The following is a 69,485-nucleotide window of genomic DNA, read 5'->3' on the forward strand; positions in this document are numbered from 1 at the left end:
AGACAAAAAGCTGGACATGAGCTGGCAATGTGCTCTCACAGCCCAGAAAGCCAACCGTCTCCTGGGCTGCATCAAAAGAAGCGTGGCCAGCAGGGGGAGGGAGAGGATTCTGCCCCTCTGCTCTGCTCTGGTGAGACCCCACCTGGAGCACTGCATCCAGCTCTGGGGTCCTCAGCACAGGAAGGTCACAGACCTGTTGGCGCGGGTGCAGAGGAGGCCCCAAAAATGATCAGAGGGCTGGAACACCTCTGCTATGAGGAAAGGCTGAGAGAGCTGGGGTTGTTCAGCCAGGAGAAGTGAAGACTCTTCAACAAGAAACCTTCTTGCAGCCTTTCAGTACTTAAAAAGGGACCTACAAGAAAGATGGGGACAGACTTTTTAGCAAAGCCTGCTGTGACAGAACAAGGGGTAATGGCTTTAAACGAAAGGAGGGAAGATTTAGACTGAAGACAAGAAAAAAATTTTTCGTGATGAGGGTTGTGAAATACTGGAAGGGATTGCCCAGAGAGGTGGTAGATGCCCCATCCTTGGAAACATTCAAGGCCAGGCTGGATGGGGCTCTGAGCAACCTGATCTGGTTGTGGATGTCCCTGCCCATTGCAGGGGGGGTGAACTAGATGATCTTTAAAGGTCCCTTCCATCCCAAAGCATTCTATGATTCTATGATTCCATGTTCCCTCCCTTAGCTGGGGAGAGACACTTACTCCCAGCAGTGGCATTTCTCCTGTCAGCAAAAAGAGTTGCGCATGAAAATCACATTTCCTTTTCCCATCATTAGACAGGACACCCAGAGAGGGACAGGGAATGATCTCCTTTAGCCCTGCTGAGGGAAGGGATTCAGCTGAGTCAGTCGAGGTATCTCCTTCTGGGTTTGTAGGCCTGGGGCTAGAAGGGGACTAAACTTTATCCCATGCCTGCCACAACCCCACAGGTGGTGGGTTTCTTCTTGCCTCAGTTCACACATGTGCACAAAATAGGCTCCTGCATGTGAGTTCCTTGTCTCAGCTCCCATGCTCATTACTGGGGGCAGAGGCCAGGAGGGAGCTGTTCAAACACAAACACCTGGTGACATTGGAGGTGCCAGAGGTGGTCAGGCAAAAATGCCAGGAGGCCTGGTGAAGGAATGTCTTAACACAGATTAACTGAGGTATTGCTCAATGCAAGCTCGTTCTCGAACGACTTTAACAATTCTTCAATTTTGACGGGTAAACTTTGGAAATGGGGTTAACAGTAACTGGCAATATGCAATTTCTTCCTTTAGGAGGAACTGGGGACAGGTTTAAATGATGGGTACTGAGGTTGGTTGTGGCTGATGGATGGCATGGATTTTTGTTACACCATCAGGTGGAGCGCTAGGAACAAATTGCATAGTTGACACAATGTGTCGAATTAATTGAATAAAACATGGAATTATACAGGGTAGGAACAGTAAGGTGGCAGTTGCACATAGCAAATACAATATTAACTGTTTGACCCATGGTGCCCCTGGTAACCAGGACCACAAATCGCCGTTCCTACCGCTCCAGGTTTGAACAGGGACGTGGGCTATTTTCCTGGCATCTTGCATCAATTGGAGAACTACTTCTCCCACGTCATCATTTCTAGATAGCAGTTCGAGATATTTAATTTTCCACACACCTCTCCCTCCTCGGCCAACAAACAATGTCAAACCATACAGTGTTGAAGGATTGCCGCACGCACCCGTTGAGACCGTCGAGTTAATAGGTCTATGGCATCAGCGGCCCTGTTGGTGATAATTTCTAGGGCCGCTTGTAGCCTGATTATTCGATTTAGATTGTAGATTGGTTCTCTTGCCCCTGCAATGGGCTCGTTAGGATTCCAGGTTGCTGGCCCATAATGTTCAATTATTCGCTCGGGGGGCCATTCGTCATTTCCCCATTTTTGTGTCCCACCTAAATTTACCTTGGTAGACCGCGTCTTACGGGCAATACTTCTATCCCCGAGGTTATTGTACACCTTTACGCCTTGTTGGGGTCCACCCGTTTCTGGCAGGAGGAAAAATAGGGGCCTTATGATCCCTATATAACAAACTCCCGACCGCCCCGCGGGTAAGAATTTCTGTGCCATATTCCCACAGATCCAATAATGCCCCTTTTTGGCTTTATTTCCCTGAAGCGAATGGCCCATCTTTCCCCGGTGGAAACTGAAAATAAGTTGTGTCTTTGTCACCCAGAGGGCTGAAAAAGGTGGTTGCCCCATCCCTTATTCGGCCAGTACAATACCAAGCCCCATGAGTAATGAACATGCAATATTTACTTTTTGCAAAGAAACCTAAACAATCACATTTTCTAAGCAAGTACAACATTTCATGTTACTTGGCTATTAAGTTTTCCCATATACAGGACTATTTAATGATGAAAATAGAGGGAGATCAAAAAAGTAGGAATTATGTATATAGTAAATCATAGGTTGAAATCCTTGAGATGTCTAACATAAATCGGCATCATTGGAAAGTTATTGGGCATTTTTTCTGAAATGAGCACACACACATATATATGCTTAAACATGCACCAGACAATTAGATGTCTTTGTACTATTGCATAAAGACTGTAGTGCATTGAAACATCTAAGATTTAGCCTGTTTGCCATAAATATTACATCTTGAATTATTCATAGAGCTGCAATGAAGTACAAACATGTATGCACACATATGTACCACCAATTATAAAAACTGATATACACAGTGGAATATTGTAATGGGTTGGTGTCCCTGAGTTAAAATGATCCAAAGTAGCAGGTGCATCGTGGTCATATCGCCGCCCTTAAAAACAAATAGGAACAAACTCGCTCCTTGGGTTAGAAGGAGGGAATAATCCATTTGGTGTGGATTTTGTGGCTTCTCCCACTGCTATCTTTCGCTTTCCTTGCATATTTGTGTAGGGGGGTATCTAATATGAGAGGCACAGCTCCCACGGTGGGAAGCTTGACCAGAACCAGCTGGCCGGGGGAGTAAGATGATGCACTGGGGGAATTAGAGTTTGGAGAGACAGGTATCATGGTTGGGGCTTGTGGACAAAATGCTGCAATTTTCAGGCACCCGTTTGTACCCCAGCGATTACTGACATTGGCCACCGCCTCCCCCACCCGCTCAGCCCATCCCGGTTGGTGGGGTTTAGTAGGTCTCCTTTATTATTGCAGGTGAGTTGTCTGATAAACACCCACCCTCCGCCTCCCTCCTCACCCTAAAAGGGCGGAGGTTTTAGTTTCCCGGGACTCTTTTTGTCCTTCTTAAACCCTTCCTCCCTGTCCAATGCTGGCACAGAAGGCGGGTTCGGTTTGGGAGGGGGTCCTTGCTCGGACCACCTCCGCACCAGGAGCTTTAACTTTTTGGTGGGGAGCCCATCCATTAGGTCTCGGGGCACACCTTTTTGCAGTCCCATTTGCCACAATCCTTGTCGGAATGGGGGTTTCTCCCTTTTTGTTAGGTCAGGGCTTCCCCCCGAAAAAGCCAGCGATTTACTTGCCGGCCTCGCTGCCCGCTTGGCCCTGGTTTCTACCTGTTGGTAACTCCTGCCTACTGGCCCATATTTCCTCCCATAGTTTATCAGTTCCTGAGCTATCTCCCCCCAGGTCCACACCTTCCTCCCCCACTGCCGCTGTTCGGGGGTTACCGTTCCCTCCAGGGCAGCTGCGATTTGCTCCTCGCGAGGCACATTTTGAATTCTCCCCTGTAACTGGATCCCGATAGGTTTTAGCGAGTCGGGGAGTCCTCTTATTAGCGGCGTCAGCTGCTCGGGGTCTACCGGTAGCAACATCGGAGAACTTAGATTTGGTTTAAGTTCCCGGTCGTACATCATTTGCAGGCATGCCACCTTTTGTACATTTTCTAGTAGCTGATTGACCGAACCAGTTAGAGCTAGGGGATCCCCCCTCTCTAATGGGTTCAGCCCCCCCGCCCAATATGCAGCCCTCTGGGTCAGAGACCATGGGGCTCGGCGATCTCCCGTTGTGAGGAAGATGCTGGGGCCCCAATACCCCTCTGCTTCCTTTTCCGATAGCATGATCCCGTCCCCCCCCGACAGGGATACCCTCCAGACGTATTCGGTTTCGGACTCCCTTGCTGTTCTAGCAAAGTCCTTTCGGAGCTTAGCCGATTCGGTGGTGGTAAAAGGGATTTCTTTCGTTACAACTTGGGGATGGTTGTCGCTATCGTCCTCGTATATGTATTCTGTCTTTACCAGCGGGCACATATGGGGGGCGTTATCCACAGTCTCCCTTAATCGCTTTAGATCTTTCTGGGGGTAAATTTGGCGTACCCCTTTCTCCTCCAGCATCACCTCCGCCTCAGCGGGGGTGTCTGCCTCCCTCAGGAGCTGAACCCTCAGCTCCTCCTTCAGAATCGTATTCTGGCGCTTCTCCTCCTCTAGTGCCCGTTTGGTCTCTAGTAGTTGCTCTCGCAGCGGTGTTATCACTGCTTGCAACAAAGCGGCCAGAGCCTCCGATGGACAGGGCGCTCGTTTCTTATCCTCCACTGCTGCTGCCAGACACGCTCCTAACACAGCACATACGATGGCTTTCCCTTTCCCTTTCTTCACTCTAGCTTCTTTATGCAAGACCGCTATTCGGTCCATAACACTTTGCAGTTGGAACCAGTGGACCCGTGCCCAATCTCGTCCCGGGGGTGAGGGGCGAGAGCGGTATGTTTCTAAAAACTCATATAATCTCTCCGTCTCTTCACAAAAATCACCTGCCTTTTGGGCGGCCATGTCCTACAAAGGGGAGTTCGTCCCGGGAGGGTCAAACCTTAGAAAAACCAAGTTTCCCGTATACGCTCCCAGGAGGCCAATCCGCACACTACTACAAGACAAAGACAAGCCTACAAAGGGGATATCGTCCTGAGGGGGTCACACCGTAAAATTCAGTCTTCCCCTATACTCCCCCAGGAGGCCAGACCATCAGCTACTATGAGACAGAGGCGAGCCTACAAAGGGGATATCATCCTGAGGGGGTCACAGCATAAAATTCAAGTTTCCCCTATCCTCCCTCAGGAGTTCAAATCACAAACTAGTACGTGCGCTCCAGTGCAAAGGCCTCAACACCCACTCCTTCCTTGCGCTTCGTTCGTCTCCGGCTGCTTCCCTCGCGGGAGAGCAGAACCGTGGATCGGAACTCCGCACTCGCTTCGTACTTATTTGTGCGTCTTGTTCACACGCAATCGCTCAGCACACCATAAGGTTGTATGACACTCTCATCTCAAGGGATCCTGTCCGTGACGCCAATTAAATGTCCCAATCCAATGTCAGGGGAGGTCTCGATACGATCCCAAGGACGAGATTAAGACGCTGGAATCGGTCAGATGTCAAACAACCTTTCACTTTTATTTGAGGGGCGAAGAGAACGGAGGAAGAAGGGAGGGCAAGGGAGGAGAGGAAAAGAATAGGGGGAGAGAGAGAGAGAGAGAGAGAGAAAGAGAAGGAGGGGTTTATCACCACCACTTTGAGTCCAATGATCTTCTGCTGGGTCTTCAGTGGCCTCAGGCTTCGCCGGGGACCGAAGCCAGGGGGGGGAGGCTTGAGGGTGCAGGAACAGAAGGAGTGGTCTCGCACGCCGCTGTTGCCGCCCCACCGAGGGGCACGTGTGCTCCTTATATAGGGGCTCTCACGCATGCGCGGATTACAAATGCGTACGTGCGGTTCGCCACAGATGTGCTGTCCCTGCCTCGGCTCCTTTCGCGCCTTTAGTCTGTGCACAGGCACACGAGGTTCTCAAAGCTGTGGAGAAGGTGGTCTTTTCGAAGCACGATGCTGGATGGCGCTATAGCGGCAATGTCGAGACAAAAACCACATTTTTCTATCAGTCCTTTACGTACGGGGAATTGCATGATCCCAAAACCCTGTTTTTCAGACATTGGTCGATTTGTTTCCGAATACTGTTTTCTGCTTCCCTGGGAATTTGATGCTGCTTGACTGCTACAGGCTTTCCTCTCTTTGTTTCTATGGAGACGGGTTGTGCCGATTTCAATAAACCCACATCCATTCCGGAGGCGCTCCCCATTTTGAAGGTACTTTAATAAGTTCAGGTGGAATCCCAGGAAATTTGGGCAAGTTTTTGGCAGCGAGACAGACCCCTGCTACTGTAAGTTCTGCCCCTTCTGGGGACAGACAGATCTGGGCATTTAGGGATTGTAACAAGTCTCCTCCCAACAAACACACAGGTGATTCTTCTGGGGTCACAAATCTTCCCCACACCCCCTGGCCACCCATCTGTAGCAGTGTAGCAGCACTGCCTGGCCAAGTGATTGCTCCTTTTCTCCCTGACTCCTTGAACCAATATGGTATCGGTTGAGGGTTGCCCCTTAGGCTTGAAACTCAAAAGTGACATAGTGGCTCCTGTGCCCACTAGGAATGGTATTTCCTTGTCTTCTATTTCCTCACAACTTGACCTTTATGATTCGGTTTAGTACTCCAACACCCATCTATACCCTGAGATTCAATATTGCCGAGATGGCAATATCCATCTGATTCCTCCCAATTCTGGGTCCCCGGAGCCCTCTCGGGGCCTCTAATGATCCTGGAATTTATTTAAGCCTAGGAGCCTCTTTTCATATCCATCTAGGTGTATTTTCACAAAGGCACCTACATGCTTTCTAGTCTGGTATCTTAGTATTTATTCCTAGAAAGTTAAACTGTGTTTCTTACCGTATATAAAACTGATTTCAGTTGAGAATCCTGTTGAAAAAAGGAGGGCAGAAATACTAATACATGCAATACTTTAATCTTTCCTTTCTCCCAGAGGATTTTAGCTCTGTGTCATGCAGCTCACCTAATAGCAGTGTGATGAAAATAACACACGTTCTCTCTTAGTGCTGTATCATCAATGTCAACATTGTTTCCTCATATATTCTGCAGTCTGTGGAGTTCACATTTCTGTCAGCCCGCAAAAAAAAAAAATGACATTGCAATAGTTACTTAGATTTCTCATCGGGAAATGCACTTTAATACAGACTTAATCAACATTTTTATTCTATACAGTTCTGCATAATAAAATGTCACTAAACTGTTGGGCTATTGACACCTTAGGAGAAGAGAATGTACCATGGTGAGTGGACAGGGCATCTATAACTTAAAGATGATTATTACTTTTTTCAGGTTTTTTTGTAGCAATGTCTGTATGACTAGACTGGGATGCTTTCTTCTTTCACTCTTCAGGTCCTGAAGAAGGCTTCTGTATGATGGGCGCGATGGAAACGCACATTAACCAGGTCCTGTGTTGCTCTAATAATGCCATCACACCGACATCTGTTATCAATGGCCTTAAAAGTAAGTCATTTCAGATGCTTTTATTTTTTCTACTTTTCAATTTTCCAAAGAATTATTTGATGCATAGAAGTCATTTTGATACTTTAAAGAGAGAGATTTTAGAAATACGAGTTTTCTTTTTATTTGAGATAAATATAAGAACCTTCCAATTTATCAGGAATAAGAAAACATTTCAGTTTTGGCAGTCAGGAGGATGCACATGAATTCTTATGCTTCACTGGTGATGCTTAGCAGAAAGCTCGCTTGAACGGAAGCACCAAGTAAGCGTAAACAAATTAACTTTTAAATGTTCTCTCGTCCCTCTTACTCCTTTATTTACTATCATAAATTAAAAACTATGATGTCCTTGGCTTTCATAAAAAGAAAAACTCTTTGAAGAGTTAACTCTGTGCCTTAAATCTTCTGAGGGCTGATGATAATTTATGTCCAGATTAGACAGACCTTCTCAAGCCACCACACTTACTCATCAAATATTTAGAGGATACCTAAGATCCCGAGGCGCTTTTTAAAAATCTTACTGTCCTTTCGACTGGCCTGTGTCTTTTTGTCTGTCTGTAGTAAAGGAGTTTGTAGTTTAACTAAAGTACTATATATTAATAATTGAAATTTGCACAGTTAGTCTCCTTCACATGTTGTTAAGCGTTTGTATTTTGATTCCAGTCAAGTGCTTGAACTGCAAAGTCGTTTTGGATACGTCTGAGCCAGTCCTCGATATTCCTTTGAATTTGAAGGGAATTGCAAAATTTATTTATTTCAAAGTAGCATCATTTTCAAATGGGGTAAATGCTCAGCGTGCTTTGTTTCTGTGCCCTTCTTCACAGTGTTTGCTGGTTCACAGTAGGTGACTTAAGTATGAACTCGCAAGATTCTCTCACAAACTACCCGTAAATGTTTGAAGTTCTGCATCTCCAGTGACTTAGTGCTCTACTTTCTTACTCATCCAGGCAGTTACGTCTGTCACCAGAGCTCTAGAACAATTTGTGAAACTGGAGCAACTAGACAGTGAAAATAGCTGTAAGCGTAGCAAGTAAGATCATTGCTAACTGCATCTGAATACAAGATACGTGTTTAATGTATTGCATGACTTAGCGCATAAGTTATCTTTTGACTTTGTTTAGCAATAAGATAATGAGACACAGCTCTCTGTTGTTCTTTCATTTACTTTTGTTTATACAACTCATACACTGAAACCGTTCAAAGCTTGGAAAATAAGACATTTCCTTCTAAGAGAGTAATCCTGGTGTTTCTGTTTGAGTAGTTGGAAATATATGCTAAGAATTGTGCCATTAGCTCACATTAGACTTTTATTCCTGATATTGTCTACACGGGGGCTCGTCAGCCTTTGTAAGCGTGAAGTTGCACACTGAAATTTTCATACGGCCAGAAGTTAAAAGGCATGTCCGAACATTGGTCTGTGCTTGTTTTTAAGGTGTAAAAAGATGGTTCCTGCATCCAAGAGGTAGACGATGCATCGTTCTCCCAACGTTCTCACAAGATCACTGAGAAGATTTGCAAATCTTAGAGGCGGAAAGACCAAGAAGGTCTATTTACAGCTGTCATGCAACTTCATCCTCTTGGAACGGGAGATTTCCCAAAGATGAATACTCATTTAAAAGTTGTAAACGCTGGCAGGCAAGAACTATAGACTAATAACTACAGGCTAGGAAAAGTCAGTATAACAACTATGGCTTCTTGTTTCCTTTTTAATAACGATAAAGTTCCTGCGTGACCGTAAGAATACACCTTGGGTTGGTATGTTTTGTTCTGTAGTGTTCCATCCGTGATGTCATTTGGAAAACACGCAATTCATCTGAAGATCCCATTGTCTTCATTTGCAGGCAGGTAATGGACTTTGGTACTGAATGAATGATGCCTCAGCAGACCTTTCTGATAGCCAAACAGTTCTCAATCAGCAGGCTTATTACTTTTTTAGATCAGGTAATAACACATACTAAATGTGTTCAGAAGATATTTCCAGTGGCTAATCCTAAATTGTGCAGCCATGCTACTTCGTTACGTTATGCTTCCAACTCAGCTTTCTAAAGCACTGAGAACTACGCTCTTGAGACAAGTTAAGTATTAGTTTAGGTAATGAATCTAAAGAAAATGGACTGAAACTTGATGATTCCACTTGCCCAGTCCAACCTGTTAAACCTCCTGAGATTTTCTTTTCTAAAACAAATGGATTGCTTGAAACAGTGAGTTAGGTTTGTTCCATCTACAATTTCTCACCTACGATGTATTCGGTATTCAGGAGCATTAGAATGTTCCTAATTCATGTGAAACCCTGAGAAAACACGCAGCACAGATTTCATCGTAACACTTTGTGCTATTATCCCATTAGAATTTGCAGTGCTGAGCTGACATATGAGAACATGTCAACTTAAGAGAAGTTCACCTGAGATAATAAATACTTCATTAGTTTCATCAAGTATGTCGGGGGGCGGGGGGGAGTGGGGTGATGTGTGAAATGGGGATAGCGCCTATAACTCAACGTGATCTTGTTTAACTTCTAATGGACAAATTTTGCAAACAGCAGTTTTCTACTAAAGACAGTATTTTTTCTGTCTGCTAACTTTTATGTTTTAATTGTAGGTCCAATAGCTTTGTCACCAGTTCCTCAAGAAACAATCGTAGAATCTGTTCCATACAGCCAGTTGAACAGCGTATCAGAGGGAATAAGGTAAAATGAGTACGCTCTGATTAAAACAAGGTTTCATACAGATTTATCGTTGTTTTACCTGTCTACTAATACTATTTAATAGGAAGATTTCAGTACAGAGAATTCCACACTGTCCATCTAGTGTTGCCAACATCAGCACTGAGCATATCTTACTCTGATATTAAATACAGGCGGATGCCTCCTGGAAAACTTTCATTTCTTCGTGGAATGTTTTTCCATTTTTTTCCATTGGCTGGAATACTTTTTCTATTCCTCTTTCCCTTTTTTCCATCCTAGGATGTGTGAATGTAAATTCCCACCATCTGCTCTCCCATTTGGGAGAGAGAGGCAAATCCATGTGTTTACTTCTTTCTAGCTGGGGGAGAGCAAGTATAGTGGTTTTGGCTAGTGATGTGATTCAGAGCAGCAAGTGGAGGGAGATGTGTTGGGTGTGGGTTTTTTTAATGCAATACTTGCAGAATCAAGAGGAAAAAAAAACCAACACCTTCTCTGGGAGCTGAGGAAGGTGTAAGAATAGGTTTCTACAGGGAATGTCTTTCAGAGTTTTCCAGTAGCCACCAATTTCTTTGCTTCGGGGGATTTTACTCCTAACATTCATCTCTTAGATGGACTTTTTCAAGTGAAAAACATGGTTTTCTTTTGTGCAGTGCCCCTGGACCTCAGAAATCTTCTAAGAATGGTGCTCTTATGGCAACTGTAGTGATGGCAGCACTGTTTGCCTATAAAGAATCCAGAAGGTTCCTTCCAACTTTCGTTGTGAGGTTGAGAATCTTTTTACTCAGTCAGGTTCTGAAACCACTTCTGCCAAAGAAGAAGTTGCTGAAAGTACTGTAACAAAAGCTGATAATGCACATCCCAATATCAATGGTCAGCCCAAGGTCAGGAAAAAATCCTTGGACGCTGAAGATGAATTCCTTGGGCAGTGTGAGTCTGAAGACCGTAGAGACAAAGGCAAACCAAGCAGATCAAAAGAACCTGAACTAACTTCAAAAGGAAATCCTTTCTACATCAAGGAGTCTCTTGAGAGTAAAGAGAAATTAGGGCAAACTTCCTCGATAAAGCCTGACATGGAATGGATTTCTAAAAAACTTGCAGCTCTAGCTATTACAGACCAATGCCAAGATACAAAGGACATTTCTAATAACTATGTAGAGGTCCCACCTGTTAATGACTCTTCTATTACAACGCTGGATGAAGTTTTGGAGAGTGCATTTTCTAGAGAAAATGAGGGACTGGGTAATAAAAACTGTGAAGGAGATAAACATAGGGAAAAAGATCAGAAAAAAAGATAGGACTCTGAAAAAACTGACAAAGAGCACTACCAAAAGAAGAGAGAGAACTCGGACACTGAAGAGAGGGAGAAGGAGAAGCAAACCAGATGATCATTCCCACAAGAGGAGGTGCTCTCGCAGCGTGGAAACAAATAAGCAACATCGTCCTAAGCAGGAGTATTGCAATGAAAGCAAGCGTAGAGCTTTCCATCATGAAAGAAACAGTCCAAATAATGTCAGAAGCTCAGGAAAATATTCTCATTATAGACCCCAAAGCAGAGAAAGAACAGCACAAGACAGGAGTAGGTATTATCATTCCAAAGGAGAGAGAACGTGGAGCAGAGAAAGAGACTATCAAGATGAACCACGGAGATGGGAAAAAGGCAGATACTGCAATGATTATTACTCCTCTCCTGGAACGAGGGATGGCAGAGAGAGAAAGTCCTCTCATTGTGATAAAGACTTTGGCAAATCGAGTCAAGCTTACAACAACAGGTCCCATACAGATTATCATTGCAAAAGCAGATGGCCTCACAATGCACTCTCTGGAGAGGAAGATGTACATCACTTTAGCAGCCACCGAGCAAAGTTACATCATTGTTCAATACCTCAGCAGCCACGTGAAAGGCACGCACTTCCACCTGTGTCAGCTCATTCCAGTTTTGAGGATACATCCCGAGAAAATGAAAAAGACAAACTAAGAAATGGAAAAAGACAACATACCAACACAGAAGGAAGCGGAGGTGAAACAGAAAAGAAATGCCGAAAGACAGGTGACCAAAGAATGAAAAAATGTAGAGAAGGTCAAGAAGAAAAAGAAGTCCAAAGATCAACATTGAGAGAAGGACTACAGGTAAGCAAGGATTCCAGCATAATCAGCAATTTTTTCCTAATACTTTTGCAGGTGTTTCTCACGTCTGCCTGTTCTTCATTGTTTCTAAGTTATTTATATAGCATAATCGGGCTGGGATGTCTTCGTCCCACAATAAACATTGTCAAAGGATCGCGGCTCTGCTGCAGTCACGCCGTCCCCGCTGCTGCTTTACAGCCCTCTGCTGGAGACCACGCCCCTTTTCACCCCCCATCACTCCCACCCTCCTGCTCTGCACCATTTATTTGCATACGGGGGGACACACACAGACACAACAATTTCAGGGGAGGGACCAGGGTGGGTCTCAGGGAGAGACCGTGTCCCAGCCCCATTGCGGCACCCCGAATGTGCCTTTACACAGGGTTCTTATAGCCTTCAATCGTTCAGGTACCAGACGACTTGACTCATCACTCCCACCCACACGACCAATTACTAATCATAGTCAAACTTTGCAAAGCAACTCTAGTCTCGCAGCATTCTTGCTGCTTGCCTACTGATCCAGACATCCCTGGAGTCAGTCTTGCTAGGGTTGCTGATCTATGATGCCCGACGACGCCCGGAGGGTTTAAAAGACGTGCCAGAGGGGCTAGGATGCTGGCGTTACCTTGGTTGAGCCGGGGTGTCCTTTATCCTTCCTGGACAGCTCTAAGCTTCCCAGAAGCAAAGTCCTTCTTTCCGGGGATGGGCTCTCCTTTCGTTTGTTTTACTTCAGCATGAACAATACCAAAATCTCCAGTAAACCTCCACTACCTCATCACGTGACAGTGTATCACATGAACGCATCAATACATATATCTACAAAGAAAGTTAATACACTTTCATACTGTAAAGACTGGTTGATCTAATACTTAGGGAAGGGAATTTTCATAACGTGCCCCATGGGTCCCACCAGCCAGGGCCCCAAAAAGCCAGTGACAGGGTGATGGAGAGCCAGCAAAGATGCCACTCAGGGAGGAGCGGTGTCCTTTAGTGATTAGATTTGCCGCTGCAAATCAGAAATCCCCCTGCAGCACTCAGGGCATTTCAGAGTCCCCGACAGAGCCATCCTACGCCATTTCATCTCACTTGATCCCTGCCATTCCCGAGACCGACACGGCTGACCAGCAGCCCCATGCCCCATGACTACAGCTCCCGGCGTGCCCTGGGAACCAACATGGCCACCTGGCAGCCCCGTGTCCCAGGAGTACGGCTCCCTTCGTGGCGCAGGGCTCTCCTGCCCTGCTGTCTGACCCTGTGGGGACACCATCCCCCCACCCCAGCTGGGCCCGGTCCCCCCGCAAGCTCCATGGCCGCCTCCCCGGGGCTGCCCAGGTCCCAGAGCCCTGGTGTAGCAGGGAGTAGGAGAGAGGGACAGAGCGGCAGAGAGGGGTGGGAGCAGGACAGAGGGATGGCAGGAACAAGGGGGAGCTGGGCAGGGAGTAGAGAAGGGAACCCCCTGGGGAGGAGCAGGCACAGGGACCGGGAGAAGGGGACAGAGGGGAAGGGGGCAGGGGGCGGCCAGGACCATGGTGATGAGCAGCAGGACAGAGGGACAGAGAGAGCAGAGCAGGGCAGCAGGAAGGACAGAAGGATGGACTGACACAAGCAGGGCGAGGGAGCCGAACAGAGGGAAAAGGATGAGAGGAAAAAGGAAGGGGAGAGAGAAAGGGAGAGGCAGGGACAGAGAGCAGGACACAGAGAAGAGAAGCAATAGATCTGCAAAACAGTCAGTACTATACACTAGCACCTAGCTGCCTCTTCTCTGAAAAGATGTGAAAATGGCAGTTAATAACCACACAAGCAGCTGCACAAGCCAGGGGCCTGCTCCTGCCCTGTCGCCTACTCAGCAATCGGTGACATCAGAAGAAGCGTCACAAGCAAGGTGACTTCTCACACCCCATCACCTACTCAGGAACATCTGACGCCACAAGCACCTGCACAAGCCCGGGGCCTGCTCCGACGCCAACAGCTACTCAAAGACCAGGGACCTCACAAGCACCTGCACAGCAGGAGCAGCCTCACTTCCAACACCCTGGATTTTTCATCTCCATCTCCATCTCTGTCTCCCATCTGCCCATGCTCTCCTCTCTCCCAGGCGCCTTTCTCACCCACTCCACCACCTCCCAATGTCTGTCTCTCTGTTTGTGCAGCAGATCTTACCTTGGCAGCATTGTCCCAGATGGAGCACTGGAATCTCCTTCTTTTCCTCCTCTCCTGTCATCATGACTGCACCAGCTGTCTGACGCAAGTTTTGACCTCAAAGGCCCTTTCGTCCTGCCTCCCTTCTGCTGTTAAATCCTGTTCCTGCAAGTCTATGGTCCCGATAAGATGCATCCCAGAGTCCTGAGGGAATTGGCTGATGTAGTTGCCAAACCACTCCCCATGATATTTGAAAAGTCATGACAGTCAGGTGAAGTCCCTGGGGACTGGAAAAAGGGAAACATTGCACCCCTTTTTAAAAAGGGTACAAAGGAGGACCCTGGGAACTACCGACCTGTCAGCCTCACCTCTGTGCCTGGGAAGACCATGGAGCAGATCCTCCTAGAAGCTATGCTAAGGCCCACGGAGGACAGGGAGGTGATTTGAGAGAGCCAGCATGGCTTCACCAAGGGCAAGTCCTGCCTGACCAACCTAGAGGCCTTCTATGATGGAGTGACTGCATCAGTGGACAAGGGAAGAGCTATGGATGTCATCTATCTGGACTTCTCTAAGGCCTTTGACACGGTCCTCCCACAATCTCCTTCTCTCTAAATTGGAAGGATATGGACTTGATGGGCGGACCATTCGGTGGATAGCAAACTGGCTGGGTGGTCGCATCCAGAGGGTAGTGGTCAATGGCTCGATGTCCAGATGGAGATCAGTGACGAGTGGTGTCCCTCAGGGGTCCGTACTGGGGCCAGTGCTGTTCAATATCTTCATCAATGACACAGACAGCAGGATCGAGTGCACCCTCAGCAAGCGTGCAGATGACACCAAGCTGAGCAGTGCAGTTGAAACGCCTGAGGGATGGGATGCCATCCAGAGGGACCTGGAGAGGCTGGAGAGGTGGGCCTGTGTGAACGTCATGAGGTTCAACAAGGCCAAGTGCAAGGTCCTGCACCTGGGTCGGGGCAATCCCCGGTATCAATACAGGCTGGGGAAGGAAGGGTTTGAGTGCAGCCTTGCTGAGAAGGACGTGGGGGTACTGATAAACAAAAAGCTGGACATGAGCTGGCAATGTGCTCTCACAGCCCAGAAAGCCAACCATCTCCTGGGCTGCATCAAAAGAAGCGTGGCCAGCAGGGGGAGGGAGGGGATTCTACCCCTCTCCTTTGCTCTGGTGAGACCCCACCTGGAGCACTGCATCCAGCTCTGGGGTCCTCAGCACAGGAAGGTCACAGACCTGTTGGCGCGGGTCCAGAGGAGGCCCCAAAAATGATCAGAGGGCTGGAACACCTCTGCTATGAGGAAAGGCTGAGAGAGCTGGGGTTGTTCAGCCAGGAGAAGCGAAGGCTCTTCAACAAGAAACCTTCTTGCAGCCTTTCAGTACTTAAAAAGGGGCCTACAAGAAAGATGGGGACAGACCTTTTAGCAAGGCCTGCTGTGACAGAACAAGGGGTAATGGCTTTAAACTAAAGGAAGGTAGATTTAGACTGAAGACAAGGAAAAAATTTATCATGATGAGGGTGGTGAAACACTGGAAGGGGTTGCCCAGAGAGGTGGTAGATGCCCCATCCCTGGAAACATTCAAGGCGAGGCTCGATGGGGCTCTGAGCAACCTGATCTGGTTGTAGATGCCCCTGCCCATTGCAGGGGGGGTGAACTAGATGACCTTTAAAGGTCTCTTCCATCCCAAAACATTCTACGATTCCATGATTCCATGTTCCCTCCCTTAGCTGGGGAGAGACACTTACTCCCAGCAGTGGCATTTCTCCTGTCAGCAAAAAGAGTTGCCCATGAAAATCACATTTCCTTTTCCTATCATTACACAGGACACCCAGAGAGGGACAGGGAATGATCTCCTTTAGCCCTGCTGAGGGAAGGGATTCAGCTGAGTCAGTCAAGGTATCTCCTTCTGGGTTTGTAGGCCTGGGGCTAGAAGGGGACTAAACTTTATCCCATGCCTGCCACAACCCCACAGGTGGTGGGTTTCTTCTTGCCTCAGTTCACACAGGTGCACAAAATAGGCTCCTGCATGTGAGTTCCTTGTCTCAGCTCCCATGCTCATTACTGGGGTTGGAGGCCAGGTGGGAGTTGTTCAAACACAAACACCTGGTGACACTGGAGGTGCCAGAGGTGGTCAGGCAAAAATGCCAGGAGGCCTGGATGGAGGAACAAGGACCTCCTGGCCAAACTCAGACATGAAAAGGAGCATAGAGAGGTTGGAAGCAGGGACAGGTAACCTGGGAGGAATACAGAGGGACTGTCCAAGCATGCAGAGACGCAGTCTGGAAAACCAAAGCCCAAGTAGAACTGAATCTCATGAAGAATGTTAATGGCAAGAGGAAGGGTTTCTGCACTGACAGAGCTGACAAAAGCTATGTCAAAAGCTCTGAAAAAAATGGGTCCATTGCTGAAGGAGGCGGGGGACCTATTGACACAGGACATGGGAAAGGCCAAGGCACTGAATGCCGCCTTCACCTCTTTCTTTGCTGGCAAGACAGGCCTTCAGCAATCCCAGGTCCCAGAGACCAGTGGGGAAAGTCGGGACCCAGGCAGCCATACCCCTGGTGCAAGAGGATCAGATCAGGGAATACGTAAGCAAACTGGACATACCGAAGTCTCTGGGCCCTGAGGGGATGCAGCCACGAGTGCTGAGGGAGCTGGCAGATGTCATTGCGAGGCCAATCTCAATAATCTTTTACCAGTCATCGAAACCGGGGGAAGTGGCCGAAGAGTGGAGGAAATCAAATGTCAGTCCTATCTTCAAGAAGAGCAAGAAGGAGGACCCAGGGAACTACAGGCCACTCAGCCTCACCTCTCTCCCTGGCAAGGTGATAGAGCAGCGAATGCTGGAAACTGTATTTCCAGGCACATTGTACTGGTTTTGGCTGGGATGGAGATGATTTTCTTCATAGCAGCCCGTATGCTGCTATGTTTGGGATTTGTGACCAAAACAGTGTTGACAACACCCCAGTGTTGTAGCCATTGCTGAACTGGGTTTGCACGGCATCAAGGCCTTCTCTGCTTCTCTCTCTGCCTCCGCAGTGAGTAAACTGTATTTGTGGATGACGGAAGAGCAAGGGACGTCATTTAGCAAGGCAAAGCTTTACACTGTGTCTTGGTGTCCAGGTGCAGGTTTTGGTAGCGGGGCGGCTGCAGGGGTGGTCTCTGTGAGAAGAGACCAGGGGCTGCCTCCATGCCAGGCAGAGCTGGTTCCAGCTGGCTCCAAACAGGCCCATCGCTGGCCAAAACTGAGCCCATCAACGAGGATGGTGGAACCTCTGTGAAAATGTATTTAAGAAAGGTCACAACTGCCAAAGTGGGAGAGGAGTGAGGGAAACAATAGTGGGAGAAACAGCCCTGCAGGCACCACGGTTGGTGAAGAAGGAGGTGCTTCAGGCACCAGAGCAGGTTCCTTGCAGCCCATGGCAGAGAGCACGGTGGAGAAGGTAAGCCCTGCAGTCTGTGGAGGACCCAAGCCTGGAGACGTAGGATGTTTCCTGCAAGAATGGTGGCTTGAGGAGAGCCCATGCTGGAGCAAGTTCGTCTCAAAGGACTGTAGCCCACAAGACGGACCCCATGGGAAAAGTGTGAGAAGGAAGGAGCCACAGAGAGGAACTGTTCTGGACTGACCACAGCCTCCATTCTCCATCGCCCTGCACTGCTCAGGGGCAGAAGAGTTGGGAACAAAGGGGTGAAGTGGAGCTGGGGAAAAAAGGGTGGTGGGAGGGAGGCCTTCCACGGGGAAGGAGATAAGGTCTTCCACAGCCCCGCACTTCTTCCACCCTCAGCCTTTACAGCTGCCCATGCCTGGCCTGCCCTTTGCCACTGTCACATTTGTACAAGGCCCCCACACATCTTGGCACAGCCAGTGTGAGCTGGCCTCCACCAAACCTGGAGCCCACGGGGCCTTGGAGGCAGGGAGGGGCCAGGTCCCCTCTGCCTGAGGCTGGGCACAGCTTTTCCCTGGGAACCTCCCTGAGGAGCCTCCTCCTGTGTGTCAGCCTGTGGCCTGGCACAGCTGCCACAGGCACAAGGGCTAAAATGGGCCAAGGCAGGGCTGAAGTAGCTCAGCTGGGAGAGCGTTAGACTGAAGATCTAAAGGTCCCTGGTTCAACCCCGGGCTTCAGCAATCATTTTCTCCCTTCCATGTTTGCAAAGCCCATTTGCCTTCTTCCAACCTGCCCCAGCCCTGCTTGCTCCTTCACCTCTTGCCAGAGCACCATCGCGGCTCTGTAGCTGTAGATCTGTGGCTTAGAAGGAGCCTTCCTCCAGCACCAACAGGCCCCAGTCTCCCCCAGGTCAGGACTCTCCCTTCAGTGCTCCTCCAGGCTGGTCTCCAGCTGTCCCTCCTTCCCTGCTCCACAGGGATCGAGATCTCTCCTCTGCGGGGTCTCTGCAAAGACCCTGTCTCTCTCCTCTTTGTCATTCTCAGTGGTGCATAGACTGGTCCCATCCTCACACACCTCCTTCACCTGGACCCCCTTTCCCAGACCGGAGGCCACCATCCCCGCAGTCCCAGGGAGACGCACTCCCTGGAGCTGAGGCCTCAATGGCGGCATCCTCCCTCCGGAGGGAGCTCTGTCCCAGTAAGACCTCTCATGTGCCCAGGACAGCTGACAAAGCCGTGCTGAGGATCATCCGCTGTAGTGCATGGCCACCAGTCTTGCTCAGTCACACGCTGTCCTGAGCAGTTTCTTGGCCCTCCCTTGCCCCCCTCCTGCAATGACTGATGAAACATCTATGTGCTCCTCTCTGGGCATCAGCAGGGAGATACACAGCACAGGGGGGATCCCTCTGGGGCCCCACATCAACAGCCCTCTGCACCAGCTCCTCCCTGCTGCAAGGGCACAAGTTGGGACAGAAATGCCAGCACGGGCTCCCCTGGGGTTTAGCAGGGAAGGTCACCAACTCTCACACTGTGCCTTCACAACAGCCCCAGATCAACCACTCAGCATCGTTTTTACTCTCCAGATTTACCTTCCTCTGCATGTCCTGGCATCGCACATGCTTCTGTGTTCTCCATCCCCTCTGCACCTATGGACCCAGGGCCCATAGCACAAGTGTCTCAACTGTGCCCACTTTCCTTACCGAAACCTTCTCACCCACCACTGTCCAGCCCAGCTGCAGCCCCTCACAGCCATCAGGCCCTGCCCAGAGGAAGAAAGACCTGTTCTTGAGCTCCAACAACCTGCTGCAGTGCCCTCTTGCAACCTCTTGCTGCTACAAAATCCTGCTCACCCATCAGGAACACAATGACAACTGCAACCCAGGCCATCCCCCTCTGCTTCCAGTCTCAGCCTCTCCCCAGTCAACCACTCAGGTCAAGGAATGGCACATACGGGACTGTAGTCCCACAGCAATGTGCATGTCCTGGCCCCCTGCAGATCTGCTGCCTCATAGCCAGCTCCCTGGCAATGCACCTCCAGAGAAGTTTGGCTTTCTTTGTGAATGAGTGCAAGTGAGAGGGAGAGACTGTCTGTCCAAGCAAGGTTACTGTCTGGCCAGCTTTGAGCATGAGCTTGAAAATGCTTGGCTGCAGGGACAGAGCCTGCAGGACTCTCACTGCTCCCAAAGAGTCCTTCTAGGTTGTTCCTGAGCAAGAACAGGAGAGTCACTGAGAAGGCTGGGCCCTGGGGCCATGTGTGCAAAGCAGACTGGATGAGCAGCCCATCCCCTTACCTCCTCCACTCCACCACTCCAGAAGTTCACGGTGACTGCGGTCTGGTTTTGATTCCCCCAAGCCCTCTCTGCCAGGCAGGGGCTCACTGGGGAACAACTCTATGGCACTGGGCGACACAATTGCCCCAGCTGTAGCACCACGAGGACACCACCCCTGCGTGTGGCCAAACCGTCGGCCTTTCAGTTAACAGCTGACCATGCTCACCCACCCTGCCACAGAGACCCTTAGCCCCAGGGAGAGGGAAGCTTGCCCTTCCCCCCACCTGCAGGGATGCTGGGGGGCAGAGGGGTGCAGGGGGAGGCCCAGCGCCTGGATGAGGGGCTGTGAGCTTTCTGCTCCTGTGTCCCCTCCACTGTCATACCTGCTGGGGCTGGCTGGGGTGTCCAGGGCACCGCGGGCACCATAGGGCTAACTTCTGTGAGGCCACAGCCCAGGGCTCACCCACCACAGCAGCTCTGTCGTGGCCTCTCTGCGTGGGACCAGCATGGCCCAGGTAGGGCCTGGCGGAAAGAGCAACTGGGGAACCCAGAGGTAAAGTGATGGGCACTCACAGGACCTTGGAGAGAGCCATTTTGGCTGGAAACTGTGGCTGGCAGGATGGCAATGTCTCTCTCAGCAGGAATATTCCCCAGGGACCAGGGGCTCAACAGGGCTGTTCTTGTCATAGACACGTCACGGGAGGAGAGTGTCTCTCCTGCTGGCAGGTGTCAAGGGGATGGAGCTCAGTAGCAGAGCACCCTCTCTGCAGGTTGGAGGTCCTGGGTTCGATCCCCTGCATCTCCAAGGGTGCTGTTTCCCTGACTCCCCAGCCTCAGGCAGGTACAGGCTGGAGCTGGAGCACTGGTCCTCTCCAGGCACTGTGGGCCTGCCCTGCCCACCCAGGGCCTGGCTGTGGGGGAGGAGGGCTGTGCTGCTTTTGAGCCCCCTCTCAGAAGAGAGGCAGGCAGCTGTGCTGGACCTGAGCTCAGGTCACTGCCCTGCACCACAGACCCACCCACCCAGCGCCCAGGGACAGTGCTTGGCAGCAGAGCCCTGTGGGGAGAGCTCAGGGAGGGGAGAGACACCAGCAGCACACTAGGAATCCTTCCTGGCTGCAGGAGAGAGGTGGTGTGAGGGTGCGGGGGCCCTTTGGGACCAGAGCCACACTGCCCTGCTGGCTTTGCAGGGGTAAGGGTCTGAGATTGTGCTGTCTGCCGGTAGAGATCCCAGACCCCGTGGGAAGCACCCCGCTGTGCCAGCAGGGAGGGGTGTCTGAGCTGGAGGAGCCGGGACAGGCCTGTGGGACTCCCAGCTGGAGGAATGACATTTCCTGCCCTGACCCTGTCTCCAGGTCCTTTTCCCTCTGCCATCATCACTGGCTTGAGCAGAGCCACAGCTTTGGGAACCTGGTGCAGAGGAGTTGGGGCCAGTGCCCACCTCTTGTTCCTGGGGGCTTTGGAGTCTCCTTCCACCCCACGCCAGTGGGAACAAGGAGGCAGAGGCCTGTCCACAGCCATGCACAGGTGGGGAGGGCCAGGAGATGGTGCCTTGGCTGCTCCCTCAGCAAAAACACCTGAAACCAAAATGGGCTGTGAGACATGGCCTTTCACCTGCAGGGTCTCCAGCCCCTGGGAACGGTGAGCCCCAGTTCCAAGAAATAATGTAGAAAAGTGAAGCAAAGAAGAAAGGGGGTGGGGCTGTCTTCTGAACACAGGTCGATAGGCACCAGCATGGACACTGACATGTGGCCGCCCCAGGCAGGGTCTGGGGAGAAGAGCCCGGGTCTGCCCCATGCCACCTCCCCACCAGCTCTGCCCTCCCCAGCTCTAATATTTCTCCCTTACTCTGGCACCTGCCAGAGCTTTGCCTCCTCCTCCTCAGGGAGATGAGCCACAGGCCCTGGGGGTGTGTGAGGGGGCAGCACACCTGAGCAGAGAGAGACTGTTTCATGGCATTTGGGGGCCTGAACAATCCGGCCCTGCAGGCTGGGTCTGTGCTCTGGAGCAAGGCAGGATCAGCACTGGGCCCCAGGTCTGGGCTTGCTCCTGCAGCTCCCGAGGACCTACCCGAGGGCGTGACAGTGAGACCCCAACCCTCTGCACTGCTGCCCCACGCTGGGCAGAGCACGACTGTGGGAAGTCCACGGGAAAGCAGTGTTTCCAGGGCGAGACCCCCAAGGGGATGGGTGACACACATGGGCACTGCAAACACAGCCTCCATCCCATGGGAAACCCCCACCGGGGCAGGCTCCAGCCCTGCATCTCCACAGGGAGAGATGGGCTCAGGGCTGGGGATGGAGGGGCTGGCTTGGGACCGGGGGCTGCCAGCAGGAAAGCTCTCGGGACCAGGGCAGAGGGGTGTGTGAGCCTGGGCTCCCCCTGGGCCCCCCCAGGGTCACCCCAGGGCTGGAGGAGCTCCCAGCAGGGAATGGGGCGACACTGCTGTGGGAGAGGCTGATGGCAACAGCCGCCTCCTCCCCTCTTCTGCTCTGGTTATGGATCCTGCTCTTTGCAGTGCTAAGGAGCTGTGGCTGCTTCCCGCAGGGAGCCCTGCCATGGACACCAACACACCTTGCAAACAGCAGCAGAGGAGCCTGTTGGGGAAGAGCCAGAGGGCTGTGGAGATCCTTGAGCGGGAGCAGGGAGGGCAGTTTGGGCTCCAGGTTCCTGCACAAGTGCCAAATCATTTTCCCACCCGACTCCTGTGTGAGAAGTTCTCTTCTTGGGTGAAAGCCCCAGCCGAGAGAGAGGGACCCTGGCTCAACTCCCATCAGCGCCTGCTTTAGGGGAGGGACACAAAATACCCTCTGCCATGTAAATGTGCCCACGTGAGCTTCCTCCCAGACAGGGCCCTCTCCAGGCCAGGGACTGGGTGATGGGTTGGGTACCAGTCCATGTCTCCTGGCTCCCTGCCCCTGGGCTCTCCCTCCTCTGCCTCCCACAGCGCTGAGGGAAAGGTCCCTGCATTCCCCTGCTCCCATCCCCCCCCTGCACCAGCACACAGGTACTGCCCCGACACAAATGGGCGTGTACCGTGCACCAAATGGCCACCTGCATGTGAGCTCCTCCTCTCAGCTCTGCTGCTAATGAATGGAGATGGAGGGCAGCAGCGAGCTGCTCAGACACAAACACCTGGGGACACAGGAGGTACTGGAGATGGTCCAGGCTATGTGCAGGTAACTGCAAGCTCTGCTGGAGCAGCTCTGAGAGACAGGGCAGCATCTGGGGGCATCTGCTCGGAGGTTGCTGGGAAATTCCTCTGGCCAATTGAAATGACAGCAGATGGCAAAAGTTAGGGCAACTGAACCTTTCGCTGCTCATTATGTTCAGGGCTTCATCAGCACAACAGCAACTCGGAAAGACAAATGCCGTATCCTTGACCATACAACCCCCACACACCTTGCTCGTTCTTTCCCCAACTTTTATTGCAAAGCATGACGTCACATGGTGTGGGACATCCCATTGGCTGTTGGCGTCAGCTGTCCTGGCTGTGTCCCCTCCCAGCTTCTTGCCCACCCCCAGACTCATTGCTGGTGGGTCAGCGTGACAAACAGAGAAGGCCTTGATGCTGTGCAGGCACTGTTCAGCGACAGCTAAAACATGGGTGTGTTATCAGGACTGTTTTGGTCACCAGTGCAACACACGGCACCATATGGGCTGCTCTGGAGAAACTTAACTCCATCCCAGCCAAAACCAGTGCAGCAAAGCCCGTCCTACTCCTGCCACGCAAGCGACACGCAGCAGAGAGGAGTGTTTGGGCCTGCTGGAGGGGCTGTTGCATCCCACAGGCCTTCGCTCCCATCTCTTGTAACTGCCCAACCGAAGCCAGCCCCCAAACCCCAGCTGCCCAGACGGGCTCCCAGTACCAGAGACGTTGGTGCAGGGGGCAGACGGGTTTTTGGGAAAGGAGTGGCGATAAAGGGGATGAGCATTTCCCAGGACAAGAGGGGAAATCTCTGTACCTAGCTGTGCCGTCTCCCTGCTGGCGTCATAATGCACCTTCAGATGATGCGGGCTGATGTCACAGGGGGATGCCCCACATGACAGGGAGGTCTCCCCAGCACCGTGGCACTTCCCGGCAAGGCCTGGGTGCTGCTGGGCACTGCTCAGGGGCTCCCCACTGCTGCCCTTCGGAGCTGCTCCACAGCCAGGAGCGGGGTCAGGAGGCAGCAGGGCTGCGCTGGGGGACCCTCGCTGAGAGGCAGGACCCTTGCTGACAGGCAGAGCAGGGGCACGTCGGCGAGGAGTTTTGGGCAAGGAGCTGCCAAGAGCTGCCCCTGAGCTGAGGGCAATCAGCAAGCGTGATGGAGGGCTGCTGCACCGTGGCCGTCAGCTTGGAGCTGAGCCGCTTGTTCCCCACGCTCCTGCATCTCTCCACCGAGGGTAAGGCTTTTAGGAGCTCCTTCCTGAGGGGTCGCACCGGGACTGTCCACTGTCAAAAGCTGCAGCTGCTGGGCTGTGGGGGTGGCTGGACAGGGCTGGGGGCTGCCGCGAGAGCCCTGCCTGAGGGTCCCACCGGGCTCAGGGGACAACGTGGCAACCAGGACGCCCGGCTGCCCTGAGCCCCCAGGCTCCCGTGGGAATGGCTCGTTGCCCTTGCTCGGGGGGCTGTCCAGGGCCAGCTTCCCCTGGGAGCTGGTACCTCTTGGGCTTCTGGCTCTGCGATGAAAAGGGGCCCTGCGTCCTGGAGGCTGGGGTGTCCTTCAGCTCCCACAGGGCTCTCACGAGCCAGCTGGAAATGCCTCTGCTGTAAATCAGCCCTTTGCCTAGAGCTAGCCTCCTTTGGGAGAACCTCTGTTCTTTCCCATGGCGTCCTCTTGTGCCACCAGGCTGGCAGATCACATCCTGGGCTCTGGGGCGCCATCCGTTGCTGAGGGTTAGATGGTCACAGCCCTGGTCCTGAGCCCTTCCCACATGCCCATTTCTGCTCCAGCCCTGCCCCGGGAGCAGGGTAAGGCTGGCAGTCTGAAATTGGGGCACAGCCCAGCTCCGCAGCCATGGCAGTGTTGGTCTGGGCTGTTGGTGGACACCTGCATCTGTCACCCCCTGGGCGAGGAGCCTGCCGAGAGGCTGTGAGCTGGCTGGCCCAGAGCCTGACACCTCCTTCCCTTGCTTTCCAGAGGTTGTGGCCATCTGGGATGCTGTGTCTGCGTACATCCTGGGACAGCTGAAGCTGGACAAGGTGGGATGGCATCTTGGTCCTCCTTTGCCCTGGGGAGCCTGGGCCCTGGGGAGCGATCCCTCCCTGAGCATCGTGGCAGCACACCGAGACAACCCGTTGTGCCCAGAGCTGCTCTTGGTCAACCCGGAGAGAAACCAAGTCCAGATCTAGTCTGAGAAAGAACTGGGCACACGATAGGGCTTCACTCTTCCCTGTGGTCAGAGTGGAGAGGACAAGCAGAGAAACAGGGGATTATGCTGGGTCTGTGCCAAGGATAATCCTTGGGGTATTCCCTGTGCTGGGAATGCCTGGCCTCTTCTCTAGCCAAGGGATGTTAGCAACTTTTTTGAGGAGGGGAAGAAAACACATGGAGATCGTGGCCCTTTTCCAAAGCCTTCACTTCTCCGCTCTCTTAAGTCCTCACTCATCAGCCTTTTTGTCTTTTTCCTGGGCAGGGTGTCCTGGTCACAGGACTCGGGACCTTCGCTATGCTGCATGAGCGCTTCCAGGGCAAAGAAGAGGTGTATGTGGTTCGAAGACCCGTCTTCCAGCTGGACGCTGATTTGTTACGTCTGCAGGAGTTTGCGTTCCCCACAGTGGTTATCCCCGGTGAGAAGGCAGCGGCCACCCTCCCCTCTGCCCCTCCATGTCTGGGGGTGGGGTGCGTGCTCTCTGCTCTTTGGAGAATTTTCTTTTGTTATGCATCTTAAATGGCTATTTGGCCTGCTGTGGCAGTGACGATGGTGCTTCTCCTTACAGGCGATGTCAAGATCAAGCCGCTGGACTATAGGTGGCTGTCGCGAGCCACCTCCTTCCTGCGGCACGTGGTGGAGGGCTGTGTGCAAGAGACCATACTCTTGTACTCGTTCCAGCTGAGGAACAGGCAGCGCCTCTCCTTCGCCTTCAAGGACATTGGCGTTCTGTCCTGCAAGGACGATGTCCTGTGCATGCGGTTTTATTACGACTGCGTCACAGGGCTGGAGAGCAAGGCCAGCCGGATTGCACTGCTTCACAGCGTGAGTTGCTCAGGTTTTGAGGGCTGCTTCAATGTCTTTGGGAAGCCTGTTGAAGGGTGAGCAACCCAATCGCCGTTGGCCGGCCTGGACGTGGCAGGCCAGTCAAACGCCCTTCCCCATGCTCACCCCCACGGACTTCTCCATTAGCAAAGAAAGTTTCCTGGTAGTTTCTGAGGATTTGGAAGAGGGGTTTGGAGAAATGGCTTTGTTTTGGAGCAGGAGACAGGTCTGCTGCCTTTGGGAGCCAAGAGAAAACTGCCTTGGAAACCTCCTAACAGCTCTGTGTCACTTTGCAGAGGCTGTGGATGCCAGGTGCAGCTGTCTCCGGTGGAGCGACCGCCGCTCAGGGGATGCAGGCTGCTCCTGCCCGCGCGTTCCCGAGGTGAGTGCGTTTCCTCTGCAGCCCTCGACCGACCGAGCGGGCGGCTTCCCAGCTCCTGCTGAGCAGCGCACGTTGTTGGGACTCGACACTCCGCGTCAAGTCAGGGATCAATCCTGAAGTGACTGCTTTCTGGTTAACTAATGCTGAGTTTGGGCTCCACGCATGTTCTCCTGGAGTGACCAGATGTCGTGGTTGTGTTTCTCACGCCTGGCCTGCCGTCATTCCCATCAGAGAGAACCAGCTGCACACGGAGAGGAGTTGAAGCTGTATTTTCTGGTGTTGGGGGGAGACTGCTAATAAAAGCCGTGCGTGGCCCCAAAGGAAAAGGGATGCCATGCCTGGCACGGCAGTCAGTGCTGGGAAGCTACAAAGGGTAGGGGGTCACCCTTCTTCAAGCCTCTGTCATCATTTGCTTTCCAGGTTTAAGTTCCTGGTGATCAGCAGAAGGGTGGCCAAGGCTTTCTCCACCTGGCACAAGAAGGCTGCAGAAAAGCACAGGACCAGAAGAGGTACAGGAGCGGGTCCCTGCTGTGCAGGTGGGGCCCTGCCCCACGGAGGGTGACCACAGCCCGGTGAAAACGCACTCTCCACAGGGCTGCTCTGAAGAGCTTCCTCCTTTCCCAGGTACAGAGGGGCGTCCTGACAAGCTGCTGCAGAGGCGGGTGACGTTTTCCTCCCCCGTGCTGCCAAGCCAGGGGCCAGACCCAAGGCAGCAAGACGTGGGGAAGAAGACTTCTGCCAGGTGAGCCCCTTGTGGGAAGGGATGAAAGGGATCCTTGCACCCGTGTAGGAGAGACATCCCCTCTGGACACTCCGGCTGTAGGGACTCGGGAAGGTCCATGACACATGCCCCATGGTTTTAGGAGCTTGCCTGCCCCATCGCAGGCCCCTTAGTGGGGAAGACGGCAGATGTTGATTGCAGCCCTCATCACTTTGCTTGCCCTTACAACAGACCTGAGGTGCAGTCCTCTCCCATCCATCTGATGGGGCTCAGGAAAGGCTCTCCCTTGCCTTGGGAAACGGCCCCACCTCCCCTGCTGCTTCTGCCAGCCTGTGGAGCTTTGATAGCAGATGAAACTGGGAGAGCAAACTGCCCCGTGCTCACGCCGACTCCTCCTGGTGTCTCTTGGCAGTGTGCTCCCGCCATGTCCAGGCAGCTCCCCCAGGACGAAGGAGGCAGGCAGGCAGGAGCCAGCTCCTCCAGCCAGGCGCACCACTGCACTCCCATCCTCTGAAGGCTGCAAGAGAGCGTTGCAGGTACGTGCTCTGCCTTGCTGTAACGACCGTGCTGCTTGAGACTGGGCAAAAGCCTTTTTGTGCAGAGAGCCATCCTGAAAGGATCCCTTGGCGTGCGTTCACTGTAACCTGTCCGTCACCTCCTTCACATCTTCTTCACGAAAAGGAAGGTGCTGCGCATCCTTCCCGCCTGTTATTGCCCCCTGGGTTGTCGTGAAACACTTGATTGTGGCCAGGGGCTCTGGAAAATGTACAAGTCCTTTGTAGGTCGTTGACAGTGGAGGTCTTTGGTCACTCAGCTGTGTTTGCCCTGAGCTGAGGAGCCTGGCATGACTCCACGGCCCCTGACCTGGTAGGGGCAAAGCTGAGGCAAGGGGCACCAAGGCGGGTCAGACCCAAGGGATCCCCCTCCAGGAGCTGAGACTAATCCTGCCTGCTGCTGCGTTTCCATGCCCTCCAGGAGGTCTGGCAGCTGTCTGCAGAGTGGGAGCAAACAAAGACCCATTGGCAAGAGCGGCGACAGCAAGCACAGGCAGAATGGGCGGCGTGGGAAGCCTGGGCTGCAGGGGAGGACCGACAGCCGCCCCAGGTACGGGCAGTGATTGACACCGCTCAGAGCAGCAGCGACCCTCTCTGTCGGGGCACCCAGGGCGGCAGGTCTCCAGGGGCTGGGAGCAGGACTGACACCCAGCTGCAGGGCAGGGGTTTGCCTGCTCATCCCTGTGAGGGAGAGATCAGCAGCAGGATCCGAGGGGGAAAAGCAGCCGTCAGCTGTGATGACGGGCGCGTGGTGCTGAGTTACCCAGCTCCCAGGTCCTGCTGCAGGCCCCTTTCAAGAGGTCCTCTGGGAAGCAGCACCCCTCTTTGCCATCCCCTTTGCTGAGAGCGTCTCCTCCTTGGCAGGCACTCGGCACTGGAGGCACTTGGACTCCCCACCCTCCAGCCCAGCCCAGGAGAAAGGAGCTCAACGAGAGGTGGAGAAGGGCTGAAAAGCCTCTCCCAGCAGAGCAGATGGCAGCAGCAGCCCAGCTGCACAGACTCCAGCCTGAGTAAGTGTACACTGGCTCTAGCCACAGCCTGGGGCAGTCGAGCAGTCGTGACCCCACAGAGATGTCCAGGACCCCCATCCCTGCATCCTGGGGCTGTGTAGGACACCCTCTGATGCCTCCTAACATGGGCGTGACGTGGGTTACCCCCACAGCCAAGGCCCAAAACTCCCCACAGGGTGAAAGGGTGGGCACATGCGGGACCGGGTGGGTGCAGAGGCTGGACGAGGGGAGAGGCAGAAGGGGTCTCCGGCAGGGGCTGAGGGATGATGTTTCCCTGCTGTTGCAGCCACCTTTCCCCACGAGCGGTCCAGGTCCTGAGAAGGCTGGAGCCACATCACGTGCAGAGGAAGATATTCCAGCACGTTGCTGAGAACAACAGGCGGCGGCAGGAGCAGCAGAGGCAGCTCCCCTGGTAACTATCTCCAAAAAGGGGTGGTGTTTCCCCCAGCTGCAAGGCCCATCCCTGCACGGAGGGCAGCCCTGTGGGAAAGAGGCATTTCTCTGACAGCCCTCGCAAGACCAAAGCAGGTTCTGGAGGCTGCCTTTGGGCTGGACCTCCCTGACACCCAAGGGGTCTGCCTGGGCACCCAGGATTGGCTTTCCATGGGCGATGTGAAAGTCCTGGCTGAAGACCGAGGGATCCCTCTGATGGCTGGCTCTCCCCTTGCCAAACCAGAGAGCATGTCCTTCCCTTGCAGAGTCCTGGGCCAAGACACCTTGCCCCGAGGAGGGACACCTGTATGGGACACTCAAGGTCTTGGCCCAAGCTGACTCAGCCCCAGGCTGATCAGCTGCACCTGGGACCTTCTCATGGGCTTGGGCACGAGGGACCTCTCCCACTTCACAGGCACCTTGAGGCTTCAGCGCAAGCAGATCCCATCACAGGCGGCCTGAGCTACGCCTGCAGCATTTCTCTGCCTTCTCCCTGGTCAGACGATCATGCACTTTTCTTTCTTCCTCCCTAGCGCTAGATGCTGGTACCGCAGCAGAGGGGAAGGTGCCGGGAGCAGCAGCTGTAGCAGTGGCTGTTAGCAAAGGGGCTGGGTGGCTTCTCAGCTGCCGAGATCCACCTCTAACTCCAAAATAAAGAGCTCTGGGGCTGTTCCCAGCTGGACTGACTGGCCTGTGCCTGGAGATGGATCGGTCTGAAGGGATTATAAACACCCCATGTGTGATCCCAGAACTGCTTATAGGGGCAGGAGGGAATAAAGTGTGTACATACCCCCCAGCTCAAACACCTGCAGCCCCACTCCTGCACATCCCAACACACAGGCAGCACAACACAGGAGGCTCTCATGCTCTTCCCTGGGAAACCAGCACAGCTGGTGCCTCCCTGAAGTGCCTGCATGCTCAGGCATGCAGCGTGGAGAACCACCAGCAGGTCCAGAAGTGTGTGTGTGATTCCAGGGCTGTGACCACACTGGGAGCACGGAGGTGTGGTGGGTAGATGGCACTGCAGCAGGGCTGCGGTGGAAGGACATGGGCTCTTCTGGAAGGACTCTCTGGGAAGGCAAGGAGGTGGACTTGCCTCCTGCTTGGGGTGGGAGAGGAGGCAGCTTATGGTCAGGATCAGCAGGCAGACCAGCATGGGTGCCGTGCTAGCAGGTATCTGCTAGAGACCCCCTGTTGAGGAGGAAGATGTAGGTGAGACCTTCTTCAAACAAGGGAAAGAAGCCTCACATTCACAGGCCCTGGTCCTCCTGGGGGACCTGAACCACCCTGGTACCTGCTGGAAGGAGAGTCCAGCAGGGATCAAGCAATCTAGGAGATTTCTAGAGTGCATTCCCTGGCATGGGTGATGGAGGAACCAAGAAGGAGAGATGTTCTGCTGGACCTGGCAGTGGTGAACATGGAAGAACTGGTTGGGGATTTGAAGGTCAGTGGCAGCCTTGGCTGCAGTGACCATGAGGTGGTGGAGTTGAGGAATGCAGAAGGGAGGGAGCAGGGCAAAGAGCAGGACCACAGCCCTGGCTTTCAGGACAGCAGATTTCAGCCTTGTCAGAGATGTGTTTTTGGAAGAGTCCCACGGGATATGGCCTTGGAGAGAAGAGGGGTCCTGGAGGCTACTTGCTATTCACAGACCACCTCCTCCAAGCTCAAGAAAGGCCCCTCCCGCCAAGTAGGAAATCAAGCAAAGGCAGCAGGAGGCCAGCATGGATGAGTGAGGAGCTCCTCACTGAGCTCCGGCACGGAAAGGAAGGTACAAAAGGTGGGGACAGAGGGAGGTGACCCAGGAGAAGTCGAGAGGTGCTGTCTGATGGTGAGGGATCAGGCTAGGAAAGCCAAGGCTGACCTGGAGTTGATCTGGGGAGGGACATGAAAGGACAGCGGGAAGATTTGGACATGAACATCACCAGGTGAAGAGGAAGGAAGACATGGCCCTAGTAATGGCTGGGGTCTGAGGCAGCATTCCCAGAGAAAGTGACAGACCTCCCTTCCCACACCCTTCCCTCCCTCCATCCCCTGAGGAGTCAGGCAGCCCCAGCTCCAGCTGTGCTCCTCTGGCTCCAGCTGTGCTCTGCCCCTCGCCCTTTGCCATGGAGTCCAACGGGTGGAGAAGCCCCACGTGTCCCAGGGCATTCGGCCCTTGGATAAGCAAACTTCCCCTCTCACCCCTCCTTCCTTACTGGAAAGCCCTTACCCATCTCTGCTCCTAGGGGCTTGCGGTGTCAGGGACAGGGGAATCTGGGAAGGCAGGAAAATCTGTCAGCACTTGGGCAGGACGCTGCAATTCCAATGGGGTTGGTCCTGGCCTCTGGAGGGATTTCTGCCTCAGCTTTTGAGAGCAGCAAGAGGGACAGCCACATCTGAGTGAGTCACCCAGGGTGCCTGTTCTACTCCCAGAGAAGGGAATGTCCCACAGGCCAATCTCTAGGTCCCAGCACCCCAAAAGCCTGGGTCCGCCCAGCCCTCCATGCAGAGGGAGCACCTGGGGACCTCTCAGCTCCCACTGAGGTGGGGTGGCACAAGGACACAGCGCAGCCTGGTCGTACCCTAGTGGACCACGGCTGCAGGACTGGGGCCGTGCTGGCCTGGGGCCCCTGGGGGCACTGTGCCCCTGTGCAAGCTGGTCCTCACCTCCTGGCCAGTGTCACACACTTCCCTCCAGCCCCCCACCCGACCCCGAGCTTGCTCCTCTCCCAGGAGTGGCGCAGGAGGGGGCTGCTTGGGGGAGGTGAGGTGTCAGGGTTATGCTTGTATCTGTTCCGAGGAGACTACGCTCTGTGAATTGCCTCTCTTCAGCAGCTGATGTTGCTGCTGCTGTTACTGCTGTCAGGAGAGCTAGTAAAACTGGCAGGCAGGCAGAGCTTCGAGATGTTGCCTGCTGGAGTCTTCCCACTCCATAGTTCCATCGGTTTTCCTGGCCTGTCCTGACATGAGAATTTATTTCCAAGGACTCCACTCCATGGGGACCTCTCTCCCCCTGCCTCTGGATTCTTGCTCCTCTGCTTTTTTTCAGGAGATGCCGCTGAACCAACATGTCTGCCCCGTGCAAGCAGCAAGTTGGGGGAAATGGGAGCTACTGGCAGCGCCGAGCAGTTCTGTGGGGCTGGGAGGAGGACACTTGGATGCAGCAAACACTGCTGCTGGCCATGGTGTGTCCCTGAGCCATCTCTCATTGGCTCCACAGCCTAGACCAGCTCTGGGGCTCCAGCCGCCCCCTTTGTTTTAATGGGTGACGCACATTCATCTGCTTTCTGGGTTTTCTCAGGGGGGTCCCAAAGAAGCGCATGGGGCTGATGCCTCTGCAAGCGCAGGCAGTGGGAGCGCATGACTCTGCAAGCAGCTTTGCTGCTGAAGGGGTCTGCGTGTAGAACGGGACTGTGAACAGTATGGGAGCAGCTAATTTCAGTTACTCTCCTTAGACCAGAAATGCCCGTCTCAGAAGTGCACCTATCGCAAATTGCTTCACTCTTCCAAGTACTTCGAGGAAACTACTGGCTCCCCCCAGGATGCCCCGACAGCCAGTGGGCAGCCTTGGCCGCCCCAGGGGCCTCGCCGCCCCGTCCTCCGGGTGCTTTGGCTCAGTGGGCAGCTCGTGCTGGAGGAGAGCCGGGCACTGATGTCTTTAACGATGCCTGAGGAGCAGCATTGCTGCAGAAAGCCGCCTGCCACACAGGAGCATGGAGCGTGCGGAGCTTGAGCCTCTGGATAGGAGGCAGACTGTGAAAGTCACCGTCCGTCATGGCAGCACCTCTCTTTCTCTCGACCTTCAACTAATTAATTGTTGCCTGACAGGCATTGCAACCTGTCCTGAGCTTTCTGATCATTTCTTTTTCTCCATCTGAGGGAAAAGCCCATGCCCTTCCTCAGCTGCAAATACCAACAGAGAGCGCATTGTAGGTGGACATACTGCTGGAGATGGAGATCGCACTGGAGATGCAGCCGCCACTGTAGACGCCTTTGTAGATGGATGATCCCTTCCTAAGAGCATTGCAGATGCAGATGGCGTTGCAGATGCAGATACAGCAGCAGAAGAATATTCAATTGCAGATAGATACCATTGCAGATGCCATTACAGATGCAGATGTCATTGGAGATGCAGAATCCATTTACAGACGAAGATACCATTGCAGCTTCCATTGCAGAGACAAATACCATTGCAGGTGGCGCTGCAGAATGAGTTATCATTGCAGACGCCGCTGCAGATACCTTTGCAGAGGCACAATCCATTGGCCATAACATTGCTGATGCAGATACCAACGCAAACAGCATTGCAGATGCAGATGCCGCTGGAGATGTAGATACCTTTGCAGATGCAGATGCCACTGAGATGTCAACACCTTTGAAGAAGCTGATACCATTGCAGAGAAAGATACCATTGCAGATTGCTTTGCAGATGCCTTTGCAGCTGCACACACCCTTGCAGATGCAGGTGTTATTGCAGATACCTTTTCACTCCCAAATACCATTGCATACACCGCTGCAGGTAGCATTACTGACACCATTTCAGATGCTGACATCGTAGCAGATGCAGATACCGCTACTCATGCAGATGCCATGGCAGAGAGCATTGCCGATGCAGGGAGCAGAGCAGCTGCAGAGGATATGGCAGATGCTATTGCATTTCAAACCCCCAGGCATATACCATTACAGATGCAGAAGCCATTGCAGATGTCATTCCAGGGGCAAATAGGATTGCAGAGAGCGTTGCAGGTGAACATGCGATTGCAGACGGAGATCCCAGTGGAGAAGCAGATGCCACTGCAGACGTAGACCAGTCTGGAGATGCAGATACCACTGCAGACACCACTGCAGATGCAGGTGGCAATGCTGATTCTGATGCACATACCGTTCCTGATAATTATGCAGATGCAGACACCAAAGCCAATACCATTGCAGATGCAGACGCCACTGCAGATGCAGATACTGCTGCAGGTGCAGATACCACTGCAGAAACCTCTGCAGAGACCATTGCTGAGGCAAAGTCAGGCGCAGCCACAACAGGAGAGGCAGATGCCATTGCAGATGCAGGTACCACTGAAGATGCAGAGGCCACTGCAGACACTCGCAGCATCACAAATGCCATTGCAGATGCAGATCCCTTTGCAGCTGCCGATAGCACTGCAGATGCAGAGGCCATTGCAGATATCCTTGACAATGCCTTTTCAGACACAGCCACAGACAACAATACCATGAGGAAGAAACCGATTCGATTGCAGATGCAACGGCAGATACAAGGGCAGATACCAGTACAGTGACAGACACCATTACACACAAACAATTGCAGGTGCAATCAGAGGTACAGACAGAAGCACACCTACAATTACAGCCCCAAGAAGAGCCAGACACATGAGTACACACTCAATGACACCTACAGCTACAGACACTGATCTCATTGCCGAGAGGGGAACCAGTACAGAGAGCGGTGCCATGACACCTACAGGTAGTGACAGACACACCGTTGAAGGTACGGGGAGTGTCTGCGTCTGATTTGGGTGTCTGCAATGGCTGCAGCATCTTCAAGAGTTGCCAATACAGTTGCAGATATAGGCACAAAACTGATACAATTCCAGATACAGACACAATTACGCTTACAATTCAAGACACAAGAACGGACTCCCCTACACATACCAATAAACACATGTAAGGTGCTACCGAAAATACCGCTGCAGATCACATTGAAGATACCACTCCAGACACAGATATGACTGCAGGTTCCACTGCAGATGCAGGTACCATTGCAGATACCACTTCACACTCAAATGCCATTGCATGCACCGCTGCAGACAGCATTAGTGATGCCATTTCAGATGGGGACACCGTTGCAGATGAAGATACCAATACCGATGCAGATGCCAGAGCAAACAGCATTGCTGATGCAGGGACCGTGGCAGATGCAGAGGATATTGCAGATGCTATTGCATTTTGCACACCTGCCCAGGATACCGTTGCAGATGCCATCTCAGGTGCAAATACGATTGCAGAGAGCACTGCAGGTGAACATAAAACTGCAGATGGAGATGCCGTTGGAGATGCAGATGCCATTGCAGATACCCTTGGAGATACCACTGCAGATGCCGCTAGGAATACTGGTGCACACACTGCTGCAGCAGAACTTGTGCCTGCAGATACTGTTGATGATGCAGATAGCACTGCTGATGCCATCTCAGGTGCAGATACCATGGCAGACGGCACTGCAGATTCAAATACCATTGCAAAACCCCTTGCATAGTCCTTTCCAGACGCCCATGCCATTCCTGAGAATGTTGAAGATGCAGACACCAAACCAGTACCATTGCAGGTACAGACGCCATTTCAGACACTGCAGCTGCGGATTCTGCTGCAGCTGCAGATACCATCACAGAAATCTCTGCAGAGACCATTGCTGAGGCAAAGGCAGGTGCAGATACAATAGGAGATGCAGGTGCCCTTGCAGATGCAGCTATCACTGTAGATGCAGACGCCATGAGAGACACTCACAGCATTACAAATGCCATTGCAGATGCAGATCTCTTTGCAGTGCAGACAGCATTGCAGACGCAGAGGCCATTGCAGATTTCATTGACAAGGCCACTGCGGAGACACCCACAGACAGATGACCGTGAGAAAGAGATCCGTTCAATGCCAGATGCAATGGCATTGCACAGGCACAATGCACCCCCCACCGGAGACACAAGTACAGTCACAGACAGAATGACACATACTGTTACAGGCACAAGATGAGCCACACACACGAGCACCCATGCAATTACACCTACAAATACAGACGCTGATCTCATTCCTGATAGGGCTACCATTACAGAGAGAGGAGCCGTTGCACACGCAGGTAGTGATGCACAGGTCATTGAAGATACAGGGAGTATGGGCATCAGCACTGGTATCTGCAATGGCATCAGCATCTTCAAGGGCATCTCCATCGGCAGTTGCATCGGAAATTCTATTTCCATCTGCAAGGCCATCTGCTGTGGTAGCTGCACCTGCAATGCCATCTCCAGCGGCATCGATGCCCGTATCTTCAACGGGATCTGCAACAGTATCTGCATCTCCCGTGGTGTCTGCGTCTGCAGTGGTGTCTGACACGGCAGCTGCATCTCCAGCGGTGTCTCTAACGGTATCTGCAACTGCAGTGGTATCTGCAATGGCACCTGCATCTTCAATAGCATCTCCATCAGCAATTGCACCTGAAATTGTATTTCCATCTGCAATGGCATCTGCACCTGCAATAGCATCGGCACTGTTATCCGCAAGGGTATCTGCAGCCGCAATGAAGGCTGCATTGGAGAGCTGCAGCCAACAGGACAGTTGCACACACAGCAGATACAGATACCTTTGCAGATGCCATTGCAGACTCAAGTACCATTGCAGGCACCATTTCAGATGAACAGACCACTGCTGATAACCCTGCAAAGCAAGTAACACTGCAGGTACAGGTACCACTGCGGATGAAGAAACCATTGCAGAAGCCATGGCAGATGCAGAGGCAGATGCAGATTAGGACACCATTAAACATAGCAATGCAGATACCAACACCACTGCAGATGCCACTGCCACTGCTATCACAGATCCTGATGCCAGTACAGAGACAGCGAGACCATGACAGACAGTCACACTGAGACCGAGACCGTGAGGGGTACAGATACCATCAGAGATACCCTTGCTGATACGATTTCAGCCAGAGAGGGAATTGCACGTGCACATACACAAACCATTGCAAGATACACAGACCATTAGCAAGGCAGATACAGGTACAGGTACAGGTAGATAGCAGTAGAGACACAGGTATTGGCACCATCAGAAATACAGCTACTCCTGCCATCACACAGATCGATACAATTACAGACACTGATTCACACTGAATTGCCCATACAGATGCAGCTAAAGGCACAAAACGGACCCAATTCCAGATACAGACACAACTGCACCTACAATTCAAGATACAAGTACAGTCACAGAGACAAGGACGCATTCAATTACACCAACAGCAGCAGATACAGCAAGGTACAGTGGGAGTTAAAGATACAGTTACACATGCAGATGCCATTACACACACAGATTCCACGACACATACCAATAAACGTATGGAAGGTGCTACTGCAGATACCACTGCAGGTCACATTGAAGATACCACTGCAGATGCAGACACCAGTGCAGAGTCCATTGCAGATGCAGACACCAGTGCAGAGTCCACTCCAGATGCAGATACCACTGCAGATTCCACTGAAATGCAGATGCCATTGCAGATGCCAATACCACTGAAGATGGCACTGCAGAAGCAAATACCATTGCAGGCACCACTGCAGACACCTTGGCAGATGCACAAACCATTCCTCATAACATCGCAGATGCTGAAACCAATGCTAATAACACTGCAGATGCAGATGCCATTGCAGAGTGAGAGACCACAGCAGATGCAGACACCATTGCAGATGCCAAACCAGCTGCAGATGCCTTTGAAGGAGCCAATTCAATTGAAGATACAGACACCACTGCAGAGGCCGTTCCAGGTGAAAATTCCAAGAGAGAGAGCACTGCAGGTGAACAGAGTATTGCTGATGGAGGTGCCACTGGAGATGCAGATGCCATTGCAGATACCCTTGGAGATACCACTGCAGATGCAGGTAGCAATGCAGACACCACTGCAGATGCTATGGATGATGCAGATAGCGTTGCTCATGCCACAGCAGAGGCAGATACCATTGCGGATGTAGACGCCATTACAAACGGAGAGACCATTGCAAATGGCACCGCAGATTCAAACACCATTGCAGAAACCACTGCACAGACCTTTGCAGATGCACAAACCTTCCTCATAATGTCACAGATGCAGACACCAAAGCCACGACCATGGCAGCTGCAGACACCGTTCCAGACACAGATACTGCTGCAGATGCAGATACTGCTGTCGAAAGCCCTGCAGAGACCATGGCTGATGCAAAGTCAGGTGCAGGTACAACAGGAGAGGCAGAGGCCACTGCGGACACTCAGAGCATTCCAAATGCCTTTGCCGATGCAGAGGCCATTGCAGATTCTGATCCCATGGCAGGTATCGACAGCATTACACAGACCAACGCAGATACAAGTACCGTTACGGATGCCATTACCAATACCGTTACAGATCCCGAAACCACTACTGATAGAGACTGCAATAGCGTTACAGAGTGTCACACAAAGACCGAGACCAGTCATGGTACAGATACCCTAAGGGATATCAATGCAGGTAGAGAGAGAATTATTCATACACATACAGCCATCAGCCTGCCGCTGGCCTATCACCTGCAGGGACAGAGGTGACCTCACAAGCAACTTCCAGGCCTATCACCTGCAGAGACAGGGGTGACCTCCCAAGGAATAGCCAAGCCACGTGCCTGCTCCTACCCTACCAGCATCTCCGGCAGAAGTGACCTCACCAGCCCCCGCCCCAGCCACCACCTCGCTGCTGGCCCCTTGCCCTGCCCCCAGCCTGCCTCTCCTCTGCCTCCCCAGCTCTCTGCTCTCTGCGCTGGCACTGGCAGGCACCGAGCCTCCTCAGGGCCACGTGCTGCACCTCCTGTCTTAGTTCACAGAGACCCTGTCAATGTTTGCTTTGTTCCAATGGGGAGGAATATAACAGTAAAAAAAAACCAATACTATACAATAAAATAAAGCTAGGAATATTATGCAGAACAGCCTATATTCTGAGATTTTGTAACTTGTAGACAGATGCAGATGCCACTGCAGATGCAGGTACCACTGAAACTGCCCCTGTGGCTGTAGATACCATTTCAGATACCATTGCAGGTGCAGATACCATTAGAGATTAAGGTACCATGGCAGAGGCAATTGCCACTGCTGATGAAGACACCACTGCGGAGGCAGATGCCACCGCAGATGAAGATGTACTTGGAGGTCTTGTTGCACAGACCAAACTTTTTATATGCCAAGGTTTTGCAGCTTGCGTCCAAGCCCTGTCCTCCCCAGAATCTTCTGCATTTTCTCCACCATATTCTGCCCAGCAACAAATGTAAAGGAGTAAGGAAATTAAGTGTCCTTTTAGTACACCAAATTAAGGAAACAAGACTGTCAATTGTGGTTGATGGTTATTGTCCACGCTACATTGCTAAGTTCGCATATAAAAAGAGGAATAAGATCCTACAAACTGGGTCAGAGGAATAGTAACTCTCACAAAGATTGCTCCAGACTGAGACAACATCATCAGCCACAAAATCAACCATAGAATCATAGAATCATGGAATCCTAGAATCATTTAGGTTGGAAAAGACCCTTAAGATCATCGAGTCCAACTGTAAACCTAACACTGCCAAGTCCACCACTAAACCATGTCCCTAAGCGCCACGTCTACACATCTGATGCTGAGCAAATGCCCCAGCTGCAGCTTTCTCACAGGGTCCTCCTGTTTCTGCAGCGCTTGTGGCTGCCTGCCAAGACAACGCTACATGTAAAACAGTCAGCCTCCCGCTGGTACGTCTCTGACCTGGATTTGGAAGAGTGGCCCCACTGTGCAACTCATCAATCCATATACAATCAAGGACATCAGTCTTTGTGTTATCCAGCCCCTCCAGTCTCTGTTCAGGCAAAACAAAAAAAAACCCAAACATTTCTACGAGGAAGGGTTTAAATGCAGGCTGGTATTTATCCTACAGAGTTGCAAAACTGCCACGGACAAGAGGGAAACTTATTCGGTGGCGTGCCAGTTTTCTTCTTGGTAAGCCTGTAGAGCAAGTGTCTTATGACGGGCCAAACTAAGCCTCTCCTGCTGCTTCAGCATGCGCTGACGTAATGACACATTGCTTTCCTGGGCTTGCAGATAAAGATGACCGTCAGCCTTGGGACAAGCTGAGCATTTTCCACGAGTTTCTGCCCTTTTCAGCATTCACGTTCTACATCCCGCTTGGTATAAGTAAAGGTTGCAAAAAGAAATGGATGTGATTGATGAAGGTTGAATAATAATTATTATAAAGGTGGATAATAATTATTAGAATGGTGACAATTTTTATTATAAATAAGATTACATTATTATAGGTAAACCACATTATAAAGAAGGCTTGCCTGTGCTGTTGACTACTGATTGGCTATTACTCTTACCATTCCCTGGCTACTGAGCCTATTAGGTAGGAGGACGCTTTTTTGCATTTCTGAGCCTTGCGAGTATTTGTTTGGGACGTCACGTAATGGAAACGGCCAAGCTAACTCCTTGACTTGCAACTGCACCAGGCAGAGAAGGAAAATGCTGCCAGGTTTGTGCTCTTGATCAGACAGCTCATCCTACAAGTTTACCAGAGTGTGAGTGCTTCCATGAAAGACACCTGGGTTTTGCTGCTCACCTGAACTCTACTGCTGCTCACAGCCCCCTTCCCAACTCCTCTCCCACTGCATCCTACTTTTATAGGGCACAGTATTCATTCTGAGCTGAAAGAGGAACAACCAGTGCCGGAAGAGAAGCACCTTTGCTAATTTTGCAGTTAACCTCAGAGCAGAGTTTGGATCGTGGCGATCAAAAAAAAGGGAAATATTGCAGCCATTTTTAAAATGGGTACAAAGGAGGACCCTGGGAACTACCGACCTGTCAGCCTCACCTCTGTGCCTGGGAAGACCATGGAGCAGATCCTCCTAGAAGCTATGCTAAGGCCCACGGAGGACAGGGAGGTGATTTGAGAGAGCCAGCATGGCTTCACCAAGGGCAAGTCCTGCCTGACCAACCTAGAGGCCTTCTACAATGGAGTGACTGCATCAGTGGACAAGGGAAGAGATACACATGTCATCTATCTGGACTTCTCTAAGGCCTTTGACACGGTCCTCCCACAATCTCCTTCTCTCTAAATTGGAAGGATATGGACTTGATGGGGGGACCATTCGGTGGATAGCAAACTGGCTGGGTGGTCGCATCCAGAGGGTAGTGGTCAATGGCTCGATGTCCAGATGGAGATCAGTGACGAGTGGTGTCCCTCAGGGGTCCGTACTGGGGCCAGTGCTGTTCAATATCTTCATCAATGACACAGACAGCGGGATCGAGTGCACCCTCAGCAAGTGTGCAGATGACACCAAGCTTTGCGGTGCAGTTGACACGCCTGAGGGACGGGATGCCATGCAGAGGGACCTGGACAGGCTGGAGAGGTGGGCCTGTGGGAACGTCATGAGGTTCAACAAGGCCAAGTGCAAGGTCCTGCACCTGGGTCGGGGCAATCCCCGGTATCAATACAGGCTGGGGAAGGAAGGGATTGAGTGCAGCCTTGCTGAGAAGGACGTGGGGGTACTGATAGGCAAAAAGCTGGACATGAGCTGGCAATGTGCTCTCACAGCCCAGAAAGCCAACCATCTCCTGGGCTGCATCAAAAGAAGCGTGGCCAGCAGGGGGAGGGAGTGGATTCTGCCTCTCTGCTCTGGTGAGACCCCACCTGGAGCACTGCATCCAGCTCTGGGGTCCTCAGCACAGGAAGGTCACAGACCTGTTGGCGCGGGTCCAGAGGAGGCCCCAAAAATGATCAGAGGTCTGGAACACCTCTGCTATGAGGAAAGGCTGAGAGAGCTGGGGTTGTTCAGCCAGGAGAAGCGAAGGCTCTTCAACAAGAAACCTTCTTGCAGCCTTTCAGTACTTAAAAAGGGGCCTACAAGAAAGATGGGGACAGACTTTTTAGCAAAGCCTGCTGTGACAGAACAAGGGGTTCCATCCCAAAGCATTCTATGATTCTATGATTCCATGTTCCCTCCCTTAGCTGGGGAGAGACACTTACTCCCAGCAGTGGCATTTCTCCTGTCAGCAAAAAGAGTTGCGCATGAAAATCACATTTCCTTTTCCCATGATTAGACAGGACACCCAGAGAGGGACAGCGAATGATCTCCTTTACCCCTGCTGAGGGAAGGGATTCAGCTGAGTCAGTCGAGGCATCTCCTTCTGGGTTTGTAGTCCTTGGGCTAGAAGGAGACTAAACTTTATCCCATGCCTGCCACAACCCCACAGGTGGTGGGTTTCTTCTTGCCTCAGTTCACACAGGTGCACAAAATAGGCTCCTGCATGTGAGTTCCTTGTCTCAGCTCCCATGCTCATTACTGGGGTTGGAGGCCAGGTGGGAGTTGTTCAAACACAAACACCTGGTGACACTGGAGGTGCCAGAGGTGGTCAGGCAAAAATGCCAGGAGGCCTGGATGGAGGAACAAGGACCTCCTGGGCAAACTCAGACATGAAAAGGAGCATAGAGAGGTTGGAAGCAGGGACAGGTAACCTGGGAGGAATACAGAGAGACTATCCAAGCATGCAGAGACGCAGTCTGGAAAACCAAAGCCCAAGTAGAACTGAATCTCATGAAGGAAGTTAATGGCAAGAGGAAGGGTTTCTGCACTGACAGAGCTGACAAAAGCTTTGACAAAAGCTCTGAAAACAGTGGGTCCATTGCTGAAGGAGCCAGGGGACCTATTCACACAGGACATGGGAAAGGCCATTACACTAAATGCCTTCTTCACCTCCTCCTTTACTGGCAAGACAGGCCTTCAGCAATCCCAGAGACCAAGGGGAAAGTCGGGAGCCAGGCAGCCATATCTCTGGTGCAAGAGGATAAGGTCAGGGAATACATAAGCAAACTGGACATACCGAAGTCTCTGGGCCCTGAGGGGATGCAGCCACGAGTGCTGAGGGAGCTGGCAGATGTCATTGCGAGGCCACTCTCAATAATCTTTTACCAGTCATCGAAAACAGGGGAAGTGGCCGAAGAGTGGAGGAAATCAAATGTCAGTCCTATCTTCAAGAAGAGCAAGAAGGAGGACCCAGGGAACTACAGGCCACTCAGCCTCACCTCTCTCCCTGGCAAGGTGATAGAGCAGCGAATGCTGGAAACTGTATTTCCAGGCACATTGTACTGGTTTTGGCTGGGATGGAGATGATTTTCTTCATATCAGCCCGTATGGTGCTATGTTTGGGATTTGTGACCAAAACAGTGTTGACAACATCCCCATGCCTGGCCTGCCCACTTACCTTTGCCCCTGTCACATTTGTACAAGGCCCCGGCACATCTTGGCACAGCCAGTGTGAGCTGGCCTTCACCAAAGCTGGAGCCCACGGGGCCTTGGAGGCAGGGAGGGGCCAGGTCCCCTCTGCCTGAGGCTGGGCACAGCTTTTCCCTGGGAACCTCCCTGAGGAGCCTCCTCCTGTGTGTCAGCCTGTGGTCTGGCACTGCTGCCACAGGGGCAAGGCAGGGCTGAAGTAGCTCAGCTGGGAGAGCGTTAGACTGAAGATCTCAAGGTCCCTGGTTCAACCCCAGGCTTCAGCAATCATTTTCTCCCTTCCATGTTTGCAAAGCCCATTTGCCTTCTTCCAGCCTGCCCCAGCCCTGCTTGCTCCTTCACCTCTTGCCAGAGCACCATCGCGGCTCTGTAGCTGTAGATCTGTGGCTTAGAAGGAGCCTTCCTCCAGCACCAACAGTCCTGTCCCGATCCAATGTCGGAGGAGATTTCGATACAATCCCAAGGACGAGATTAAGACGTTGGAATCGGTCAGATATACAACCTTTTACTTTTATTTGAGGGGAGAAGAGAATGGAGGGAGGGAGGAGGGCAAGGGAGGAGAGGGAAAGAATAGGGGGGAGAGAGAGAGAAAGAGAAGGAGGAGTTTGTCACCAGCACTTCGAGTCCGATGATCTTCTGCTGGGTCTTCGGTGGCCTCAGGCTTCGTCGGGGACTGAAGGCGGTGGGGGGAGGCTTGAGGGTGCAGGAACAGAAGGAGTGGTCTCGCACGCCGCTGTTGCCGCCCCGCCGAGGGGCACGTGTGCTCCTTATATAGGGGCTCTCATGCATTCGTGGATCAAAAATGCGGACGTGCGGTTCGCCACGGATGTGCTGTCCCCGTCTCTGCTCTTTTCGCACCTTTTTGTCCCCGCCTCAGCTATTTTTGCACCTTTAGTCTGTGCGCAGGCGCACGAGGTTGTTTTTCTCAAAGCTGTGGAGAAGGTGGTCTTTTCGAAGCGCGACGCAGGATGGCGCTATAGCGGCAATGTCAAGACAAAAACCACATTTTTCTATCGGTCCTTTCCACTGCCCAACCGCAGCCAGCCCCCAAACCCCACCTGCCCAGACGGGCTCCCAGTAGCAGAGACGCTGGTGCAGGGGGCAGACGGGTTTTTGGGAAAGGACTGGCAAGAAAGGGGATGAGTGTTTCCCAGGACAAGAGGGGAAATCTCTCTCCTCTGTACCCAGTTGTGCCGTCTCCCTGCTGGCGTCATAATGCACCTTCAGATGATGCGGGCTGATGTCACAGGGGGATGCCCCACATGACAGGGAGGTCTCCCCAGCACCGTGGCACTTCCCGGCAAGGCCTGGGTGCTGCTGGGCACTGCTCAGGGGCTCCCCACTGCTGCCCTTCAGAGCTGCTCCACAGCCAGGAAAGGGGTCAGGAGGCAGCGGGGCTGCGCTGGGGGACCCTCGCTGACAGGCAGGACCCTTGCTGACAGGCAGAGCAGGGGCACGTCGGCGAGGAGTTTTGGGCAAGGAGCTGCCAAGAGCATCCCTTTCCCTGAGCTGAGGGCAAGCAGCAAGCGCGATGGAGGGCTGCTGCACCGTGGCCATCAGCTTGGAGCTGAGCAGCTTGTTCCCCACGCTCCTGCATCTCTCCACCGAGGGTAAGGCTTTTGGGAGCTCCTTCGCGAGGGGTCGCACCGGGGCTGTCCACTGTCAAAAGCTGCAGCTGCTGGGCTGTGGGGGTGGCTGGACAGGGCTGGGGGCTGCCGCGAGAGCCCTGCCTGAGGGTCCCACCGGGCTCAGGGGACAATGTGGCAACCAGGACGCCCGGCTGCCCTGAGCCCCCCGTGGGAATGGCTCGTTGCCCTTGCTCGGGGGGCTGTCCAGGGCCAGCTTCCCCTGGGAGCTGGTACCTCTTGGGCTTCTGGCTCTGCGATGAAAAGGGGCCCTGCGTCCTGGAGGCTGGGGTGTCCTTCAGCTCCCACAGGGCTCTCAGGAGCCAGCTGGAAATGCCTCTGCTGTAAATCAGCCCTTTGCCTTGAGCTAGTCTCCTTTGGGAGAACCTCTGTTCTTTCCCATGGGATCCTCTTGTGCCACCAGGCTGGCAGATCATGTCCTGGGCTCTGGGGCGCCATCCGTTGCTGGGGGTTAGATGGTCACAGCCCTGGTCCTGAGCCCTTCCCACATGCCCATTTCTGCTCCAGCCCTGCCCCGGGAGCAGGGTAAGGCTGGCAGTCTGAAATTGGGGCACAGCCCAGCTCCGCAGCCATGGCAGTGTTGGTCTGGGCTGTTGGTGGACACCTGCATCTGTCACCCCCTGGGCGAGGAGCCTGCCGAGAGGCTGTGAGCTGGCTGGCCCGGAGCCTGACACCTCCTTCCCTTGCTTTCCAGAGGTTGTGGCCATCTGGGATGCTGTGTCTGCGTACATCCTGGGACAGCTGAAGCTGGACAAGGTGGGATGGCATCTTGGTCCTCCTTTGCCCTGGGGAGCCTGGGCCCTGGGGAGCGATCCCTCCCTGAGCATCGTGGCAGCACACCGAGACAACCCGTTGTGCCCAGAGCTGCTCTTGGTCAACCCGGAGAGAAACCAAGTCCAGATCTAGTCTGAGAAAGAACTGGGCACACGATAGGGCTTCACTCTTCCCTGTGGTCAGAGTGGAGAGGACAAGCAGAGAGACAGGGGATTATGCTGGGTCTGTGCCAAGGATAATCCTTGGGGTATTCCCTGTGCTGGGAATGCCTGGCCTCTTCTCTAGCCAAGGGATGTTAGCAACTTTTTTGAGGAGGGGAAGAAAACACATGGAGATCGTGGCCCTTTTCCAAAGCCTTCACTTCTCCGCTCTCTCAAGTCCTCACTCATCAGCCTTTTTGTCTTTTTCCTGGGCAGGGTGTCCTGGTCACAGGACTCGGGACCTTCGCTATGCTGCATGAGCGCTTCCAGGGCAAAGAAGAGGTGTATGTGGTTCGAAGACCCGTCTTCCAGCTGGACGCTGATTTGTTACGTCTGCAGGAGTTTGCGTTCCCCACAGTGGTTATCCCCGGTGAGAAGGCAGCGGCCACCCTCCCCTCTGCCCCTCCATGTCTGGGGGTGGGGTGCGTGCTCTCTGCTCTTTGGAGAATTTTCTTTTGTTATGCATCTTAAATGGCTATTTGGCCTGCTGTGGCAGTGACGATGGTGCTTCTCCTTACAGGCGATGTCAAGATCAAGCCGCTGGACTATAGGAGGCTGTTGCGAGCCACCTCCTTCCCACGGCACGTGGTGGAGGGCTGTGTGCAAGAGACCATACTCTTGTACTCGTTCCAGCTGAGGAACAGGCAGCACCTCTCCTTCGCCTTCAAGGACATTGGCGTTCTGTCCTGCAAGGACGATGTCCTGTGCATGCGGTTTTATTACGACTGCGTCACAGGGCTGGAGAGCAAGGCCAGCCGGATTGCACTGCTTCACAGCGTGAGTTGCTCAGGTTTTGAGGGCTGCTTCAATGTCTTTGGGAAGCCTGTTGAAGGGTGAGCAACCCAATCGCCGTTGGCCGGCCTGGACGTGGCAGGCCAGTCAAACGCCCTTCCCCATGCTCACCCCCACGGACTTCTCCATTAGCAAAGAAAGTTTCCTGGTAGTTTCTGAGGATTTGGAAGAGGGGTTTGGAGAAATGGCTTTCTTTTGGAGCAGGAGACAGGTCTGCTGCCTTTGGGAGCCAAGAGAAAACTGCCTTGGAAACCTCCTAACAGCTCTGTGTCACTTTGCAGAGGCTGTGGATGCCAGGTGCAGCTGTCTCCGGTGGAGCGACTGCCGCTCAGGGGATGCAGGCTGCTCCTGCCCGCGCGTTCCCGAGGTGAGTGCGTTTCCTCTGCAGCCCTCGACCGACCGAGCGGGCGGCTTCCCAGCTCCTGCTGAGCAGTGCACGTTGTTGGGACTCGTCACTCAGCGTTGAGTGAGGGATCAATCCTGAAGTGACTACTTTCTGGTTAACTAATGCTGAGTTTGGGCTCCACGCATGTTCTCCTGGAGTGACCAGACGTCGTGGTTGTGTTTCTCCACGGGAGGGAGCTGCCAATAAAAGCCGTGCGTGGCCCCAAAGGAAAAGGGATGCCATGCCTGGCACGGCAGTCAGGAGGATCAGTGCTGGGAAGCTGCAGAGGGTAGGGGGTCACCCTTCTTCAAGCCTCTATTATCATCTGCTTTCCAGGTTTAAGTTCCTGGTGATCAGCAGAAGGGTGGCCAAGGCTTTCTCCACCTGGCACAAGAAGGCTGCAGAAAAGCACAGGACCAGAAGAGGTACAGGAACGGGTCCCTGCTGTGCAGGTGGGGCCCTGCCCCACGGAGGGTGACCACAGCCCGGTGAAAACGCACTCTCCACGGGGCTGCTCTGAAGAGCTTCCTCCTTTCCCAGGTACAGAGGGGCGTCCTGACAAGCTGCTGCAGAGGCGGGTGACGTTTTCCTCCCCCGTGCTGCCAAGCCAGGGGCCAGGCCCAAGGCAGCAAGACGTGGGGAAGAAGACTTCTGCCAGGTGAGCCCCTTGTGGGAAGGGATGAAAGGGATCCTTGCACCCGTGCAGGAATGACATTCCCTCTGGACACTCCGGCTGTAGGGACTCGGGAGGGTCCCTGACACATGCCCCACGGGTTTTTAGGAGCTTGCTTGCCCTATCACAGGCCCCTTAGTGGGGAAGATGGCAGATGTTGATTGCAGCCCTCATCACTTTGCTTGCCCTTACAACAGACCTGAGGTGCAGTCCTCTCCCATCCATCTGATGGGGCTCAGGAAAGGCTTGCCCTTGCCATGGGAAACGGCCCTACCTCCCCTGCTGCTTCTGCCAGCCTGTGGAGCTTTGATAGCAGATGAAACTGGGAGAGCAAACTGCCCCGTGCTCACGCCGACTCCTCCTGGTGTCTCTTGGCAGTGTGCTCCCGCCATGTCCAGGCAGCTCCCCCAGGACGAAGGAGGCAGGCAGGCAGGAGCCAGCTCCTCCAGCCAGGGGCACCGCTGCACTCCCGTCCTCTGAAGGCTGCAAGAGAGCGTTGCAGGTACGTGCTCTGCCTTGCTGTAACGACCGTGCTGCTTGAGACTGGGCAAAAGCCTTTTTGTGCAGAGCGCCATCCTGAAAGGATCCCTTGGCGTGCGTTCACTGTAACCTGTCCGTCACCTCCTTCACATCTTCTTCACGAAAAGGAAGGTGCTGCGCATCCTTCCCGCCTGTTATTGCCCCCTGGGTTGTCATGAAACACTTGATTGTGGCCAGGGGCTCTGGAAAATGTACAAGTGCTTTCTAGGCCGTTGACAGTGGAGGTCTTTGGTCACTCAGCTGTGTTTGCCCTGAGCTGAGGAGCCTGCCATGACTCCACGGCCCCTGATCTGGTAGGGGCAAAGCGCTGCTGACCGACCGGCTGAGGCAAGGGGCACCAAGGCAGGTCAGACCCAAGGGATCCCCTTCCAGGAGCTGAGACTAATCCTGCCTGCTGCTGCGTTTCCATGCCCTCCAGGAGGTCTGGCAGCTGTCTGCAGAGTGGGAGCAAACAAAGACCCATTGGCAAGAGCGGCGACAGCAAGCACAGGCAGAATGGGCGGCGTGGGAAGCCTGGGCTGCAGGGGAGGACCGACAGCCGCCCCAGGTACGGGCAGTGATTGACACCGCTGAGAGCAGCAGTGACCCTCTCTGTCGGGGCACCCAGGGCGGCAGGTCTCCAGGGGCTGGGAGCAGGACTGACACCCAGCTGCAGGGCAGGGGTTTGCCTGCTCACCCCCGTGAGGGAGAGATCAGCAGCAGGATCCGAGGGGGAAAAGCAGCCGTCAGCTGTGATGACGGGCGCGTGGTGCTGAGTTACCCAGCTCCCAGGTCCTGCTGCAGGCCCCTTTCAAGAGGTCCTCTGGGAAGCAGCACCCCTCTTTGCCATCCCCTTTGCTGAGAGCGTCTCCTCCTTGGCAGGCACTCGGCACTGGAGGCACTTGGACTCCCCACCCTCCAGCCCAGCCCAGGAGAAAGGAGCTCAACGAGAGGTGGAGAAGGGCTGAAAAGCCTCTCCCAGCAGAGCAGATGGCAGCAGCAGCCCAGCTGCACAGACTCCAGCCTGAGTAAGTGTACACTGGCTCTAGCCACAGCCTGGGGCAGTCGAGCAGTCGTGACCCCACAGAGATGTCCAGGACCCCCATCCCTGCATCCTGGGGCTGTGTAGGACACCCTCTGATGTCTCCTAACATGGGCTTGACGTGGGTTACCCCCACAGCCAAGGCCCAAAACTCCCCACAGGGTGAAAGGGTGGGCACATGCGGGACCGGGTGGGTGCAGAGGCTGGACGAGGGGAGAGGCAGAAGGGGTCTCCGGCAGGGGCTGAGGGATGATGTTTCCCTGCTGTTGCAGCCACCTTTCCCCACGAGCGGTCCAGGTCCTGAGAAGGCTGCAGCCACATCACGTGCAGAGGAAGATATTCCAGCACGTCGCTGAGAACAACAGGCGGCGGCAGGAGCAGCAGAGGCAGCTCCCCTGGTAACTATCTCCAAAAAGGGGTGGTGTTTCCCACAGCAGCAAGGCCCATCCCTGCACGGAGGGCAGCCCTGTGGGAAAGAGGCATTTCTCTGACAGCCCTCGCAAGACCAAAGCAGGTTCTGGAGGCTGCCTTTGGGCTGGACCTCCCTGACACCCAAGGGGTCTGCCTGGGCACCCAGGATTGGCTTTCCATGGGCGATGTGAAAGTCCTGGCTGAAGACCGAGGGATCCCTCTGATGGCTGGCTCTCCCCTTGCCAAACCAGAGAGCATGTCCTTCCCTTGCAGAGTCCTGGGCCAAGACACCTTGCCCCGAGGAGGGACACCTGTATGGGACACTCAAGGTCTTGGCCCAAGCTGACTCAGCCCCAGGCTGATCAGCTGCACCTGGGACCTTCTCATGGGCTTGGGCACAAGGCGTCTCTCCCACTTCACAGGCACCTTGAGGCTTCAGCGCAAGCAGATCCCATCACAGGCGGCCTGAGCTACGCCTGCAGCATTTCTCTGCCTTCTCCCTGGTCAGACGATCATGCACTTTTCTTTCTTCCTCCCTAGCGCTAGATGCTGGTACCGCAGCAGAGGGGAAGGTGCCGGGAGCGGTGGCTGTAGCAGTGGCTGTTAGCAAAGGGGCTGGGTGGCTTCTCAGCTGCCGAGATCCACCTCTAACTCCAAAATAAAGAGCTCTGGGGCTGTTCCCAGCTGGACTGACTGGCCTGTGCCTGGAGATGGATCGGTCTGAAGGGATTATAAACACCCTGTGCGTGATCCCAGAACTGCTCATAGGGACAGGAGGGAATAAAGTCCACAGTGGATGTCCACAGCCTTCAAGGAAGCAGGTGCAGGCCTAGGACACCATAGGACAGCCTGTGGTGGAGGTGGTCAAGGGAGCTGACAAGGCTGAAAGCCCCCAACAGAGCTGAGGTCTTTCTCCCGTTGGCTGCGACTGTTGTCTGTGTCACCAAGGCCTGCCAGGAGACACCTCCTGCTTACAGCACTAGGGCCTCATGGCCTCCTTCTCTCCACCCAAGAGCCTGGGAGGTCTCGTACCCTAGTCCTGCACTTGGCATTGCACGTCCCCACAAAACACTGCCCCGAGCCATGTGTGTGGGACAGGATCTCCCTTCCCAGGGGCTGGGGCCAGGCCTTGGCCTGATAAAAGACATCCAGGTTTACTCAGCATCAGAGCCACCTTTACAAAGCCCTTGCCTACCCTTCATCCCTGCCTCCAGTTGTCTGCTCTAACCAGCCCCCAGGCTTGCTTTGTTCAGTGATGTCCCTCAGTGGGAGCCATTAAAGCTCCAAGGGACGTTGGAGGTTGCACCTGACTTTGACTTCTTGAGAGGTTTCATCAACTTTCTCTCAGGGTCTGAGGTTCATGGACTCGGCACCAAACCCACCAGAGGGGTCATTAAAATGCCTTGGGCTGGTCCTCTGCTGCTGGGCTGGTCCAGGCGGCTGGGATGGAAGGAGCTCCTGGCAACTACGCTGTGCTGCAGAGAGACAGCTCTGCCCAGGAGCAGCTCCTCTGCAAAGCGCAGCAGGGCGAAGGGCCCTCCCAGGGTCTCCCAGGGAGATGAGCAAGGCAGACTGAGAGCTTAAAGGTGGTCAGGACTGGGAGGAGGACTGAGAGCTCAAAAGAGGAGAAATCTTTGCAGCCCTGGACACGGTCAGTCTCTGGGTGCAGGGCGATGCAGCTGTAGCTCCTGGAGGCATCTCCTCAAGCTGGCACAGCCCACAGCTTGTGGCATCTGTAAGGAGGGGGCTCTTCTTAGGCAATTTTGCATCGCTGTGAAGCCACTGTGTGCAGCTGGAGGTGCCCAGGGCTGTCCTTCCGAGCAGGGTCCCCCACCCCAGGGGGCTGTGTGCTGGGGCAGGGACTCTGCCCCCTGCCAGGGTCAGCACTCAGCCTGCCCAGAGAGCTCCCCACGGCACTGCGGGGAGCAGCTCTGTGTGGAAGGAGCAACCCCCGGTGGGGGCAGGGCAGGGTCACTCTGCTGTCGAGAGGGTGCTGCATGGGTGAGGGCTGCTCACAGCTCCACATCACCCCTGCGACATTTCACAGGGCACTCTTCAAGAAGGACATCAAGGCAGGGGCTACCTGGGAGGAAAGGCGCTTGCCAGGGTCGGTGCTTTCACTTCCCAGCTGTGATGGTAGGTGGAAATGGTGATGGAGCTGTCAGGTTTGCACAAGAGACAGGGACTCCTACAGCATTACAGTGAGTGATGGATAGGCTTTTCAAGGAACCTGATGAAGTCACTTCACCCGCCTCAGCCTACAGAAAGCATTAATCTCAGCTTTGTGGTCTCCTCAGGGTTATCCTGATATTCTCTTGAAGACTTGCCAGCAGGGAGATCCCCCTGGGCAGTGCCTTGCTGCCAGGAGGTGTCTGCAGGGCAGAGCTGAGTGCCCAGCGCGTGGGATGGGATCTGTGAGCAGGGACAGGAAGGAGACCTGGGGAAAGAGAAACAGCTCCTGGCAACTCCAGCTCAACCAGCAGAGCCGTGGGCAGGGAGTGGGAGGCAACTGCAAAGAAGCACTGGGAGAGGCTGCGTTCAGGCAGCTCTCTTTTGGGCCTTCAGTGGAGATGTCTGCTGGCCGTTGTCTGCTGGGCAATGAGCTGACTCTCCATTTAAGACATCCCATCTTCAGGACACCCGACTGTCTGTTTTGCCCATCCTGCCGGGCTTGCGTGCTGCCCCCCAGAAAGGCACGGCTCTCCTGTAGGATCCCAGGGAGTGCTGAGCCATCCCTTGTGGGGCGCCAGTCTCCTCTCAAATTCCTTTGCTTCTCTGTGAGAGGGGCCGTGTCCTGCCCTCTCCATCACAACTACACCTCTGTGCTGGCAAAAGAAGAGTTTGCAGATCTGCCCATTGAAACAGGACTCCCCTGCTTTCATCAGAGTCCAGTTGCTTTTCTTTTTTTCAAGAGTAACGTGCGTGCAGTCATCCTCGAGGTAGCAGAAGTGAAAGCAGAGGGCAGCTGGGAACAAGACTGACGGACACTGCAGCTCCCCTGACTCTGCACTGAGCCACAGGAGCTGAGCCCTTTGGCCTGTCTTGTCTCAAGACTCCACACTTTCAGTCATAAAAATGAGGATTTCTACCCCTACAAATAGTACTCTCCAGATGTGATCGTGGAAAATAAAAGACACAGAGAAAATTGTCATCAAGACATGCTAAGCCTCTCTTCTGCAGCCCACAGGCTTAGGAGTCAGGAGTGCAGATACTGAACATTTCCATTAAGGGATCCCCTCTGAGCAGGGACGGCACAAAGCCTTTTCCACGTGCCTCCCTCACCTGGCTGGGGTCTCCCTGTTTATCAGCACCGCCATGTTTGCCTACCTGAAGCCCTCCTCCATCTCCTCCCCACCCCAGGACCTGGTGCTGGCAGTTCTGTACTCAGTGGTGCCTCCAGCAGTGAACCCCCTCACCTACAGCATGAGGAACCGGGAGCTCAAGGATGCAGTGTGGAAACTGATGACTAGATGGTATTTTAGAAGCAATATACTGCCCATCTTCTTCTACATATCACTCGTAACATAACCCATTACAGGCCCAACCTGTCTTTTATGTTTTGTAGTTGTTGATGTTACTGTGTGGGGTTTTTTTTTGGTTTTTTTTTTTCACTTCTGATAATGTTGTCCACAAGGAATTTTCATTACTCATACCATTTCAAATTCATTTTCTACCTGTCTGGTTTGACCCAGAGAGAGCACAAATGAATTTCCACACCCTCTGTGCATTTCAACATTAAGAAGGACCCTGCAGGGATGTTTTTTGTCTGAGATTTTTCCTCCAAGACCTTCTCTGGAGCTGCAGAGCCAGTTCCTGTGTCCAGAGTCCCTGCACAGCAGATCGGTGACAGAGCTGGCCTCTCTAGCACCATTTCCATCAGGAAAGGGGATCTCCTCAGGGCAGTGCCCGAAGGCTGAGGTCTTTGTCCAAAGTCGTTCTCAAGAACATGCCCAAGGAACAGAGTCTCCAGAGGACTGTTGCTTTGCTTGTTTCTCCCTGGGCTCAGTGGGATGGGTCCCAGTATGGTCTTCCAGGGACTGAGCCATGTCTCAGGTGTTACTGGTTGGGGGACAGCACCCACACAGATGGGGAAGGGTCTCCAATTAACCTGCCTGGGGCTCTACAGCATGTGCTAGGGCTGATGGCAGATGAGTGCTTTCCTGGAAGGGATCAGGAGCTGCCAGCAGAGCACAGGGGACCTGCAGGGACAGCGTGTGCCAGGAGGTCAGCAGTGAGTGGAGCCCACTGAGCACAGGCCTGCGCAAGGTGGAGGGACCCAGAGATAAAGTGCTAAATCTGGGTGTGAACCGCCAAGCGAGGGCTCTGCAAGCCCAGGGGGTGCAGCAGGCACAGGGAAAGGAGCCTGGTGAGTGATTCATTTTACCATCAGTGGACTTTTGTAGACTGCATCCAGTTCAGCACCCAAATGCATCTCATGGTGTTGGCAATAAGGCAGGGTAGCTCTGAGCACCCTCCGTGGCCACAGAAGAGCTTCTGTGGGAGGCAGGCAGTGGCAGTGATGCCCCTGAGCTGGCTCTGCCTCCCAGCCTGACCAGCACAGCCCTGGGGAGTCACCCTGTGACCCCAGGTCCCACAGCCCACTTGCTCTGCAGAGCAGCCCCACCAGCTCAGGGGCTGTGGAGAGCATGGGAAGGGGGCGCAGAAATGGTTGGCCAGGCCAGCACAGATGTGCCCACCTTGAGGAAAGGCTCTGTGGAGAGATGGGATGTCCTGGGAGAAGAGCAGGACACCATGTGTGTGCAGGGGAGAGATGGGAAGAGAAACCCTTTGCTGTGGGTGCCAGCTCAGGGCAGGGTGCCCTGTGGCTGGGGCAGCGGGAGCTGCCTGAGGAGCCCCAGGGCCAGGACTCTGTGCTGTCCTGGGGAGCGGGGCTGGCCCAGGGGGCTGCAGGCTCCTGGGATGGCATCTCCAGGACATGACAGCAGGAGAGACACTGCCACTGACCTCCATTTCCTCCTTGCTGCGGGGCCACACCAGACTGGGCTGCCCTGCTCGGCTGGGGAGAGGGCTGGGGAGTGGGGAGAGCTGGGAAGGGGCTGGGGTGCCTGGGCTGGGAAGTGCTGGGGAAAGGGAAACACCAACGTACTGCTGAAGTGTGTGAGTGTGCAGGATAGGGGCACACAGCAGCGTCCTCGCACACCCAGCCAGGCCTCCTGGCAGAGACGTGAAGGACCAGCAGAGCAGGACCTGGTCTCTGCCCATGTGTGCTGGACACCCTGGGAAAGCTGCCCCAGGGTAATCGTCACACACCAGCCAATAACAACCACCATTGCCAGCACTGGCCTCTCACCCCAGCTCCCAGAGGTTGGTTGTCCCTCCACCGAGGGACATGGAATGACTAGGTCAGAAGTCCATGTTTGCATTGTACAGACAAGTTGTAAGCATGCACATGGTGTGTGCGTGGGGAGATGAACCTGAGGGAGCACAAATGCCTTCAGCTGCTCCTGGGGATCCCATGAATGTCTGTGGGACACACAGTGTCTCCAAGTCACTTCCCCTTGAGAGTAACATCCCCTGGGAAACCACCCGCATGCAGCACTGAGATGTGCTTCCCAGAACTGAGGTCCCCGTGTCCATTCCTCATGCCTTGGGGCATCTCAGAGGAGTGCAGAGCAGGGCGATACACCGCAAGGCTGAGGTGCCTGCCAGCCTCTGGGAGTGGCAACAGGAGGCCAGAGACACTACGACTGCTGCAATGCACTGCCTGTGCCTGGGCAAGGGAAGGACTTGTATCTCTGAACACCCCTGTGTACATGAGGACTGCATGAGGACAGCTCAGACGTGGGCACCTCACAGAGCCCGGACATTTCTCTGTGTGACTCCAGGAGCAGCTCCCACCGTCCCAGGGCGATTTATCTCACTCGCCTTGGAAACGCTCGTTGCCAGTTCCTCTGGCTGCTATGATTTTCATTCTTGGCTTTCTGGCCTGTGCCTTCAAATACACAGCAGGAAAGCAGCACGCCTGTGGAGCATCTCACCTGGGCAGTCAGAAGGGGTTCTGCACGCAGCAGCAGCGACATTGCCCTCTAGAAGAAGGCCCTTCTCACCTTTCAGAAGGCACAGAGCCCATTTAGGGATTAGTAACACACCCAGAAGCGCACACCTCCATGTTTCACCTCTCTGAACTTCCTTCTCCATTTCTTTAAGCAACAAACAAAGAAGGAAAAGGTTCTTCCTCACAGGTGTCCTACTAGGAGAGAGCGGAAAAGAAGGACCTTAGCCTTCCATGGTGTCGCAGAAGAGCAGAATGCACCCCACTTAAAAGAGAGAAGCAGCAATAGGTTTTACTGAGGTAAAAGAATAATTTGAAAACGTTCAATAAGTTAGATGGAATTTAACAAAGGTTTAACAGTGGTTTACTAAGGTTCAACAAATTTGATGGCAAAGTTCACCTTATTAATTAGTCTCAGACTTGATCAACGGTTCATGTCTAATGGAATTCTCCATACCATGTTTATAATATCTGAGGAGCTACATGGATTAAGTACTGTTTCATAGTATTAATTCAGCGTGCTCGCAGTCACTTACCGAGGGTGTTGTCGCAGGTGAGGGATCTCTCTGCCTTGGGTAAGGAAGGATCTCTCAGTCTCAGGAAAGGGATCTCAAACCCTGAGAGGCGTCCCTGCTCGAGGGGAGAGTCACCTCGCCTGCCGTCCAGCTGCCAGTCAGGGAGAGCTCACATTGGGCCCATCCTGGTGGTAATATTTATAGGGTGAAGTAGCTGGCTGCTAGTCAGCAGTATAGACAAGATGTCTTCATTTTAGCTCTGGCATCTTGTACTTTTGGCTTTCAAAACCACCTTTTGAAATCTTGTTCCAGACACCTTCACTGCCTTGTACGTCAGCCAGGGGCTTTCCAGCTCACACGTTCACCCCAAGGATGTGAGGGCTGTTGCTCCTGCGTCAGCCTGAACCAAAGTGCGGCTCGGAGCCAAGTGTATCCGTCACATTGACCAGATGCAGGAACTCTGAGGGATTTATTCCTTTAACCCTTGCCTCTCTCCCCTCATCCTCTTTTCCTAGGGTGTTTTGGAGTTTAAGGGGGGATTTTTTGTTGTTGGAGGTGTTTCTGTAATTATTTTGCTGAGGAAGGTGGCGCAGCCTTGAAGCCCTGGGAGGCGGGGAAAGGTCTTACGTCCGGCACAAAGCCGGGAGCTCTGACCCCACAGTGAGCCCTTCTCTGCCCACGGCTCCCAAGAAGCATTTTCACCTCCCCACGTGCCTTCCCGGTGCCTGTTGGGATCCCTGCCCTGGAACACGCCAGAGCACGGGCACCGCTGCTGCGGGAGACATGACGGGACAGGGGCCCCGCCCACCAGCTTCTGCTGGAAGCCCCGCCCCCTCCCAGCACCCGCAGGGGCCCTGTGCCCCGGAAGTGGCTCTCCTCTACCGGCCATGTGCTCCGCTGGGATTGGCTGGCAGGACCGGCCACCCTTGCCGGTTGGCCCAGAGATACGGGAGACCCGGAAGGCCCTTCCCCTGCATCCACAGGGGCTGCCATTTTGGGTTGGTCGCCATTTTGGGACAGGGTGCCGCCATTCCATGGCAGTGAGCTGCCCTTTTGTTAAAGCTCATACTGCTCTGTGATTGGCTAATGGCCATCTCTCGACACCGTCACACCCGTGTGTTCTCAGCAGCCCCTGTGATTGGCTGGCAGGACCGGCCACCCGTCCCGCTGTCCCCAGGGGCACGTCCCAAAGGAAGGCCCCTGTCATTTCCTACAGGGAGGCCGCCACTTCTGCCAGCCTCATTCCCCACGTCTTTTCATCCTGCATTGTGATTGGCTGACAGCCATTTCATGACGCCTTCATACCCACATGTTCTCAGGCAGCCCTGTGATTGGCTGCCCACCACCTTTTGTCCAGGAAGTGCTCAGATATAAAGATACATTTATGTAATATATATATTTATAAATAATCGTACACATATATATAAATAGGTACAATATTTTTAAATAGATGTACCCCTATATATGTATTTATGTATAGATTTATATATCTTTGTAAATATTTATAGAGCTATAGCAAGTAAATATAGGTAGCTATTAAAACATAGGGATGAAATGTATAAAACCTTTTTTAAGAAGAGCTACTGGAGTGAGCCCTGAGAGGTCTGGGGTGGGGGGGCTTCAGCAGGGCAGAAGGGTGCCTGAGAGGTGGTGGGGTGTGGACAAGCTGGAACGTGCCCAGGGGCTACAGCCACCTCCAAGGAACAACAGACTCATTTGCCACACGATATTGAATAGATATCAACACATATATCTATATTATATATATAATATGTATAAAATGTCATAATATGTGATATTATGTATACCACAATGTATATAATACAGAATTATATAATAATATATTATAAAATGTATTTTTAAATTATATTATAATATAATATTATACCAATTAGTATATTCTATTCTATTCTATGAATTAGTATAATTATCATATTTATTATCAAAATTATTATAAAATAATAATTATTATAACTCTATAATTAATATGATTGTAATATAAGTATTATAATTCTTAAAATATAATAATTATTTTATTATATTAAACTATATTATGATATATATGATATATAATGTTATATATTATATATGATATATATCACCATATATATACAATATATCACCAGAGGAGTACATAGCAAATAGGTTGGTATGTGCTTGTGACGTCACTCCTGCCTTAGTACCTCAACGGCAAGTACATGGAAATGGGCAGATACGTACTTGTGAGGCCACTCTCAGACAATAGGCCAGGGGCTGGCTCAGGGCACGTGCAGCTGGTTGTGAGGGCTCTGCTGCCTGAGTAGCTGCTAGGCCAGGAGCAGGCCCATGGCTTGTGTCTGTGCTTCTGAGGTGACTCCTGCCTGAGGAGCTAGGAGGCCAGGAGCAGGCCTATGGATTGTGTAAGTGTTTATGAGGTCAGTGGTGCCTGAGCAGACATTAGGCCAGGATCTGGCACATGGCTTGAGAATGTCTTTGTGATGTCAGTGGTGTCTGAGTAGCTGGTAGGCCCGGAGAAACATGTCTTGTGCTGGATATTTTGAGGTCACAGGTGCCTGAGAAGCTGGTAGGCCAGGAATAGGCACCTGTCCTGTGTAGGTATTTGCAAGGTCATTTGTGACCGATGAGCTGATGGGCCAGGAAGAGGCCCCTGGGTTGTGTAAGTGCTTGTGAAGTCACTGCTGCCCTGGCAGCTGATAGGCCAGGAGCAGGGCCACAGGTGGTGTAGGTTGCTGTGGTGTCACTGGTGCCTGAGGAGCTGATAGGTTAGGAGCAGAACAATGGCTTGTGTAGGTGTTTGTGTAGGTGTTGGGTCATTAGTGTCCGAATACCTGATAGGCCAGAAGCAGGCACGTGGCAGTTTTAGATGTTATGACATCACCTGTGGCTGAGAGACGGATAGGCCAGGAGCATGCACATGGCTTGTGTACGAGCTTGTGATTTCACCAGTATTGGATCAGCTATAGGCCAAGAGCAGGCATAGGGCTTGTGTGGGTGCTTCTGATGTCATCAAAATAGTATTTGGACCCCACCCAAACATGGCTTTTTGGAAGAACCATCATCAGCAGAAACCCGTGCACAGCACCCACACCCGTGTGACAGTGTAACTCTTGAGCAGACAGCGATGGCAGCAGGAGGGTGTGAGGTCACCGTCCCTATAACTGCTGAGCACCCAGTGGTGGCTGTAGGAGGGTGTGAGGTCACCGTCCCTATAACTGCTGAGCACCCAGTGGTGGCTGTAAGATGGTGTGAGGTCACCATCACTATAACTCAGAAGCACAGAGCCGTGGGGCTCGGTGCAGAGCGGCCGTGTGCATCAGCGGGGCATGCCAGGGGCCGGGAGCTGCCCGGCCCCGTGTCTGCGAGGCCGAAGGAGCAGCCCCTGCAGCCCTGGCTGGAGCAGTCGGGCTGGGGGTGGCTCGGGGGCACCGCAGGGATGTGCCTGGGCACGGTGCCAGGAGGAAACCACAGACTTCCTGCCCGGGCGCTGCGCTGCGGGGGGAGCGCGGCGAGCGCTGCGAGGCCCCGTGGGCTGTGGTTTGTGCACCTGCAGGCTCCAGCTCCCGATCCGCCTGTGGGGAAGAACGGCCGCTCGATGACAGGCTGAGAGTCAGGGGCCTGCCTGAGCCTCTGGGCTGCAGGTCTGCTGCCAGGGCAAGGCCATGGCCCAGCTCTGGCTCCTGCGCGGGACCCAGGGTGGGGCTGTGCAGGGAGGGACAGGCGAGCCAGCCCTCCTGGGATGGAGCTCTTCCCCTGCCCAAGGCCCTTGCCCAGCTGCTGCTCCCAGCACAGTGGGGTCTGTAGCAGGGGCAGGGGCTGCTTCCTTCCCATCCTGACACAGACCCCGGTGCAGTCCCAGCTCCGTGCTTCCCATGGGTCAGCGGTGGCTGGACACTCACACCTTGGGTTCTTGGATGAGCCCACCGTAGAAGATGCTCAGTGCTCCCAGTGCCCACAGCAGGATGCAAGGGGTGACGGACTCATTTCCCCTCCACACTCAGCTTCTCCCATGACGATTCCCTGCCGCAGTGACCATGACACCGGCAGCGGGACATATATGTCCTTCATATATGGTCATGAACGGCGCTGGAGAAGTTCATTGGAGGGCTGGGCTGTGTCGGAGGGGAGATAGCTCCCGATAATGTCTCAAAAGGTGCTGCTGCTGCTTTGATTGGCTCCTCCTGCAGCTGGGTCGGCATCTGCAGAGATATATTACCCTCCCATCGTTGTTGTCCCCGTGAGTCCCCAGGAGCCGTGGCAGGGAGTGGGGCGCAGCAGGGCTGTGCCAGCAGGGCAGGAGGCTCAGGATGGGGATGGAGGCAGTCCTGTCCCCTCGGGTGCTGTGGCTGCTCCTCTGGGTGCAGCTGTGCAGGGGTAAGTGCCGGTTCCCTTGTCTCACAGCCCAGGGCCAGCGGGTACCAGCAGGGTCATCGGGATCCCTTTGGGAATGGGGTTTGTGCCCACAGAGAGAAGGGGCCTGGGCTGTCTGCATCCACAGGTGGCAGAGAAGTTTCCTTCCTGGGGTCTCCGGCCAAGCACAGGGGCTGGGCTGATGCCTGGGATGAGGAGGGGACATGGGCTGGGGGGATCCTTGGGATCATCTCGGTGCTCTCTGAGGACATGGGAAGCCCTGGGGGTGGTGTGGGTTTGGGTGGTGGCAGGGCAGGTGGTGGGCAGGGGAAGCTGCGGGCCTGGGGGCATGGGGCTTTCCAGGGTGTGCTTGGCTGGGGAGGAGACGGTGCCCTGTGCAGGGCCTGGGGGCACGGTGTGTGGGTGGGCATGGGCAGGGGGCTGTTGGAGTGGGAGGAGGTGCCGAGGGCTGTGGGGCAGCGAATGGCCCAGCAGGGCTGGAGTTGGCACCCGCAGCCTGCACAGCCCATGGGGAGAGGAGGGACCCCCACACTTCCCCAGGGACAACTCAGAGAGGAGAGGGCTCCCAGCCTGGTGCTGTGACTCGACTCCCAGACCTGCAGTCTGGGGCTCGGCCCTCTCCTGACCGGTCCCGTGTTTTGGTGTTTGAAGGGGCTGCGGAAGTGAGGCTGGAGGCTGGCGGCAGGCGCTGTGCTGGGAGAGTGGAGGTGAAACACCAGGGCCAGTGGGGGACCGTGTGTGGTATCTCCTGGGACATGGACGATGCTGCAGTGGTTTGTAAGCAGCTGGGCTGTGGGTCTGCTGTTGAAGCTCATGACTACGCACACTTTGGGCCAGGATCTGGCCCCATTTGGATGGTTGGTGTTCAGTGTCATGGCACTGAGTCTGTTCTGTCTGAGTGTACAAACCAAGAACAGATTCGACAATACTGTGATCACAGTTGGGATGCTGGAGTGACGTGTTCAGGTAAGGGGCCAGCCTGTTCCCTACCTTTGTGTCCAGGATGGGGGAAGGGACCTGGCTGTGCCCTCAGGGAACAATGACAGGGTACTGGAGCAGGGCCCAGTGTGGCCAGTCACACTGCCGAGCTGGGACGGTCATTGCTGGCTTCCCCAGTCCCTGAGGAAAGCCCAGGGGTAACTCGCCACTGCCTGGCCCCAGATGCGGCTCAGCCCACCCTCCTGGGGCTGGGAGATGAATGGCCCACCCTGCTCCGCAGTGTCTGTTCCTTCCCATCTCTCTCCTCTGGCTCATCCCGGAGCTGCCTGGCAGCACCGAGGACCAGGTGCAAACATGCCAGAGGCACTGAGTACTGCTCACGTGGCCACCAACGGGCCTGGGGAAGGACCAAGATGGCCCCCAAAGCAGAAGGGCTGCTCAGAGGGGAGGAGCACTGGGCTTGGGCAGAAGAGCAGGGTGGCCCATGGCCACCTCATTCCTTTCCCAGGGTCACCCTGCGAGAGCCAGCCCAGAGGGAGTGCAGGCAGTGGTGACCTGCTTCCCAGCCTCTCCTGCCTGCCCCAGCCCCTGGCTGCCCTGTGCCATGGGGGATTTGCCAGCACTTTCTGGCTCTCCTTGGTGCCTGTCCTTGCACTGGGAGCTTGTGTCAGCCCAGGGCTGCTCCTCTGCCTGCTCTCCTGCCCAGCCACTGACCAGGGATGTGCATTTCTGGTGGCTCCAAGGGTTCCTCAGCCAGGCCCTGAGCTCAGTGGGCAGATCAGGCTGCAGCAGCCAACAGTGCCTTGGCCAGTCTCCCTGGGCCCCAAGTGCTCGGAGCGCTGCCAGGAAGCCCAGGGTCTCCAAAATGGCAGCAGTTTGTCTGAGCAGTGCCTACGGCTGGGGGTTTGGGAGAGAAGCAAGGCCACAAGTGCTGTGTGGATGTCTGAGGAGCGGCAGGGTGTGTTTGTGCCATCAGCAGCCACTGGGAGCTGCTGGGAGGGTTGTGGGGCTCTTTGCCTGTGGCCACCTTTCAGACCAGGTGGGACGTGGGCATGTAACTGCCAGAGGGCTCTGGGAACTCTCTGGGGTCTTTGCTTGCTCCAGGATTTGTCCGGCTGGTCGGAGGGGAGAGCCCCTGCTCAGGACGCGTGGAGATCCATGATGGGAACCAGTGGAAACCTGTCTGTGACTCAGACTTTGGTCCCAAATCTGCCAACGTGGTCTGCAGGGAGTTGCAGTGTGGTGCAGCCCTGCCTGTGCCCAGGGCAGCTCACTTTGGAGAAGGCGTTGGTGCCATGTGGGACAGAGAGCTGCAGTGTGTGGGGAATGAATCCTTCCTCTTCTCCTGCGCCAGGGGATCCCCCCGAGACCAGCCCTGCACCCGCACGAATGCCGCTGGTGTCACCTGTTCACGTAAGGACTGAGGGTGGGGTGTTCCATATCTGGGGGTGTGCTGGGGCCAAGGGGAGCAGGCAAGGGACAGTGCCATGCTGTGCTGGGTGTGAGGGCTGGAGGGGTGATGTGGTTGCCTCCAGCCTTAAAATCATGCAGAAGGAGGAGAAATGCAGGCTCTCCTCCATTTGGCTGCTCCTCCAGCTCCTGAGGAAGCGAGAGCACAAGTCCGCCCTCTCTCATCCTTCTCTGTCCCCAGAGTACACAGGGTTCAGGCTGGTGAACGGCAGCACGGTGTGTGAGGGGAGGGTGGAGGTCCAGGTGCTGGGGACCTGGGGCACCCTCTGTGCCTCCCGCTGGGATCTCTTGGACGCCCACGTTCTCTGTCGTCACCTCGACTGCGGGTTTGCTGAGTCCATTCCCAGAGGAGGGCATTTTGGGAGAGGCACGGGACCTGTCTGGAGAGACTCATTCCACTGTGATGGGACTGAAGCCCACCTGGGACAGTGCCCAGTGACCGCCCTGGGGGCCTCACCGTGCTCCCATGAGAACGAAGCTGCTGTCATTTGCTCAGGTGAGTGCTGGGAAAACGCTGTGTTAACACCATTTGCCTCGTGGGTGTTGCATGGCCACCCAAAGCAGAGGACCCTATGACAGCAGCAGGGTGAATTTATCCCTGGAGAAACCCTAGCTTCACCAGGAATGCTCTGGAGAGCTTTATCTGCTCAGACTGACCACTCTGATGTGTGAGAGCTGAGGACTGAACAGGGTCAGGCATCTCTGCTCCCCCAGAGCAGGGACTCAGGCCCTGGGGCCATCGTCAGGCCCAGGGTTCTCGGCTCTCCTGCTGCAGGACAGACCCAGGATGGGGCTGTGGGGCTCAGCTCCATCCCTCTGGCTGCAGACAGCTCTGTCCCAGCCCCACAGAGAGTCCCACAGAGCCCAATCCCACACCCGTGGGGGCTGCCCAGGTGCCCCCAGCAGCAGGCCTGGGTGTGAGCTGCAGAGCAGGGCTGGGCTTTGCCCTCGCTTCTGGTCAGCACAAATCCCAATCCTGTCCTGTTTGATCGGGAAGGCCCCCGTTGCTCTGCTCCCTGCCAGGGACACAGGCTCCCAGGCCCAGATGCCCAGGGATGCAGAGGGGCAGAGGCGTGGGTGCTCTGCCCCATGGCTCAGCAGTGCCAATGAGTGCTGAGGTGGGGCAAGGCTTGTCCTGGGGCTGCCTGTCCCCAGGCCACCGCCGGCTGCTGCTCCCTCCTGCGGGAGCTGCCCCATCTGCCTCAGCAGGGACGTGTTGGGTGGCTCTGCCCCACCAAGAGCCAAGAGAGTGTCTTGCTCAGGAAGGCTCAGGGACTGGGGAACCAAGCCTGTGGAAGGCTGCTCCTGAAGCTGACCGCAGAGGGCTGGGGGCAGGCGGGTGAGCTGCAGGGGGTTGTGAGGGTTGGAGAGCCTGGAGAGGTGCTGCAGGTTTGTGGGCTGTCTGGTGCTGCTGAGGGCTGGGGCATGGCTGCTCTCCCCAGGCCCAGGCAGCTCCACATCCCTGCGGCTGGTGGGTGGAGGGAGCCGGTGCGACGGGCGAGTGGAGATCTTGCAGCGTGGGACGTGGGGCCGAGTCCTGGATGAGCAGTGGGACATGCAGGAGGCCAGCGTGGTGTGCCGGCAGCTGCGGTGCAGAGAGGCAGAGAGAGCCTACAACCCCCCGAAGCCACAGAGAGGGACGGGTCCCGTGGGGCTGCGAGGGGTCCGGTGCGCAGGGCACGAGGCCAACCTGACCCTCTGCAACACCTCCGTGCCTGAGAGTGCGCTGGCAGCAGGGATTGCAGAGGACGTGGGGGTCGTTTGCTGGGGTGAGTGGCACTGCACAGGCCCCCCCAGGCTCTGGGCTGGGTGGGCAGCCGGCCCCTGAGGGCAGCTGGGGTTTCTTCCTGCTGCAGGGAGCCGGCAGGTCCGGCTGGTGAACGGGCCCGGGCGCTGTGCTGGCAGAGTGGAGATCTACCACCAGGGCAGCTGGGAGACTGTCTGCGATGACGGCTGGGACCTGTCTGATGCCGCCGTCGTTTGCCAGCAGCTGGGCTGCGGAGGGGCGGTGGAGGCAGTTGGCTCTGCTTGGTTTGGGGAAGGCTCTGGTCAGATATGGCTGGACAGCGTGAACTGCTCCGGGGCCGAAGCTGCTCTCTGGGACTGCCTGGCAGGGTCCTGGGGGCAGCACGACTGCGGGCACAAAGAGGACGCAGGAGTCGTCTGCTCAGGTCTGTGCCGGGAGCTGTGGTGGGAGCCCAGTGTCCGGGGAGGCCGGGACGAGGGGAGATCCAGCAACGGCCGAGGCTGTCCCTGGCTGCCTCTGAGCCCCTGCCTGAGCCTGTCCTGGGGACACCCATGCACGAACCCCCTCGGTCCCACTGGGGGCCCCTTGGAAGCTGAGCTGTCCCCAAGGCTTAGCGGGGAGGGCATGGGTGTCTGTCCGTCAGGGACTTCTCTCTGCCCCTGGCAAAAGGGTGACTTGCTGGCCGTGCCTCTGCCTGGCTGAGGGCCTGGGGGGTGAAGAGGCTTCTCTGCTCCCATAGACCCAGAGCAGCCTGTTCCCCTCTGGGGTCTTTCCTCCCAGATTTCATGGCCCTGAGGCTGCACAACAGCACCAACTGCTCCGGGCGCCTGCAGGTGTTCTACAATGGCACATGGGGGACCGTTTGCTCCAACTCAATGACTCCCCAAACGGTGTCGCTGGCATGCAAGGAGCTGGGCTGTGGGGATGGAGGGACCCTGGAAACACGCCTGCCCTATGGTAGGGTGTCTGGCCCCACCTGGCTGGATCGCGTGGAGTGTGGGGAGAGACACAGCTCCTTCTGGCAGTGTCCTTCTGCTCCCTGGGACCCACAGTCGTGTGATGACCTGCGAGACGAGACCCACATCACCTGCAATGGTAATTCGGAGCTCCCCGGGCACCAGCGTCCCCCCAGCTCCTGCTCCCTGCTGGGCACAGTCAAGCGCAGAGACGGGGCCCTCAGGGGCTTTCACTTTACGTGCCAGACCCTGCTGCTTGTGGTGGCACAAATGGGACTTCAGCTCTCAGAGCCCCACACATTCCCCAGGAGTTGTCATGCAGGCTCCCAGCAGCGCCCGGGGGAGGCAGAGGTGTCTGCAGGCAAGGTCTCAGAAGAGACCAGCCAGGGCTCCAAGGAGCGTCCCCTCCATGGACGCCCTCCTGCTGCTCTGTGAACCAGGGTCCCTCTGGGGCTGAGCAGTCAGGGTCCCCCACATTGCCGTGCGTGTCCCCTGAAGGACTGGGGTTCAGCTGCTGCCGTGAGCGAGGCGGCACGGGGAGGCGTGAGCAGAGCTCAGCCCCACGCTCTGCTGCACGACCCCCTTCAGCAGCCCCTTCACCGCAGCATTTCCTTCTGCAGGGAGACGGCCAGAAACACCCCCGGCCCTGGGGACCGTGTGCCCAAACTCCACGAGCTGCACAGGTAGCTGCTCCTCTGCATGCCCCTCTGGCCTGGCAGGGCTCTGCCTGCTGTCCCGGTGCCCTGGGAGGTCTCTGCCTTCTCCAGACAGGGAGAAGATTCGTGCCGTGGGAGGCGAGAGTGGGTGCTCGGGCAGAGTGGAGGTCTGGCATCGCGGCTCCTGGGGGACGGTGTGCGACGACTCCTGGGACATGCAGGATGCTGAGGTGGCCTGCAGGCAGCTGGGCTGTGGCCCCGCGGTGTCTGCCCTGGACGAGGCTGCGTTTGGGGAGGGGACGGGCCCCATCTGGCTGGAGCAGGTGGAGTGCCAGGGGACAGAGCCATCTCTGCAGGACTGCTGGGCTCGGCCTGGGGACAGCGGTGCCTGCCGGCACAAGGAGGATGCTGCCGTGCACTGCTCAGGTGAGCGGCAGGGCTGGGACCCTTGCTGGAGCTCTTGGCAGAGCTCCTGAGAGCAAGGCTGTCCTTGTGGAGCCTGGGAGCCTGGTGCCAAGTGGGCAGCAGCCTCTGTGGGGCTGGATGTCCTCTGGCTTCTGCCTGCAGGGCCCTGCAGCCCCCAGGGGCATCTCCTGGGCTACCTGTGCCATGCTGCCCAATAGCCAGAGCAGGGCCCTGGGCTCTGTCCTGGCCACCCTGACCAGTTTTGCAGGAGGGGCAATTTGGGTGGGCTGTGTCAGGGATACATGCACATACACACAGATGACGTTTGAGAGAGGAAGCTCCCCAGTACCTGCACACCCACCCTCTCAGCCCAGCTCTCCTTCTCGTCTACAGCTGCACCCACGACAGCAGCACCAACCCCCCGACCAGGTAACCTGTCCTCCCCGATGGTGCTGGGTCTTCTCAGGGCCAGCTGTGACCCATGGCGGGAGGGAAGGAGCTCCTTGCCGGGATGTGAAAGTCCCAGCCAGAGGCACTGGGATAGCAGTGGGGCGGGGGGGTTGGGGAGGTCTGTCATTTCCCCATCAGGGTGGGAGCTTCTTCATCACTCACTCCTGGGGTTGTGTACCCCTGGTGTAATGGGGTCAGGACTGGGGTGTCCCAGCCCCCCACCTCTCCCAGGCCTGGTGCTACCCTTTTTGTGCTCCTGCCATGCAGATCCCACCCGGGGCCGTCCGACCGTCAGCGGGAGAGTCTCATTGCCCGTCATCATCTGCATCATCCTGGGGGCCCTTCTCTGCCTTGTCCTGGCCCTCCTGGCTGGGCAAGTGCGAAGCGCTAGGGCTGGGCGCGGAGGTGGGTGGCGGGGAAAGGTGCCTCCTGGCAAGGCCAGGGGTGCTGTGAGGTGTGAGTGAGTGGCACAGGCAGAGCTGGGGGGATAAGGGTGTGTGCTGCCTTCATTCCCATGCACTGCCTCCTTGACTGCCTGACCATGGGCCACCAGCAGCAAGGGGCAGAGAGAGTCCAGACATGGGGGGAGATAGGGATGGGTTGAAGACAGAAATGGCGGAGCTGGGGTGAGGGAGATGGGAGCAGAGGGGAGATAGAGGAGGACATCACACTGGCAGCGCTCTGGGCAGGTGTGGAGGGGGCTGTGGGGCAGGGGAGATGCCAGGAGGAACACAGGGCAGCAGGGTCGATCCCCATGGTTTCAGGCCCCCAGGCTGTTCCTCTGTCCAGCCCTGACCTCCCCCCAGGGTCCATGGGCTGTACTGGGGCGATAGCCTTTTGCTGCCTCAGGGGACCAAAGCTGAGGGAGCAGAGCAGGATCCCGTCCTGTCTCTGCCTGTCCCTGGGCCAGCCCTGCTGCTGTCCACAGGCTCTGGGAGAGCTTGGGAGCCCTTCCCTGAGGCCGTGTATGAGGAGATCGGTTACAGCCCGGCGTGGGAGAAGCAGGTGAGGTTCAGTGGCTCAGGTGGGTGTGGGTTCCTCCCGGGGGGCACATCTGCCGGGCTCTTCCCCCTCACCCCCACCCATGGCTGACCCCTGCAGTCCCCTGGCCCCTGGTCCCTGCAGTGCTGAGGCTGTGGGGGCTGTGGGGAGAGCAGCCAGGTCCTGGGCCCAAGAGAGGAGCTTCCTCCCCACCAGTTCTTCCCGTCCCAGCTGGGGACAGCCCCTCTCTGCCTGTCCCTGCACCCCTCTGGGACACCTGAGGGGGGAGGGAAGGGGCTGTCCCGGGGCAGCTCTGGGAGCCCCTTTGAGACAGGGTTTGTCCCAGGGGAGCAGGGTGAGTCCTGAGCCCTTCTCCCCACTCAGCCCTGCCTCTGTGGGTGCCCCGTCCCCAGCAGCACTGACCACAAGCCTGGTCAGCAGAGCGCACTCCCCTAACAGCCGCTGCGCCTCTCTCCAGGCTTCTCTTCAGAGGGGTCCCTGACCAAGCTGCAGCCCTACCCCGGGGACAGCAAGGAGGAGGATGGTCCGGGATCAGCAGCAGGTAATAGGGTGCGGGAAGGAGTGGATCTCTCCTCCCTGCAGACATGGGAAGAACAGCGGTGTCACTGAGTGTCTCTGTCGGAGTTGGGGAGGACATGGGGCTGTCTCCTGTGGTGCTGCCAACACCGGTGTCTGAGCCCCATGTCCCTGCGCATCCTCCCATCCTCTGCTCTGCAAATGTATCTTCTCCCTGTCACCAGCTCCCCTCTCCTTTCAGACGTCCCTGTCCTGCCTGGAGGTGACCCAGCGGATGGCTATGATGATGCCAGGGAGGTTTCTGAGCCTGGGGAGGATCATGCCCCTGGGCAGGGAGACTGGGAAATGGCCAGGGCACCAGAGGAGGCAGCAGGACCCAGGGATGCACCTGGAGGTGAGAGGGCAAGAGAGCGCTGCCGGATCCTGGGCTGCCATCCCTGGTGCCGGATGAATCGTTGTACTGAAAGGCCCAAAATTTTGGGATGAGGGATTGTGGCCCAGGAATTTTCCTTGGGGGCCCGGGGGTGGGAGAGGGAGCTGAACGTCTCAGGACTGGTGAGGAGAAGGGAGGAAGGTGATGTACAGAGCAGGAGGGGCACCCCATGGGGTGAACGTGCAATGGCTGCCTTGCTGCTTGCAGGGGCAAAGCTGTGCTCCCAGAGACGTGCTGGGGCCCCTGGAGCTGAGGGAGATGCCTGGTCCCTGTCCCCAGAGAGCACAGGCTATGACGATGCTGAAGAGGTGTCTCTGGCACATCCCCCTGAGGACACACAGGCTGTGCCACCGGAGCTCAGTGCACAACAGTCCCTGAGCCCCGCGCCAGGAGAGCCCGTCCCTGC

At 54.8% G+C, this 69,485-nt stretch overlaps 2 protein-coding genes, 2 non-coding genes and 2 pseudogenes across 4 annotated transcripts in view; 5 read left to right on the plus strand and 1 right to left on the minus strand.

Moving 5' to 3' along the window:
• Positions 1-3,203: 3,203 nt before the first annotated feature.
• On the minus strand, positions 3,204-4,727 carry LOC148050672 (uncharacterized). The gene has a single exon (XM_087741113.1). The coding sequence runs from the start codon at positions 4,725-4,727 to the stop codon at positions 3,204-3,206; it is 1,524 nt and encodes a 507-aa protein (XP_087597239.1).
• Positions 4,728-7,049: 2,322 nt separating this feature from the next.
• LOC148050673 (ubiquitin carboxyl-terminal hydrolase 42-like) lies at positions 7,050-8,881 on the plus strand (annotated as a pseudogene).
• Positions 8,882-9,149: 268 nt separating this feature from the next.
• Positions 9,150-12,091, plus strand: LOC148050674 (ubiquitin carboxyl-terminal hydrolase 42-like; annotated as a pseudogene).
• A 6,194-nt stretch (positions 12,092-18,285) lies between these two features.
• Positions 18,286-18,358, plus strand: TRNAF-GAA (transfer RNA phenylalanine (anticodon GAA)). Its single transcript has one exon. It is a non-coding gene; the product is annotated as a tRNA-Phe (tRNA).
• Positions 18,359-43,360: 25,002 nt separating this feature from the next.
• TRNAF-GAA (transfer RNA phenylalanine (anticodon GAA)) lies at positions 43,361-43,433 on the plus strand. Its single transcript has one exon. It is a non-coding gene; the product is annotated as a tRNA-Phe (tRNA).
• A 16,975-nt stretch (positions 43,434-60,408) lies between these two features.
• LOC148050677 (antigen WC1.1-like) overlaps positions 60,409-69,485 on the plus strand; it is a 9,234-nt gene continuing 157 nt past the window's right edge. Inside the window, exons 1-15 of the mRNA XM_087741116.1 lie at positions 60,409-60,508; positions 61,157-61,471; positions 62,549-62,857; positions 63,105-63,410; positions 64,357-64,683; positions 64,771-65,085; positions 65,442-65,756; positions 66,238-66,300; positions 66,385-66,699; positions 67,072-67,107; positions 67,396-67,533; positions 68,057-68,152; positions 68,588-68,671; positions 68,888-69,040; positions 69,359-69,485. The exon at positions 69,359-69,485 is cut by the window's right edge and continues 157 nt beyond it. Of these exons, the coding sequence (XP_087597242.1) occupies positions 60,442-60,508; positions 61,157-61,471; positions 62,549-62,857; positions 63,105-63,410; positions 64,357-64,683; positions 64,771-65,085; positions 65,442-65,756; positions 66,238-66,300; positions 66,385-66,699; positions 67,072-67,107; positions 67,396-67,533; positions 68,057-68,152; positions 68,588-68,671; positions 68,888-69,040; positions 69,359-69,485 (2,966 nt within the window). The 5' untranslated portion in view covers positions 60,409-60,441. The remainder of the gene's footprint in view (positions 60,509-61,156; positions 61,472-62,548; positions 62,858-63,104; positions 63,411-64,356; positions 64,684-64,770; positions 65,086-65,441; positions 65,757-66,237; positions 66,301-66,384; positions 66,700-67,071; positions 67,108-67,395; positions 67,534-68,056; positions 68,153-68,587; positions 68,672-68,887; positions 69,041-69,358) is intronic.

This window comes from Nipponia nippon, unplaced genomic scaffold, assembly GCF_047370975.1.
Source record: "Nipponia nippon isolate SJK-2023a ecotype South Korea unplaced genomic scaffold, ASM4737097v1 scaffold_75, whole genome shotgun sequence".
NCBI classification, from domain to species: Eukaryota; Metazoa; Chordata; class Aves; order Pelecaniformes; family Threskiornithidae; genus Nipponia; species Nipponia nippon.

Coding starts and splice junctions, on each gene's coding strand:
- LOC148050672 (XM_087741113.1), bottom strand. CDS start 4,727: ATGGCCGCCCAAAAGGCAGGTGATTTTTGTGAAGAGACGGAGAGATTA.